At 45.1% G+C, this 72,089-nt stretch overlaps 2 protein-coding genes across 2 annotated transcripts; both read right to left on the reverse strand.

Moving 5' to 3' along the window:
* Positions 1 to 12,526: 12,526 nt before the first annotated feature.
* LOC148474408 (taste receptor type 1 member 2-like) lies at positions 12,527 to 43,575 on the reverse strand. The gene is made up of 6 exons (XM_088458639.1): positions 43,397 to 43,575; positions 38,866 to 39,163; positions 33,914 to 34,666; positions 30,079 to 30,285; positions 25,478 to 25,598; positions 12,527 to 13,540 (listed from the first exon to the last, which is right to left on the reverse strand). Exons 1-6 carry the CDS (start codon positions 43,444 to 43,446, stop codon positions 12,612 to 12,614), a joined length of 2,358 nt encoding a protein of 785 aa, XP_088314765.1. The 5' UTR covers positions 43,447 to 43,575; the 3' UTR covers positions 12,527 to 12,611.
* Positions 20,904 to 22,280, reverse strand: LOC148474409 (uncharacterized). Its single transcript, XM_088458682.1, has one exon. The coding sequence runs from the start codon at positions 22,278 to 22,280 to the stop codon at positions 20,904 to 20,906; it is 1,377 nt and encodes a 458-aa protein (XP_088314808.1).
* Positions 43,576 to 72,089: the final 28,514 nt, after the last annotated feature.

Here is a 72,089-nt window from a genome sequence, read left to right on the forward strand (position 1 = left end):
CTAACACAGAACTTTCCAACAATTCCTCTATTATACACACTCCCTAAAGTTCACAAAAATCTTGCCTCCCCCTTGGGTAGACCTATCATTTCAGCACATAACTACCTATTTAATACGATATCCAAATATTTGGACCACTATCTACAGCCGCTAATACAGTTGGAAGACACATTCTTAAAAGACTCCACTTCTCTAATTCTTATGCTACAACAATTGAAACATCTACCTTCTTGTCTACTATTATGCACCATCGATGTTGATCTACAGTATATACAAGCATTCCACATCAAGAGGAGCTGTCCATAATGATGGAGTACTTGTCATCGAATGAGCACTATACAGGACCGAATATCCCTCTTTTTTGCAAACTCTTGAGCTTTACTTTAAGCCGGAATTATTTCTATTTTGATGTAAAATTTTATTTACAACTTCAGGGGTGCAGTATGGGTTCGAATGTATCTTCTTCTTTAGCAAATATGTTTATGTTCAAGATAGATAAAACATTATTTTTGGACAATTCAGAATTTTCTTCACATATGAAATTCTTTGTCCGATACATCAACATTTTTGTAATTTGGACAGGCTCTACTGTGGAATTTAATAAGGCCATGGATACCATCAATAAGTCACATCATACTACCAAGTTCACTTTTGAGTGCAATCAGAGCAAGATTCAATTCTTAGATGTAGAGATTAGTTGGAATGGAAAGATATTGGAAACCACCTTATATACCAAATCTACCGATAAAAATACACTACTTCATGCAACTACCCACCATCCTGTTGACTTGAAGAAAGGACTTCCTTTCTCTTAATCTTGAGAGTACGTCGTATAGTTAGTAACAATGTTGAAGCCAATAGACAAAATGGATTTAATGCTCAACAAATTTCATCAAAGCGGATATCTACTGGCCATTCCAAGAGAAGAAGCTCTTCGAACCTCCCGTAAGTCGGAGGGAGAGAAACAGAACAACAGGATTTTTGTTAACACCTTTTCTACAGCAAGCCATAAAACAAATTGTGCCATTAAAAAATATTGGCCACTTATCACCTCTGACCCTAACCTACAACGTTTAAGAAATGCCAGAGTCATGCAAGGATACCATAGAGGTCCCAATTTGAAAGATTGATTGGTAAAAAATTATTTTACAGGCTTTCAGTCTCCACCCACATTGGGTAATTTTCTAACTAAAAAAACAGGCTGCTACAGGTGCTTGGGCTGCACGACATGTCGGTATATGGAGAGTGGCAATTATATTACACATCCATATTCAGGCCGAAAAATTCCCATTAAACACATCCTTGGCTGCAGAAGTATGTTTGTCATCTATGCCATCAGGTGCCCCTGTGGACTTATGTACAACAGTAAAATCATCTGCCAATTCCGTGAGAGGATGGCTCAACATCGCTCATCCATCAGACTGGCTCTGAGTGGGAGAGAATCTGACCAACCAGTAGCCCGTCACTTCAGTGAAAAGAAGCATCCATTAGCGACGTTATGTTATAAAGTTGTGGATCAAGTACCATCTTCTCCAAGAGGAGGTGATAGGGAGAAGACCCTCTTACGGTTAGAGGCCAAGTGGATCCATCGGATGAACTGTATAGCCCCATTCGGCTTAAATGAAAACTGGTCTCTTTCCTGTTTTTTATAAACTTGCAATTTTCTGCATTTTTTTGCATTTCTTCTAAACCAATATTTGATCGGTACATTGATTAATTTTTCAGCTACATTACGTAATTTTGTGATGTTTTGATGTCCTTATACCTCGCAGAATTGTTGGGGTCAATTTTTTGCTATTGAAGATTGGTAAATTTGTGCAATGAATAGTATATGGTCTTTGTACGGTCTCTAGAGTGGGCCACATTAACCTTAATGTGGACCTTTGTCCAGGATTTAGTTTCCCACGATGTCCCAATATGTGATTACATGTATATAATTCTAGAACTTTTAGAACTTTACAATGTATTTGGTGCACATAGCCTTTGCACATGAGTTTTGTATATCTTCTATTTTTCTATTTTTGTATACTGGTTGTTTTTAATTTGGTGGTGGGTAGTATCACCATGGATACTATGATGCCATTTGAAGAGGAGGTATGTCCTAGAGAGGCTTACATTCCGATGATGTCATCCCCCATCGACGGCTACGTGGCACCTCCTTGGTTACCACTATGCTGTGCAGGGAAGACACGCATCCTCTACAGGATCGCGTGTGAATGACGTCTACTCCCTCAGGGAGCTGCAAAGGATGATTGATCACCTGGGTGATCAAATAGGATATTTAAACATATTTGTCCTTTGTGTGTGCTTTATCCCTGAGGAAAATCTCCAATAAAGGAGATTAAAACGTTGGAGTAACCGCTAGTCTCTGTACATTTATTTGGAGTCATGTGAGTGCCACCATTCTGCAACATTGTCTATATATATGTTATGGGTTTGCAGTGCATTGCTTTCTTCTAATACACAACTCAGAGATACAATGGGAGTGATTCAGAGGTGGACGCGTTTAGAGTAGCAGCTAATGCTTCTTTATGCTAATGCCACAGCTGATGGGCATCCTATTGAGATGGCCACCGGCCATGGCATGAATCACAAAGAAGCACTATCGGTGGCTCATTCAGCTGCACCATCTAACATTAAACCTGCCTATGGCTGCGCAGAATGTCTGTCTCTCCATGGTTGCCGGTGTCAGTCGAACTGTGTTTTGATGCCGTCCCTGACAGTGAAACAACTGCTGCCGCTGCCTTAAGCCACTTCCCTAGTCACTACCCTGAAACGACCATCGAAATCCATGGGTCTCCATGCAATTTTGATCTTTTTAAGGTGGTTGAAGGTAGACGTGTTACTATGCCCTCCATGTTGTAGCCACACCCAATAACACAGACCACACCCCCTGTGCAGATAACACCCCCACATCACTGGTCACAATCCCTCATCAGTAGTCACCACCCCCACTGTGCTGGTCACACCTCCTGTGGCAGCACACAATAGGCTCTTCATAGATTTCAGCCCCATGCCCATGTGGACCTTAATCTGGTACTGTTTATTACTCTTTCTTTAGAATAGATTCAGCCTTGGCCTTCCATTCTATTATGCCTAACCTAACCAATATAAAATCTATATTAACTAAAGGAATTTTGGACCATTCCCCTCTAGTGATAGAATTGAATGTGTGTTGTTAAAAGGGTCTATGCCTACGGAAGCTGCATCCTCCTGGCTCCTGCAAATGGGTGCAAGCTCGGGATTAGAAAGCCTGTGGGATTGTTATTTTTCCGACAACATGGGAACTGCCTTGGAATCTGCAGTATGGGATACGTTTAAGGCTTTTTTTTGTGGGCCATTAAAAAAAGGAAAATGTTCTAGAGATAACATGAACAACTTGAGTTGGAATATCTGGGAGATAGACTTAAATCTTCACGTTTGAAATGGTTAACTACTCAGAAGGATTGGACAGACCACTTGACAGATAGAATGAAATGCAGAATGTTATTTCAGTATCATTGGTATTATTTATAGACTGACAGGACGGGTAGTTTTTTGGTGCATTTGGCAAATGCTGGTAGTCCTTTTGCATATGTGCTGGAAATTATGAGATCTGAAAGTTATGTGGCCACTTCTACACCTGATATTTCAGAGGTTTTTAGCCCTTTTTACAAAACACTGTTTAAGACGAAGTTGGCTGGAGATATGGGTGCCTTGAAATCATATGTTGCATCCACTAGACTCATGAGATTTTCACCTGAGGCTCAAGCTTCTCTAGATGCCCCATTAACCCTAGAGGAAGTAAATGCTGCAATTAGTTCCTTTCCCGGAAGTAAGGCACCCGGATCTGATGGGATTCCAATTAAGGTTTATAAGAAACATGCCTGTATATTTGTCCCTAGGCTCTTAGAGCTATTTAATGGGTTATATGAAGAAAATTCCTTTTCTCCATCTATGTCCAAAGCCAGAGAAAGACCCTGACTCTTATCAACCTATATTTCTAATTTCTATGAGCACCAAAATTCTACCTAAGATTCTTTCCATTAGATTGAATAAGGTTATTACCTTGATTATTCACCCAGACCAGTCGAGGTTTATGCTGGGTATGGCAGCGTCGGTAAATATTAGAAGGCTGCAAACCCATATGCAGATCTCCCATGGAGAGAAATCTTCCTCTGTTATTGTGTCTTTTTGATGCTGCAAAAACATTTGACTCTGTAGAGTGGCCCTTTCTGTGGAAGGTCATGCTTAGTTTTGGGTTTGTTCCTGTATATTTGAAATGGGTAAAACTATTATATGCTAAACCTACAGTTAGGGTCTTTATAAATGCATTTATTTATCCATCTTTTCCCTTGTCTCGGGGTACAAGAGAAGGGTGTCCCCAACCCTATTTGCATTAGCTATAGAGCTGTTGGCTTGTATTATACGATCTTACCCTGATATTATAGGAGTACGTACGGGTAATCGAATGGACAAAATAGCCCTATATGCAAATGATCTTTTATTATTTTTATCTGATTATGGTACATATATGCCTGTAGTTCTTAAGGTAATGGAACAATTTGGGAAATGTTCTGGGCTTAAGATTAACTGGAACAAATCATCTATCCTCCCCAAATTCAATTAGCTGTCTTAACCAGATTAAGGTCTATGGGGGTTTCACACTTCCTAATTTCGAATATTATTACTATGCACTAAAAATGGCACATTTAAGATTATGACTTCAAGATGAGTCCCCAGATGCTTTACATGTCTTGCTGGTCTACCAGATTTTTCCTAATTTTTTGCCTCTGCAGGCTTTGCTCACAGATAGGCTTATTCAAAATGGTCCTTCCTTGTTATTGCAAGCTATTAAAATATGGAAATTGGTTTCTAGTATTTTGAATTCTTCGGGATTGGATCCAGACATTTCTTTGTGCAGTTACCAGGTTCTGCATGAATTGGCTTCTATACAGCCCGGGGTGATATGGAGATCTAGAGGAGTAACTACATTGGGTCAGTTATATGACAAGTCTGTTCTTAAATCTTTTGTACACCTTAGAGAAGCCTATCATTTATCTAATACATATTTCTATAGGCATATACAATTACGGCATGCTCTTGAAACTCAATTTTCAGATGTCCCTCCTCCAATTCATACATCCCCTTTAAAGTCGTTCCTTTTATCTCTAGGTAATCGTAAGACTCTATCTTACTCATATTCCTTTATCTTATCATCTTGCCACAGTGATGGCTTACCATATCTTATATCAAAGTGGGAACATGATTTAGGCCCTATGAGTGATACAGATTGGCATAAAGCTCTTGAAGCCCCTCGAATCTCCACGACTGCTATTAAATTTCAACAGATCCAAATGTATATATTACACCGTACCTATTTAACGCTAGCTCGTTTGATGAAGTTTGGGGGTAGATGAAGTGTAAAACAAGTAAAGGCACATTCTGGCACCTTTGGGTAGATTTATGAAGCTCTGGAAAGTGATAAAGTGGAGAGTGATCAACGACCAACCACTCAGCTACTAACTGTCATGTTACAGGCTGTGTTTGAAAAATGACAGTTGGGAGCTGATTGGTTGGTCATTTATCACTCTCAACTTTATCACTTCCCAGAGCTTCATACATCTGCCCCCTTCTGTGGGAATGTCCAGTGGTTAGCACTTTTTGGGGTAACATTTTTAGGTTTGTCAAATACAGGTATCTCTCCCACATTAATTACGCCAATAACAAGCTGTTTAGGATCACCGAATAGTGACGTAGCAGATAGATATGTGAAGCAGTTTATTATCAACATATGTATGCTAGCCAAGGTGTGTATGGTGAGGTTGTTGATGGCTTCTACCGGACCAGATTACAATGTTTGGCTGTCCTTGGCTCGAATTACTGTAAAACATGAAAAATATGTGCTTATTTGCCGCAAAGCAAGCATGAAATTTGATCGCATGTGGGGCAAGTGGCTTGAATCTACTTATGTCTGTAAGTAACCTCCAAATGAATTTGATTTGGATCTGTTAAATCGGACTATTATTAATTGGATATTGCAGTATGGTACTTCACTGGATTTTATGAGTTTTCTATATATACTGAAGCAGTTGAGATTCCTAAGTTCCTTTATTTTAGGTGAAGCTATAGGTGTCACCTTAGTAACAGTAGAGTAAGGCAATTTACTAAAATGTTTTTTTTTGTTTTAGTTTTGCATATTCTGCAATTTATAGAATATATATATTAAATTATTTTTTATTTTCTATTTTGACACATGTATATTATATATGTATGGTATACAATGTTTTGTAATAGCTGTTGTGAAAACAGTTATAATGTTAATATAGAATATACTTAATATTGTAGTTAACCATGATTCCATGTTCTAATTAAAATAGGTGGTATACAGTATGAATATGTTATTTTTCTTATGTTTTGTTTGTATGTGTATAAAATCAATAAAACATTACTCAATCAAAGCTGATGATCATCCCGGAAGGCCTTGCACATCAAAAACAAATAAAAATGTGGAAAAAATTGTTCAAATTGACTGTCAACTCAGCATCCGAATGATAGCAGAAATGGTAAACATTTAAAAAAAAACTGTTAGGAAAGTTTTGCATCTAGATCTTAACATGACAAAAATTTGTGCTAAAATGGTTCCAAGGCTTTTCACTGCTGAGCAGCAAGAAAATCAAAGTAAATTTATACAGACATTTTGGAAAAAAATCAAGCGGATTTACATTTCTTAGATAAAGTTAATACCTGTGATGAAACCTGGATCTTCCAATACGATCCTGAGACAAAACGCCAGTCCATGCACTGGAAAACACCATCATCACCAAGAATGAAGAAACCAAAGTCAAAGCCTTGTTACTTGTTTTCTTTGATATTAAGAGTGTTATTTTGGAAGACTAAGTACCAGAAGGCGCAGCAGCTAATATACAAGACTACAAAAATGTTTTAGCAGCTTTGCGGGAAAGAACCAGAAGAAAGAGCCAGAGTTGTGGAAAAATGGTTTAATCCTCCATCAGAGTTCTTCTCCTGAGACATTATTAGGGGAGATTTTCTTATGTGGTGAGGTAGAAGGGTCAGGAAATAGGATCGTTCTTTTGGGCTTTAATAGATTACGATCACCTTTTATAGCAGTATGTCCATTGTAGAGGGTCATTTAATAATAGGCAGCAGAATTTTTAGAAGGCTAATATGTCATTTGTATACCAGAAGTATTCAGGTGAATTGGTATATCCCTCTTTGTAGTCATAAAACTATGAACTGTGAGTGATTTTTGGGGGAACAATTTTGTAGGCATCCTTGAATTGTGTATATAATGGTATTGTTTAAGGGGCATGTTAAGTACAATTTATTAGTTCATAAGGTTAAATTAAAAAGTGTACTAGCAGATAGATGTTACAGCTGGTTGTATATTATTTTTTTTCTTTTCCTTATCTGCAAACATCTAATGTGTCTGCTAATTTCATGTTTTTGATGCTAATATTTATAAATTAACATTTTTTAACAAAAAATAATGTTTTTCTGTGGGTTATTGATTTTCAACGTAGTGTATTGTCAGGATTATTTGCTGTTATTTGTACAAACCTGTGTGACTCTATTGGTGTGTCTGGCTGTACATGTGCTTTTAGTTGTTTATGACATGTCACACATGCACAGTGTTGGTAGTTTGGAGAGAAGACACGGCGCATCATCACTTAGTTGATGCACTGCTGGTCTGGCAGAGATTGGTGGAGAGGGCAATTTAATCTTCTTCATTCCATTATCAGAGTTATTAATAGATCATGGCATTATTGCTTTGTGCTTTGACTAAAATAAAGGCAAAAAATTTGGAAATTAGCATAATTGCAGTTACAGTACATCCCCTCCTTTTAAACCCCAGGCTGCACATGAGAGCTACTACGAAAGCAAGGTTTTAAATAAGTATATTTTTTGATTGTTTTTTTTTAAATTAAGTTTGTTAAATCTGTTTCTCAAAGGAAATTGTACAGTTCCTAAGTATGTCTTAATGTAAATGTAAGATTGTAAAAAATGTTCCCAATTTTTATGCATTTCTGGACAATGTTTATATTTAATTTATGTAAATTTTGCATAAATGCATGGCTGACTAATGGTTCATTTACTTATTACTTTTCATGAGATCACTCATTTTAATGACTATTTAACTTGGTAATAATGACAGAAATGTGGCCCTGAACTCTGTGGGGTTTTTTTTATTGAAAATGTTTCTTGTTGATTAAATTTTGTAAGTAAAAATGTAAATACTTTGGTCAGCCAAATTAGATGTTTAAAAATTAGTTTTCAATAAAATATATATTTAATAAAAATATGAGCAATCCAATGTGGTCAGAGTGATTGAAATGAATCATTACTTTCTATAAATAGAAATGATTTGACTAAACATTTTAATATTTTTTATTATATATTGTAGGTTATTATAACATTTTAAAATTCCAAAAACTCTGCAAACGAAGTGAAAGCATGATTTTTTACCTGGACTATTTGAGGATAAATTTGGCTCTTGGATGGCCTCCTACATATGAAACATCAAAAGATAAATATTTAAAAAGTAAAAATATCAAAAGTAAAATTTGTTTCAGAAAAGCTCCTGTTTTCCGACCACGAAATATAATAGCAAGTTTAAGAGAAATTCTTAAAATGTATCGGTTGTCATCTACAGCCATACTATCATTGTTTAAATTAATAAAGAACAGCATAGAACCTTCAATAAGAAGACCCATGGCAGTACTAGGCATCACTAAATTATTAGCAACTTTGTAGTTATTAGCCTCTGGTTAATTTCAAACAACAGTAGCAGCTGAAGGTGGTTTTACTCAGTCTACATTTTCAAGATATTTTCCAAAAGTGCTAAAAGCAATCATTGAACACACTCAAAGATACATATTTTGGCCAAAATCACTAAATGATTAGCAAGAAGTTAAACACTGATTTTATAGTGTTGCAGGGTCCTAATGTACTTGGTGCAATTGACTGCACATACTATTATGAGCCTTTAGCAGGTAAACTCAATGATCCCGGGAGGAGCAGCTTCAGTAGTCCTTGATTAAATGAAAATAATGTTAGGTACAGTATGTCTATGCAAGTCCCACATATCTACAAAGAGTCCGGCCTTTTCTATTAATGCCTACAGATATGAGCCTGTCCTTTCTACCCCAATCAACAAGGCAGCAGAAGGAATAGGGAAAGCTGACAGACAACACCCTGATGTTGCATCTAGCAATCAGAGCTTGAGAGGGAAGTGCGGGAGAAGAACATCCTGTACCCACTGCCAATTTAGCCACTGGTCAAGTTCACTCAAATCTTCTCCTCCAATCCGAACATAGAGAGTCCTAAGTCAAATAAATGAAAAAATACCAGCGCTGATGTATATAATATATATCAATGGACAGTTGATATCCTTGTAAATAACAGTTTAATCCACAATAATACTAAAAAAACATCATCTATATGTAGAAAAACATGTGCATGATTGATGTAGCCACAAAATATTAAAAATAAAATAATAACTAATAAAAAATGAAAAAATATTAGAACCAATAAATTAGTCCTTAATGGGTACTCCCTCCAGACATTGACAATTCAAGTGCTGGATAGAATAAGATGAAATATTTGTATCCCTTAGGCGATGTAATTACCGGTTAAATTCACAAATTGTCACAGTCCTTGGCAGCCTGCAGCAGCCTTAATAATTTTGCAGGGCTGTGATAGTCCACCGGAAAATGTTGATAGTGCCAAAGTAAACAGGGATGAAGATTCCACAGCATACGTAGTACCAGCAAAGAATAGGGGTGTCCCAGGGTCTGTAAACTCAATGCGTTTCGCTGGTTCAATATACCTCCAGCTTCCTCAGGAGAGTCCTAAGTTAGCATGACTACCTATAAAAGCTACAGTATAGTTATGTAGCGTGGGGTTTCGTTTCTAAACAAAATAATTCTCTTATCACTGACCGGTCACGGTCACCCTCAACCAATCGTAATCAAAGCACAGACACCCAATACTATTTGATTTGGGAATGAGGGTATGGGGAAATGCCTTATCATTAGGCATTTGCTGGGGATGCTCTGCTTTCTCAGACCACGTTAACGTCCAGTTGCCAGGTCTAAAATATCAATCTATCTGGTGACCTGTGTCTGTTGAGCCCTTTTAGTATATGTCATTTTCCTCCATTGATGTCAGTGTTGTGATTACATCAGAAAAAAGGATGCCAGTTCCCATAAATTATTTTAGATGTTAAAATAATAATGGAAACAAATGGACATGTTCAGAGTGTACCTGACAACCTTTCACTGTTGCTATTATTTTAGCCTGGACTCAGGGGCTGGATAGGTACTGCTGGCAGCTCCTCTCATCTCCTCTTCATGCCGGGGAGGAGAACATGACATTACAACATCATGTTCCCTTGGTAACACAGGAGGAGGGAATCAGCCATGTGGCCAGACACCTATCACTGCAAGCAGAGACGGATTAAGCCTTCAAGGGCCTGGGGCACTTAAGACAGGAGACGCCCCTTTTTCTAATATATTTATTTAGATAGATAGAACGCTGTCAGCTGATGCAATTCCTTCTTCTGCTGAACTTGGTCTGCAGATCCACTCCGTACACTCTTTTGGCACACCGGAGAGCCAGCAACTGCACGTTCCTCCATCCAAGACACTCACTCCACCTCCCACATGTCCTCTCTCCTTCATCCTTCTATTCTCTTCCAGATCTCCTGCTTTTTGCCACTTATTGTCCCCCCCAGCTATTCCTCTGTTCTCCTGTAACTCCACACCCACTGCTGCTGCTCCTCTCCCTCCTCTCTCCCCTCAGCATCATCTGTCCTTTCCTGTGCTTTTAAAGATTTTAACAGAGCTGCTCAGATCAATCACAGCAGCCGCAGCTCAAGGAGAGCCAGCCAATCATCAGATCCTGCAGATGAGCACTGACCAGTAAGATCAATCTCATTGGCTGCTGTGTCTGCTTGCTTCTTATTATTGGTCTCTGACAGTCCAACTGTGGCTGTTGTGACTGGGCTTGACAGCTGCAGGGTCATCTGTGGCTTAAGCCACCCCTGTATGCTGCAGCACTGAGGGCGAGGAGACCAGGCTGCCTCATTACCCGCCTCATTACTCTTCTAGCCTGCTGCCTGCCCTACTACCCACTTCCTCTCCACATTACTCTTCCAGACTGCCCCTAATCCTCATCGGCCCAACCCCCACCTCAATAGACCTCCCCCACTCCTCAGGGCTGCTGCATAGAGTGCAGAGTGGCTCCCAAGTCCCCTCTGTGATGCTGATGAGGGGACTAGGAAGTAGCTCTGCCGGGAGGTCAGGTGACTAATCAGCATTGCGGCGGGGATGGAGCAGTAGGCTCTGTATGGCTTGGGGAAAGGGGAGGTAGGCTCCGTGTGGCTTGGGGAGATAGGCCGGGGCGCCCACAAGGCTTAATCCAGCCCTAATGGCCAGCCCCTTCCTGTCCTGGTCTGAATCTAAGTCCCTTGCTCTGCAGCACAGCCCGAGTACACTGTGACTGATAGACGATCAGTGAGGCTCATGTATATGGAAGGTAATATTGTATGGCATACCATCCCATACCACCTTAGTTGCACCAGTAGGAGGCCGAGCCGTGGATCATCAACAGTTTCCACTTTATAATATTTTTAGGTGCGTGTAATTTGGGTCAAAAAAACTATTGCATCTATTCTTTAAAGCTACAGATGAGCTGAATATCAAGGGGTCTTTACAATATTATGGTATAGGGTTCTTGTGAAACTAGTTTGGGGAGACTGAAGTGTCAATTGTACCTCTATGAAAGGAAGTTCATGTATGTATCATGGCTAGAACAAATATCGACATTTCTCACGTTTATTGTACTATGGGCCTGATTCAGAGTAGTACGCTGTGACGATGCTTTCACAGTTTAGCAATTATCGTCTGTCTGCGCATGTATCTGAGTCACACTGCACCTGCGTCAAGGTACATTTTGGTAGTCGCTCGCAGTGAGTATTTATTCGCGGTATGATTGACAGTCAGTGAGTGTTTGGGAGAGGTAACAGGAGTGTCGGCTAAAAACGCAGGTGTGGCACGACCGTTTCGGGGGCGCATCACATCCTGCGCCTGTGATCCTGTACACAGTAAACATGGCTACGGAGTCTCATTTCCCACTGGGTGACCTTAGAGTCACCCAGGACTGCTAACTTTGTATAATCTATGACCATTGCTGCCTCTTTGCACACAGACACATGGATTTGCAAGTCCAATACATATCCCGGCGGCTGCGACATGTGCATATTTTCGCACAGTAGCTACGTACAGGATCGCAGCCGTGGTGGCAATACCGTACTACTCAGAATCAGGTCATGCAGTAAACACCATTAGCCCATTACCATAACTGTGGATAGAAAAAGATTTCAATAGATACATTAGGGTGAATCTGTTAATGACAGAGTAAGACAATCTTCCCATCTTCAGAAATTCTTACTTCCATGGCTAATTTATCACAAAGATCACAGCTACACAAACTTATTATCCTCTGAAAAATCCCACATTTTTATTTCAATATTCTTAAATTTTTTAGCATAGACAGCAGATAATTGTGCAGAGATGGGATATCACCACCGCAGTGTGACTGTCTTGGAATTACTTGGAGCTCCCACTTCCTCTCTTGGTGTAGGACTGGATTGCTGTTTGGAAGTGCTTTGTGGTATTAAACTGAGGACGGCAGAAAATGATGTAGCATTTTGGGAAGAAATAACCCCCTGTGACTCCCATAAGACTGAGCAGAGCCAGACTTGCATTGATTGGAGTGACATATTCCCCTATGTCAATGAGTTGAGCTGTAAAGAAGGAGATGCAGACCACATAATAATTCAGCATGGAAAATGTAATGCACTTAGCTTCGCTGTAGTTCTTCGGCAGCTCTTTGCCCATGTATGCAAATGTAAAACAGAGAAGACTGAGAAGAGCATTGTAACTGTACTGTAGGATGTTATACACTGATCCAAACTGGCTGCACTCCAAGAGCACTTCGTCTGAGTTCAGCTCCTTGGTGGTAGCTATGGGAGGGTCAATGACAATCCAGACACAAGATATAAGGACTTGAACACCAGAGAGGATGGCTAGACAGATGTACTGCCCATTCTGCTTCACCCAGTAGTCGAAGGTGGCTGGTAGCTTAGAAGACATCTTAAAAATACAGACTATCTGAATAGACCGTATTGAAATATATGAGAAGCAGATAGAGAGTGCAATACTGTACATAGGAAGTCTTATTATGCATTTTATTATACTTGGTTCTCCCAGGTAGGCCAATATGCTGGTATAGCCCAAAGTCAGTGCTGTCAGCATAAGGAAACACATTCTTCCACCTGCAGCTTTTACCACAGGGCTTGATAAGTGTACAGTAAAAGTCACCATGACCCCAATGTTTAGCAACATCCCCAAGACCGTGACCACAAATAAGGGTATGGTCATACTATCTCTCCAAGTCAAAAAGCGTTTGGCTTTATTAAAGCAGGAAGTGCTTCCCTCTGTGGACCATTGCTCTGTGCTGCAGTTCTCGCAGGTGTCTAGAAGAAAAGAAATTACATTACAGCTGTTCATCTGATTTCATATGCAGTTACTGTTCCAACACATGTTATCATGTATAGCAGCTTATTTATGGTGCATTGGTTCCAAAAGTTCTGTAACCCCTAGCAACCAATCAGATTATAAAGGTAATTGTTCTAAAGAGTTATAAATTAAAGTTTGTTAATTACTATGAATTATATCCCACCTGTGGACATAGGTCCTGATTCAGAGGTGTTGAGGTCGCATGCAGTTGACTAATGTAAGTCTCTGCATGCATCATCGGTACTGATTGTTACCGCTCAGAGAGAGTATGGAAATGGGGGTAGCAGGCGGTTGGCGATACGGGTGCATCACTGAAATCTGCTAACACAGAAAGCCAAAGCCATACTCCTGCCATGGGGCTGTTTTTCAAGTTTCATTGAGATGACCAATGGTGCACCGATAGTGCCTCTAAAGACGCTCCGAGATGGAAAGCACCATCTCAAGGAGCTGCTAGTCGACGTCTCAATTTTGCCGAAATTGTCCGCAACATTAGCAATAGACACAGACGCGGCTGAGGCAAAAGATGCACCTATTTCCAAGGCAGGATCAGGCCTGTAGCATAATGTTTTTTTTTATTTTTTAAATAAACACAATAAGTTTATTAGCTTAAATGCATTGTCCATCCTGTCTTGTCATCTGTCTGTAGATACCATTGCAAGTCTAATACCAGCCTACTCTCGTAGACTGTTTGGGAGACTCCTGAATGTTCACTTACTGTACATGTGCTTGCCAACCCCTGGATCCTGCCTATCTTATTTGTGAAGTAGGTATATGAGCACACACACACTTTTTCAGCTCCACCGTCTTTTGTATTCTTATGAAGCCTTGACAAAGGTTCCGGAGTGGAAACGAAACGTTGGCAACTATGGATTATGTGCATGCTAATAAAGCTTAAAGTATTTTGACTTCAAACTCAAACATCTTCCTGAGATTTCAAAACACATAGGTCAGGAATCTAGGGCAAATTTACCTGTCTTTCACTAAGATGCCAGTGACCTTGTCACATATCCCCCTTCCCTGTTTCGACCCAGGGGGCGGAACACTTGCAGCCCCCAAACAAAAGATGCAGGACAACGCATCTGCACTAGCCAGTAGGGACCAAGGCCTATGTTCCACAGTGAATTTAAATTCCTGCAAGGCTAAAAACCATCTTGTTACCCTGGCATTTTGGAACGCCTCCGTTTGTGAAACCACTCCCCCTCCCTGCCTACAAAACGGGTCGAGCTGTCGATCAACATCGACCGTCACCCCTTTTGTAGTGAGCCCCGGAGCGAATTTCTCTCTTGCTCCGGGGCTTGCGCACACGCAGTGCGGCCTAAACATCGACCCGCTTGCGAACGCTCAGCACTTGCGAGCGGGTCTGAATGAGGTCCACAGTCTCTTCAGTTTTAAGTGCTCTGAAACGCCCAGGATCCTTTTCCCACGGAACAGTCTTACCAGGTTTCACCGAAATACGCTGTTGTGGATCTAGGGGCCACTGAGGTATAGCCAATAATTCCTCTGCCGCCAGATACCTTTCCACCATCTCCACTCAGTGTTCTCCCCATGCTTTATTTTTCGGGCGGTCCGCCCAGTAAAAATCCCCCACCGCCCGGCACTGTAACATCCTGAGAGTGGAGCCGCACTGAGCACTGCTGCCTGTCACTGCGATGCGGCAGAAACTCACAGTGGCAGGCGGTGTCAGACAGCAGGGCAGAGAAGATTTCTCCCCTTGTATAAGAAGAGGACTGGGAGTAACACACGGGACAGAGTGTGAGCCGCCGGACGCCATGTGACAGAGCCGGGTCAAGCAGGCAGCAGCAGCACTACTCCCAGTGGCCACTAGGAAACGGCTTTGTTTTTTGCAGTGTGATATTTATCATCACGCTACGAGACAGTGTCAAGCCTGCCGCCATCCTTTAAGATGAGCTCCATGTGAGGCATCACAATGCCAACTGTCCTGACGACCAGCTGGCTGGCCACATCAGGGACTTCAGCACTGACACCCGGCAGCATCATGATAACCTCCTCCAGCTAGCCAGTATCCTCATCCTTCCCCTTACTGACACTGACTATCACTGACTCCCCCTTACTATCACTGATTAATATCTCCCCCCTTCTCATACTGACACTGACCATTATCTCCCCCTGCTCTTACTGACACTGGCCAATAGGATGCTGCAGTCGCCAGTGGGAACAGTGACTGACAGTTGCCGGCGAACAGTAAAAAGAGTGGTCCTCTTGCATCCACTCTGTGTCTGTGGCCAGTGTAACTGAGCACCCTCCTGTGTAGTCTGTTAAATACTGTTAAAAAAAAAAGGCCCTCTAAAAATTGGGCAGCATCTGGGCACTGTTTATTTTGAAGGCCCCCACCCGGCTACCTATTGATCCCACCCGGCTGGCAACATTTTCTGGGGAGAACACTGTCCACTGTCTGGTCGGCAGTCTTAGGGTCCCCGTGGCACACCCACTTGCGTAAAGCCATGGGCAAGGACCTCAAATGATGGTCCATAACAACTCTTTCAACCATCTTGGGTCCAGTTAAAGTCTCTGGTTGTTACCATGTTTTGATCAGGTGGATTAGGTTGTGCATTTGTGAGTGGGGAGGTTTGTCCATGTAGTACACCCAGTGATGCACACGTTGCACTCGGACCAACAATTAACTCCCAGGCGAGGCACAATTTCTGCTTTTAGCTTTTCATAGTCCAAAGCATCTGCCATGCTTAAGTCAAAGTATGCTTTTTTAGGCTTGCTGTAGAGAAAGGGGGCCAGCAATCCAGCCCACTGATCCTTAGGCCAATTCTCCCACTCGGCAATCTTCTCAAAGGTAGTCAAGTGTGCCTCCACATCATCAGTCTGTCAATTTTTGAAGGAAATGGCATGCCCTTATGGAGCTGTAGGTGTTTTGAACATTTGGGGAAGCATTTCCAGGTCATGCTACAAGATGCTGCACCACCTCTTTTAGGACCTCACGGTCCTCGTACTGCTGCCACCATGCCTCCTTAATCCTGTAGTTGATGTTGCCATATATCCTCAATCTCAGTTGCTGTACCCTAGATGCTTCTTGCTGTACTGCTGTCACCTGTAGCAAGACCTTGACAATATCCTCCATGTTGAGTTTTTCCATCAACTTTGTAGCCACTTTCACCCAGGACATGTATCAGTACTGGTTTCCAGCAAAAAAGAAGGTCTGACTCTTTAACTGAACCAGAATCCACAACTCTGCAGGCAAATCACCACCTGGACTTGCTTCTGTGTGTGAGGCACCACAGCTCCCAGCCTGTCACACTGAACAGGCCTCTGCAGAGTATCGCACCTGCAGCTTTTCTCTGTGCCACATTTAATTTCAGTCCAGACAGACACAGACCTGCTTTCTGCAGAACTCTCAAAGCTGCTGCTGTCTTCACCTATGCGCAGCCCACTGTTGCCCGCATTCTCCACCACATGTAACAGGGTCGGGGAATTGGTACCATCTCCTGGGATAGATGGCAATGCGCAGCAGCTGAGAGACCACACATAGGGCTCTATGTATTAACATTATTTTTACAAAAATATTGTGAAAAGGGGTGTTTTCACACCCTTTTCACATTATTTTAGTTTCATCTACAGTTACTAAAGGCCAATTGAAGTAGAATTCGGAAAAATTCTACTCCAACCCCTAAGTATCACTTATTTTTAGTAAGCAGATCGCATTTCCCATAATTGTAATGGGAAATGTGATCCGACCAAAGTTACTAAAAATAAATGGTGAAAAAATACCAGGGAAAGTCCTGTGATAATAACGCCACCTGGAGGTGGCATTATCCAGGGTCTCCCCCAGTTTCCAGACTCCTGCTCTTCTCTGTCGGGTTGAGCAGAGCCCGGAGCCGGCCACAGCGATCAGGGCTCCAGTGATGTACTCTCTCCGGTCAGTTGGTCTCCCATGCTGCACTGTGGCCCGGTCGTCACCTAACAGGGTCCCAGTGCAGTATGGGATGTCAGCCGACCGGAGGACATGGAGGACATCACCGGAGCCCGGATCATGCAGGTAAGTGTAATTAAGGGAGAGGGAGGGTCGTGGGGAGGGGGTTCACGATCGCGGCAGGCGGGCTTAGCGACAGGGGCGGGGCCTAGCACCAGGGGGTAGCAGCGGCGGCCAGTCGGCGCATGCGCGGGGCACTTCTCACAGTATTTTTTGGTGAAAATACTGTGACAAGTGTGTGGAGGGGATTCGCAGGGACAGAGCTTTCTCGCAAGCTCTGTCCATGCAAGGGATTTGTAGTAAATCCCTGTGATAGTGCCTGAATTCGCAATGCGAATTCACTCGGTAATATCACACTACAATCTGCATTACCAATGCGGATTGTAGTAAATAGAGCCCAAAGTCCTTATGGTCTGGTGCAACTGGCCTCAGCCAGTATTATTATGCAGTAAAACAAAAATAAACAGAAACAAACACCTTGTCGTCTGGCACTATCTAAATACAAAAGTTATCCTAGCTCACTAATAAAACAAGGTACAGGAAGTTTTACCAGATGTAGTTTACATGGTCTCAGTGACCTGTTTCTCTCAGAGAGACACGAAAAGACTCTCCTTCCCCCAGGCAGTGTCTCCCCATACTGATCAGCCTGACAGCCTTAAAACACAGCCTGAAAGCCCTAATTAGCCTCCTGTGAAGCTAACAGCCCAAATAGCTCCTAGCACAAACATATTCCTGAGGTTTCATAACACATAGGTCAGGAGTCTAGGGCAAATTTACCTGCCTTTCACTATTACTGCCGAGAGGGAAATGATTTGAGTTCATGTGTTACCAGTGGCTTTATTGTTTCCTTTCTGTTCTGGTACTAAGGGCATGATTTAGAGCCGATCGCTAGATGCGATTGCTCGCACGATGTGTATGCGAATTGCATTGGCTGTGCTACCGCACAGCAATGCATTAGCACGCCCAGTATTTCTTAGTGAGCGATCACATAGTGTATGCATACACCCACCAGCCTGTTTTAAGATGCCCACTTGTGCACGTCATATCCAGGAAGTATATGCAACCGTCGGTACATAGGATAACATCGGATTCTATCGCAGCGCTTGTGGTTGACCATACCCTACCACAAGCACTGTGAGCACTTCATTGTAAAAACAAGCCAGGCGACGTGTACTATGATGCTATCTTATAATTATGCACACCTCTAAAACGCTGTTGAGATCCTCAGGCTAAAAAGTGGAATGTTATGCAATGGCCAAGTCAATCCCCTGACCTGAATCCGATTGAGCATGCATTTCACCTGATGAAGACAAAACTGAAGGGAAAATGCCCCAAGAACAAGCAGGAACTGAAGACATTTGCAGTAGAGGCCTGGCAGAGCATCACCAGGGATGAAACCCAGCGTCTGGTGATGTCTATGCGTTCCAGACTTCAGGCTGTAATTGCCTGCAAAGGATTTGCAACAAAGTATTAAAAAGTGAAAGTTAGATTTAGGATTGTTTGGTTTGTCCCATTACTTTTGGCCCCTTAAAAAGTGGGATGCACATATTGAAACTGTTGTAATTCCTACACCGTTCACCCGATTTGGATGTAATTACCCTCAAATTAAATCTCAAAGTCTGCAGTTAAAGCACATCTTGTTTGTTTCATTTCAAAACCATTGTGGTGGTGAATAGAGGCCAAAATCTGAAGATTCTGTCAATGTCCCAATATTTATGGACCTGACTGTATGTGATATTAGCGAAACACGTAATTATTACCTGCACATTGCACCTCCCCTCCAGTGTACATGTCATGCAGTTTTTAAAAATCGAACAATAATAGTACAGCCAGAATTAATAAGTATGCTAATAACAGTACCTCAGATATACCCTCTGGGTCTGATACAGAGATGTACACAGTGCCGTTGTTTACGCAGTTGAGCAATTATCGGTGGTCTGCACATGCATCAAGTGCCATTACTGTTGTTGTTTGCATTGAGGATATGTAACACCCCCAATTTGGTGGGATGTCAGTGAGTGGATCGTACCTGCTTTTCTTCTGGAACCTGCTTGGGTATAGATCAGTGCAGTTCCTCTTTCAGGCTCCTCCTATCACAACAGAGAGACAGTAGACCCCAAGAACCCAGCAGAGTAAACACACTTTGGGTAAAGTGACATTAATTTTATTATGCTAAGACACTTAGTCACGCTTGTACTGTTCGGAGTAAAAGTAAAGTATGCAAGGATACGACAATACCAAAAATATATACAGTTACTTGAATTAACTTATGATCACTTTCCAAAGCTCACTATAACTTGCTCAATATACATTTATAATACCTGTTTCACTTTTGCTATTACTAACTGGCAATGAATAATTGTAGTTTAACTTATCAGTAACACTAAGCGCATTACAATACAATGTCTCTGAGTATAATTACACCCAACTGCTCTGGTGTAAGGTCTTACTGAAAATTGCCAATAAGGAGCACAATGTCACTCTCTGTGTGTCCTTGAGGTATTGTCACTTAATCTTCCCTGTACAGCCTCTCGTTGGTGCACATAAATACAAACAAGGTGCAGGTAATCGCTGTATACTGAGATGCAGGGGTGCTGTCCCTGTAACTGTGGTCACTTAGAATAAATACTATGGTACAGTGGTGTTAGCAGTATGATTAGGTCTCCCTCACTGCAATGGGTACAATATAGCTTGCTGCTGTACCTGGATAGCTGTCACTGATGCAGAAGGTACACTGACACACTGGTATAATCCTATCCTGCACTTGTGTGCACTGGGATTGTCCTTGTTGCAGAAACAATCAGCTCTTGAGCTCTCTTCTCTATGTCGTCACTCAGTGTCAGTCCTTGCATTGGTTACTCACTGTGTCCCTCTGCAGCAATAGCCGGTTCTCTGGTGCTGACAGTTACAATTGTCAGACTCTGTAGGAGGCTCTTTCCTCTGTCTGCTCTCAGCATGGGCCAGTCTGTCTCTGGGGATCCTCACAGGCAGCGCAGCTCCTATCACTACTGCAGCTTTCCTCAGACACCATGTGTGCCCAGAAGCTCAGCCTCTGCTCACAGTGTGCTGCTCCTCTCCCAGTCTTGTGCAGGACTCACTGGGCTTCTCTAGCTCCACCCCCAAACAGCCTCTCTCTAGTTTCCCTCCTTAAGGCTGGCAGAGTCATCTCCAGGGGATCAGCAGGGTCCCAACTCCTGGCCATTAACCCCTTCCATGCTGGAGAAAACACTGCAGGTTTGGGGGTATCACATGCCTCCCGGCTTAAATATTGCGTGTCCTCATGCAATAAACACATTTGCAAAGTCCAGCAAAGAATAGTCTCTTGAACATCACTGCATAATCAACAACATAACATTCACATCAAAGTTGAAAACAGCAGTTTAGACTCTACAATGAGCAGGTAACACACCTTTGTAACTCTTCCTGGACCTACATATAGCCTGCTGCAACATGAAAGTGAACTCCTCACCGCTTATAGTGGTGTACTCACTATCTGGGCCATGTTTCTCTGGGTAAAGATATGTCACAACCTCTTTAGCTACACTAGGGGTTTCTACAGGGACATTAGATTCAGACTGTGACATTAGAAAATCTAGACTATTGAGTTTAAGGGGTCTCGATCCCTCTGCCGTGGCCATGTGGATAACTTCTTTAGTGTCTCTTTCCTGGTCAGTGGTATTTGAATCTGCTTGACTGGTGTCAGCCAGACTGGAATCTGTATTTTTCACTTTCAGTCTGCTCTCATGTTCCGGCTCTGAAGGGGGTTGCGGCCTAACTACATCCTGTAGGCTCAGTTGCACCATTTCACTAGGTTCCTTCACATGCCGTTTGTCTGTTCGTCTCAAGCATTCACTCTGCTCTGGGGTTCTCCCCAACGATTCACTCTGCACTGGGGCTTTGGGTTCTTGCTGTCTATGTTCAGCTGGTATCATCTGGTGATATGGTAGGTGCCGACACCTCCTGTGAGACTGTGGAAGATGATCGTTCCATCTATCAGTTGCACTTTCAACTGCTCTTGTCCTTTCTCCACCATCGCTGTTTTGATCATGTTGCTGAGTAGTAAGTAGAGTAACTCCATGACATGGATAACGCCAATGTTGCTTGCGATCTGTTGCAAATTTGCTATCTCGTACCGGAACACCACCTGGAGCAGTCACGTTAACGGCTTTTATGCCTTTCTTTCCATTCGCCAATTCAAACTCGACCATTTCACCACTTTCCAGGCTCCGGAAGCACTTTTTCTGGTTGGCCTTCTGAATGCCAGTATAATGCACGTATACTCTCCTTTTAGTGTCGATTCGCTTTATAAATCCGTAGCCACGTGGTACATTGAACCATACGACTAGACCAGAAAATCTTCTTGGGCTGGCTCGCTGATCGTCACCAGTATACAGTACATTAGACACTGTAACTTGGTCCTGTCTTACTGCAATTGGACCTACATCTCTTCTTGAGGGCTGTCGACAGTTCCACTCAATGTGACCGCTTCGTTTGCATCGTCGGCATATAGGTCTCCCTCGAGCGTCGAACTGATTAATTACTCGTCTTCCGGTCTCTCGGTAAACATCCCATTGGGGTTGGTTTCGCACTCTGCAGTCTGGACACCACTCCTCACGTCTGGTTACAGCCTGTTCCTGTCTCAGGTCTCTTATTTCCTTTCTCATCTCGGTGAGCAACTGGTTGAGTCCTGCAACCCTGTCAGTCATTTCCCTGATCCTGTTGTCGTCTGAAGCTGGGTTGCCTTCTTGCAGTTCCATGGTCGATCCTGTTCGTAGACGCCAAAATGTAACACCCCCAATTTGGTGGGATGTCAGTGAGTGGATCGTACCTGCTTTTCTTCTGGAACCTGCTTGGGTATAGATCAGTGCAGTTCCTCTTTCAGGCTCCTCCTATCACAACAGAGAGACAGTAGACCCCAAGAACCCAGCAGAGTAAACACACTTTGGGGAAAGTGACATTAATTTTATAATGCTAAGACACTTAGCCACGCTTGTACTGTTCGGAGTAAAGGTAAAGTATGCAAGGATACGACAATACCAAAAATATATACAGTTACTTGAATTAACTTATGATCACTTTCCAAAGCTCACTATAACTTGCTCAATATACATTTATAATACCTGTTTCACTTTTGCTATTACTAACTGGCAATGAATAATTGTAGTTTAACTTATCAGTAACACTAAGCGCATTACAATACAATGTCTCTGAGTATAATTACACCCAACTGCTCTGGTGTAAGGTCTTACTGAAAATTGCCAATAAGGAGCACAATGTCCCTCTCTGTGTGTCCTTGAGGTATTGTCACTTAATCTTCCCTGTACAGGCTCTCGTCGGTGCACATAAATACAAACAAGGTGCAGGTAATCGCTGTATACTGAGATGCAGGGGTGCTGTCCCTGTAACTGTGGTCACTTAGAATAAATACTGTGGTACAGTGGTGTTAGCAGTATGAGTAGGTCTCCCTCACTGCAATGGGTACAATATAGCTTGCTGCTGTACCTGGATAGCTCTCACTGATGCAGCAGATACACTGACACACTGGTATAATCCTGTCCTGCACTTGTGTGCACTGGGATTGTCCTTGTTGCAGAAACAATCAGCTCTTGAGCTCTCTTCTCTATGTCGTCACTCAGTGTCAGTCCTTGCATTGGTTACTCACTGTGTCCCTCTGCAGCAATAGCCGGTTCTCTGGTGCTGACAGTTACAATTGTCAGACTCTGTAGGAGGCTCTTTCCTCTGTCTGCTCTCAGCATGGGCCAGTCTGTCTCTGGGGATCCTCACAGGCAGCGCAGCTCCTATCACTACTGCAGCTTTCCTCAGACACCACGTGTGCCCAGAAGCTCAGCCTCTGCTCACAGTGTGCTGCTCCTCTCCCAGTCTTGTGCAGGACTCACTGGGCTTCTCTAGCTCCACCCCGAACAGCCTCTCTCTAGTTTCCCTCCTTAAGGCTGGCAGAGTCATCTCCAGGGGATCAGCAGGGTCCCAACTCCTGGCCATTAACCCCTTCCATGCTGGAGAAAACACTGCAGGTTTGGGGGTATCACAGATATATTTGCTAAGTGATTGACAGGTAGGGACCATTTGTGGGTGGTAACGGGAGGCGGGATGACAAAAAAATGCAGACGTGTTGCGATCAAGCTTCCGGGGTTTATATCTCTGCCTACGACTGAGATCCCGCATGAAGAAACAATGGCTTCAGTGTCTCTACTATGTTTAGGCCTACTCAGAAGTCTGTCTAATCTGCATCTGATGCTGCGTCTTTGTATGCAGTCTCTTGGATTTGGGAAGCTGTCTTAGTACAAATGCCAGAGGCTGCGACATTTATAAACCTGAGTATAGAAAAAAAATGTATACAGCTTTGACATGAAGGGCCTGATTCATGGGTGCATGCAATCTGCACGTAATGCCCATTTTCATTATTTGCAACTGCGCATGTACAAAAAGTTCAGAAAACCCCTTTGACACATGTTACACAGAGGGGTATATTTACTAAGGTGCGGGTTTTTAGAAGTGGTTTTGTTGCCCATAGCAACCAATCAGATTCTAGCTATTACCTTCTAAAAGGTGCTAGATAAATGTTAAGTAGAATCTGATTGGTTGCTATGGGCAACAAAACCACTTCTAAAAACCCGCACCTTAGTAAATATACCCCAGAGAGTATACACAAAGGACCTGATTCAGACCCGTTCGCAAGCAAGTGGCCGCTCGTTGCAGACGATGTTCGCTAATGTGCGCATGAGTATAGGTCGCAGTGCGCGTGCACAAACTAGTACGAGCGATCGGAGCATTCGCCCTGCCAGGACAGCCCAGTGGATTGAGTGACAGGAGAGGCCGTTTGAGGGTGGTAACAGGGGCACGGCAGTAGTAACGGGGTAGTGGAGTTACGGACACAGGCGTGCCAGAGTGTTTCAACGCCGTTTCAGAGGCGTGTATAATTAACAGGCAGCATCATAGTACACATCACCTGGTAGATCTTTACACAGAACTTCTCGCAGTGCTTGCGGTAGGGTACAGTCAACCGCAAGCGCTACTGTCTGATCGATGGTTCCCGATGTTCCGATGGTTGTATATACTACCTGGAGATGACATACGCTAGTGGGTGGCTAAAGACAGGCTGGTGGGGTCTATAAACACAAAGTGATCACTCACCAAGACATAATGGGCGTGCTTATGTCTTGCTGTGCAAGTGGATGCTTTGATGTCACTTAGCTGAATTTCCATACGCTGGGAGCGAGCGGCCGCAACTAGCGAACGCGTCTGGATCAGGTCCGAAGACTGCTGTGATCAGGACAGATGGCAAAGTGATGGGCGGTCCTAGGTGGTGACCAGGTGGTGGCCTGAAGTGAATGCATAAAAAAGTCATATGAGTGTTTGGGCGGGTCAGTGACAGCGGCTGCATTTTCAGACGCAGCCACAGAGGCCATGTTCAGATGGAGAAACTGCACCTGCCATAAGGCTGGTACAAGTGTTGATGGTGCATGTGATGGTGGCATGTCAAGAATCACCGGCAGTGTTACAGCGTGCAGAGATGCTGAAAGTCGATGTCTCAGTGCTTGTACACTCAGACGCAGACTACTACGCCAGGGGAGGGCTGATACTAGCATTTGCATATTATCGCAGCCATGACTTCGGCAACAGGAGCAAGAGTAAGCTCAGCAGCAGCATCCACCTCTGTACCAGGCACTTAGTAGGCTGGTTAACTTCCATAAGTTCCTAAGAGTCTGGGGTGTCCCAGTTATCTGGGCAATCTGGACATACCCGGAAAGTAAGCAACTATGATTTATATGTTGTCTGTTCAGATATCTGTATCTTTTTGTAAATACAATCAGTAAGTGATCATATGTAATTTTACAATTTAGGAGTCAGGTCTCACAATTTAGCTGATATTTGGGGTGTGGCCTAAAATGTCCCAATTTTCAAATTCAAAAGTTGGGAGATGTGATGTACAAACCGTTCTCATTGAGGTATGTTCCTGCAGCACAGCTGACACAGATGAAACAGCATTTGTACTGTCCCTGTTGCTGCTTTTCCTGACCTGGTAAACACTTAGCAGAGCACACAGATGAAGGCACCTAATAAACAAAAGAGTGACAGGTAAAACAACAAGGCCGTGTATCAGACCCAGAAAATTAATCATTTCTGTATGGGTTTCGTAATCACTAGAGCTGTCATGGTTGATACTAAGCAGGCCATGCTCGGGCAGACTTGGATGTTTGGTTTTTTATTAAACTGAGCAACAAATCTTCTGTGTTGATAAAATTATATCCAATTGGATCAGATATAGTGGGAGATGTATCCAGTGGCGAATCTAGACTGTTCTTTCAGGGGGGCGGTTTACCGTTTAGCACCGACTCCTCCCACCTCCAATTAATACCTTGCCAGCCAATAATGTGAGCTGCAAAGAGGAAAGATGGACCTGTGACTATGAGTTTCTGCACTCATATGACACACAGATAGCCACATATATACATACACACACACACACACACACACACACACAGATAGCCACATATATACACACAGCCACATATGCACACACACAGATAGGCCCATATATACATACAGCCATATATGCACACACACACACACACGCACACAGATAGCCACATATATACATACAGCCACATATGCACACACACAGATAGGCCCATATATACATACAGCCATATATGCACACACACACACACGCACACACACACACAGACAGATAGCCACATATATACATACAGCCACATATGCACACACAGATAGCCACATATATGCATACAGCCACATATGCACACACAGATAGCCACATATATACATACAGCCACATATGCACACACACACACACACACACACACACACACACACACACACACACACACACACAGATAGCCACATATATACACACAGCCACATATGCACACACACACACACACACACACACACACACACACACACACACACACACAGATAGCCACATATATACACACAGCCACATATGCACACACACAGATAGCCACATATATACATACAGCCACATATGCACACACACACACACACACACACACACAGATAGCCACATATATACATACAGCCACATATGCACACACAGATAGCCACATATATACATACAGCCACATATGCACACACAGATAGCCACATATATACATACAGCCACATATGCACACACACACACAGATAGCCACATATATACATACAGCCACATATGCACACACAGATAGCCACATATATACATACAGCCACATATGCACACACAGATAGCCACATATATACACACAGCCACATATGCACACACAGATAGCCACATATATACATACAGCCACATATGCACAGACCATACATGCCTACCCTCCCGGTTTTCGCGGGAGGCTCCCGATTTTTCGGGTAACCCCCCGCACCCCCAGAAGGGTAGGCATTTCTCCCGCATTCTGCCCACTTCCTAGTGAAGTGGGCAGAATTTGGAGAATACCCGCGGCAATCGCGGGTCTCCGTGAAGGGGGCGGGGCTTATGCTGTGATTCTGCATGAATCATCAGCATTTGGCCCCGCCCCCTATGTAAATTCTGCCCAATCGCGGCAATTTTACTGCGAGGGGGCGGGGCTTAATGAAACGAATTGTCAAGCCCCGCCCCCGTCGGCCCCCTGCTGCATCTCTTACCCGGGCTTCTCCCGGGATGAGAATGTTAAAAGTAGGCAACCCTGGCACAGACACACATATAGCCACATATATACATACAGCCACATATGCACACACACATATAGCCACATATATACATACAGCCACATATGCACACACACACACACACACACACACACACACACACACACACACACACACACACACAGATAGCCACATATATACATACAGCCACATATGCACACACACACACACACACACACACACACACACACACACAGATAGCCACATATATACATTACATACAGCCACATATGCACACACACACAGCCACATATATACACACGGCCACATATGCACACACACACACAAATAGCCACATATATACACACAGCCACATATGCACACACACAGATAGCCACATATATACATACAGCCACATATGCACACACACAGATAGCCACATATATACATACAGCCACATATGCACACACACAGATAGCCACATATATACATACAGCCACATATGCACACACACACAGATAGCCACATATATACATACAGCCACATATACACACACACACAGCATGCTTGCCGACATTTAGCTGTCGGGCTTACAGGGATGTGGGCGTGACGCGGCCAAAGGGGGCAGGGCCCGGCACATGACGCGGCATTGGGGGCGGAGCATGGGGGTGTGACAGCACAATCGCGTCATCGTGGCTCCGCCCCCTCTTCACAATGCCGTGATTAATGGCATTGTGCAGCCGGGGGCGGAGCCACGATGACGCGATTGATTTCAAAACGCTAGGGGTAGGGGCACATCGCCGTGGGCCGGGAGGATTGCCAGCCTTCCCGGGAGGTCGGGAGCGGCACCCAATTTTCGGGAGGCTCCCGACCAAATCGGGAGGGTAGGCAAGTATGGCACACAGATAGCCACATATATACATACAGCCACATATGCACACACACAGAGATAGCCACATATATACACACAGCCACATATGCACACACACAGATAGCCACATATGCACATACACGCAGAGATAGCCACATATATACACACAGCCACATATGCACACACACAGATAGCCACATATATACAAACAGCCACATATGCACACACACACACACACACACACACACACACACACACACACACACACACAAATAGCCACATATATACATACAGACACATATGCACACACAGATAGCCACATATATAATATATATATACAGCAACGTATGCACACACAGATAGCCACATACATACAGCCATATATGCACACACATACATAGCCACATATATACACACAGCCACATATATTTACATACACTGAAATATTAGGAACTTATGTGCTCTCCTGTAATGTACCTTACTGGTTGTGGATAGATTCCCTTCCATGCTACCACGGTACTTCTTCCTGACGGGGGCTGGTCCTCAGGAAAATGGCCGCCGCTCCTCATCACCTGCACATGATAAAGCCAGGGGACACCTGCTACTACTCTATCGCCCTCTAGTGCCTGGCCCTGGATGACATGACATGGCCAGCTGCTGGATGCTAGGGAGTGGGACGCGGAGTGCTGTTCTATGGCAGCGGGTCTATGCTAGATCCGCCAGTGGATGTATCCGCCAGCGGATCCGCCAGTGGATGTATCAAGCCTTGGGGGCCTATTCATCAACACTAAAATAACGTTTTTAAGGACATTTTCCTTAAATAACGTTATTTTGGTATTCATGAACAGACTTAGCACAGGAGATATCACAGATATCTCCTTGCTAAGTTCCCCTGCGTTAATTTCCACACTCCCCATACATTAGTATGGGGATGTGGAAATTGTGGTATTCATCAAATTCCGAAAATTATGAATTTTCGGGGTCGGGGGGGTACACAAACTTAACGCATCTGTAGGCAGTGCTGTGCATGCGCTGGTTTTACAGATGTAACAGCGTATGCGCAGCACTGTTTCCAGCTGCGATAAGGTAGTGTAGGCAGGGAAAAGTATCTATTTCCCGAAAAGCTGTCATCGCAAAAATGACAGCTTTTCGGAATAGATACTTATGGAGAGGTGGAATGATGAATTCCACCTAGAATTAGGTAGAACTCCATGCAAGTTCTAAACCTAATTATCTCTACAGAATTTTTAGGTTTAATGAATAGGCCCCATAGAGAGTGATAAATTGGAGAGAAGTTGCACAAAGCAACCAATCAGCCTCTAACTCTCATTTATTTAGCACAGTCTTTGAAATGATAGTCAGAAGCTGATTTGTTGTTTTGGGCAACTTCTCCATTTCATCTCTCTCCTAAGCTTGGGCCGTAAGGTTTCGGGTCTGATGATCTAGTCTCAGACCATCCACTTCACTGGGGAAGTGGGTAGGATCTGGGAGGCTGGTCTACTCTTCATGGAGTGTGGTAGACCACCCCAAAATCTCACAGACATTCTGGGAGAGCAGGTAAGTATGGCCTTAAAGGAAAGTGCAAAATACCAAGAATTCCACTTCTCTTCTATAGTGCCCCATAGACAAATAGGCTCATGTGCATAGATGGAAAAGCTCTGCCCAATCACACAGCTGTACTTGCTTGTTAGGCTGAGGGCTTAAAATTTAGTTTCACAGCAAAGTTTTGCTCAGTGCTTAATCTGTTTATTGTTTTTATTGCTTAAAATAATTTGACCTATATTTCCATGGATTCTACCTCCACTGTCCAACACCAAGTGTATGAGCACAACTCTTATTGAGAAAAAAATATAGGAAATAATTCTGATTAGATGTGCCCATCTCGATTTGCCAGTAGGTCATGAATACAATCACCTATGTGTTTTATACTGCATAGTGTGAGTGCGTTATTTAACAATCTACATCACCTTATTTGTGTTACAATTTAACATTAAATATAAATCACAATAACTAACCACATTATTTGTTGTTTTCCAATTAATTTTGCCTGGCTTGATGTCAAGGTTTCCTAACCCATTATATGACCCAACATTCTCATACGATGCACCGCCCAACCAGTTCCAGAAAACAATATCATATCCAGCTGGGGAATCACCATTCTGATCAAAGCTTATTTGATTGTTCAGTAATGAAAAGTTCACTTTCCTGAGAGCTTCTGTGATCTAAAATGAGGAGAAAAAAATGTTAGTGTGGTCAATAAAATGTACTGTAAGTAGATAAAGCCAGAAAGTGTACAAAATAAAGTCAGGGGTTTTCCTTGGAGGATTTTCGGAAAGATAAGTCCCAAGAGACAAAGTACAGCTATAAAAATAGTCTGTGTTATAGTGATCTCTTCCACTCAGCATTTTCTCAAGCAGAGATAAAAAAGATAAAATTGGAAGCCATTTACAAAGTGCACCCACATACCCATAATTCAACACAAGACACCTTGGCTTTGATCTACTGCACATCAATGGTCCATTTGTGCCTTATCTTCAAGGTACTTCACATGTTGGGGCAGCACAGATGGTGTAATGGTTAGCATTTCTGCATAACAGCATTGAGGTTGTGGGTTAGATTCCCACCACAGCCCTAAACTGTGGGGAGTTTGTATATTCTCCCTGTGCTTGCATGGGTTTCCTCCCACACTCCAAAAATATACTGGTAGGTTAAAAAGCACCCAACAAAAATTAACACTAGTGTGTATGTGTGTGCGTGTGTGTGTACATGTGGTAAGGAATATAGATTGTAAGCTCCACTGGGGCAGGGACAGATGTGAATGGCCAACTATTCTCTGTAAAGCGCTGCGGAATATGTGTGCGCTATATAAATAACTGGTAATAATAATAATAATGCTGTGGTCACCTCTACAATTGCATTTTTACAGGCACACAATGTGGAAGCAAGGTGAAATATTACAGGTAGCAATTTGGTGTGTGCAGAGGTTTTTATGACATAGTTCAAGAAATTCATTTTCCTCCAAAGTACTGGATGGGGCCATTAATAATATAAGATGGGACCAGATATGTGTCAACACAGATTCACTACAAAAATTTGAGTTCTTTTGCAGAGTGGAAATGGCCATAATAATGCTGACTCTCCACGTGATTATCTCATTATAAAGATCTCAAGCCTCAAACTTAAATCTTATTTCTGCACCATTGTGGAGTACGAGACCCATCATTGCCCAACTCCTCTCATATACCAGTTCAAATGGCTGCCCTGATGCGAAGCTGTCATGTTTTGCTTTCTACATGATCACAGCTATATCTTTTTGGTGTAATTGATAGGCAGAAATGTTTCAGAGGTTTCCACCCTATACAAACACTGAGTTTATGCTTGCATAAATTCTATTTGCAGAGAAACATGATTGCAATGTAAGCTTTCCTTTATCTTTTACACACTCACATACAAAGCTTCGTATTGTAGCATTGCATGATTGCATTGTACTGTATAAGTAGCACCTACTTAATTAACATTAATTTAGAAATATCTATGGTGAACAGTAACATAATATATCTCATCCACTACACATAATCATGGACTGGATAGTCAGAATTGGGCTGGAGAGACACTGCTGAGCTGGAGAGACAGAAGGGGGCATAGAGACAGAAGGGTCTGAAGATGCACTGCAGAACTGGAGCTGGAGAGACAGAAGGGAGATGGAGAGACAGAAGGGTCTGAAGATACACTGCAGAACTGGGGCTGGAGAAACAGAATGGGGCTGGAGAGACAGAAGAGCCCTGGAAAGTCTAAGGGAAGCTGAAGAGAAACAAGGGGCTGGAGAGTCAGAAGGGGACTGCAGAAACACAAGAGGACTGGAGCTGGACAGACAGGTGCTGAAAGGGCTCAGTAGGGCTGGAGATACTCAGGGGCTGGAGCTGCAGACACACTGGGGAATAAGGCTTAAGAAACAGATGGGGGCTTGAGGTTGAAGAGAACTGGAGGGAAGTTGCTGGAGATTATCCACAACTTGCAGGATTAAAAGGAAAATGGTCAGGGACAGTAATCTTCAATAAAGCACCAATTCTAAAGAAACGTTATTGTAATTAGCAAATACAGTTTAATAATCTAAAATAGTTTGATAAGTGAAATTCCCATTTTGCTGTACACTAAAACTTCTGTTATTATATATCATCTGGTTGAACTTCTGATATATGATGATAACATTGGTTATATTCCTACGCAAAAGCATCTTCAGGACCATGTGAACTCTTACACGATTAGTGAATACTGACTGAAGTCACAATCTGCACAGGGAGGAATAATTTCTTCAGAGGTTCGTCATTGCAAAGAAACTACATATAGGTAAGGAAGACTCTCAAGTGACTGGCCTGTACCTGCCGGTGACTCGGGGATGGGGGTATCACCACAAACATGGGTGTACCAGGCCTCCTGATTCCTGCTGCCGGCCCTGCCTACATCAGAGCAGCTGCTGATCCTTTTTTATATAGTAGTAGCACCAGCAGGGAGATGGGTAGAGGCCACATATTGTGTGGCTTGGATCGGGTCTCCTACTAAGGCTTGTAACTTTTGGGATTCCGGCAGTTGGTGTTCCGCCAGCTGATTACAGTCACGAGGCAATCAGAGCTCGTGGGTTGGCAGCCGATCAGCAGTGTCGGCTCCTTATTGGCTGCAGGTCTGCAAGCTCCGTTTGGCTTGCGACCGGCTCCAGATTCAAATTGCAATGGCGCTGTCTGTCCATCTCTGCCGCTGCCTGCCGGTGCACCAGTTGCAATTACCTGGCAGTCTGGCCCCAAATCCACACCTGCTGGCTGCTCATGGCACACAGGGAGAGGCAAGAGGCTGCCGGGGGGCATAATGTGTAAGGGGCACTACTATTGTGTGGAATAATGTATTATATGGGGCACTACTACTATGTAGCATAATCTGTAAATGGCATTACTATGTTGTATAATGTGTAAGGGACAGCGTCGTTCACAGACATATCACGTTGGCTGTGCAGCACAGCCGATGGATGATATATCAGCCGTCCACCCGTACACTTGCTGCAGAGGCTGCCGGTGACTGACATGACAACTGGGTGGGCACATGTAAATGCCTGCCCAGTTGTGACGTCAGGCATGACACATCGGGCTGACGATTGGAAAGTGTGTATGCATTTACCAATTGTCAGATAGGGCGGCCGTCGATCCGACATCCTAGTGTGTACCCAGCTTTAGGGGCCTATTCATTATCACTTAATTTTGACAAAAGCAGGTGAAAAAGCACATTTTCACCTGCAATTGTTAAAATTAAGTATTCGGGCCATTCATTAAGAAGGTGAAGCAGGAGATATCACAGATGTCTCCTACTTACCTTCTGTTTTCGGAATGGCCCGCTGTCCCCATACACTAGGGGACAGAATTTATCAAGCTCCGAAAATATTATATTTTCGGAGCTTGACTGAGGGGGCATTCGCCATCTTCAGATGGCGAATACCCCCGCTTGTTCTTCGCCGCCCACTCTATGGGAAGAGGGTCCGGCTTGCGAGAAGGGAATTAGGGTGTTCGGACCCCAATAATTAACATAATGAATAGACCCCTAATGCTGCAGTTGGGCAGCATTACCAGGCCTCCCTCACCTCTGGGTCATAGCCTTGATAGCAATTAATAAACTCACGCTACATCTATTATTGAGCTTTATATTGGGCTTCAGCTAATATGTAATTTGGGACTTTTTATGGTCAAACTTAGTAATGCTAGCTATTTATTCTTTATTCATTTTCATGGGGATTTTTATAGCAACCAATGACAGGTTCGTAATGCAACGATTCACAAACTAACTACAATTTCAGAAAGTAACACCTACTTGCCATGGATAGATGTCTGTTTTGTTGCAATGTGACATTTCATCACAACCAAGTACATTATGCAGAGCATGTGCAACAGCGTAAACCGCAGCGTAGGCGCTGATTCTGACTCTTTTTTCCGAAGAGCCAAGAAAGTTGCTCAGAGATGAATGAAGACAGTCATCGCAGTTCTGGTTGCAGTTATTTTCCAGCCCTGACTTCCCAGAGTTGCTTCTATTTTGATAATACACATTCATTAGATATTCATCAAAGCTTGGGATCTTCACATATTGCAGAGCAAGGCCAAATACTACCCCTAACTGCTCCATATTTGGCAAATCATAAATGTCCTTAGACAACGACCACGTTTCAGTGGCAAGCCAGATTTTTGATGGCATATTCAGATCTATTGCCTCTTCAAAAAAGTCAATAAGGGTAGTGTCAGTAGAAACTACCAGGATGACTTTAACTTTAGTAAGGGCGATATTTTTAATAATGTGATGTATGGTGTCTTTCCAGTCTGTGTACGTATCTAATACTTTATTTGGCAAGTAACTCTTATATGCAACACAGATATTCATATCTGATATGAAGTTTAGGAACTGCTGCACCCCTTGGATCCCATATTCATCAGAGCTTCCCAGGACAGCAATCCAAGTCCAATTGAAATAGCTGAGAATGTCTACAATTGCTTGCTGCTGCACAGTGCTGCTGGGGACAGTCTGGAAAAAGGACGGCAGACTCTTCCTTATATTTGTAGCAAAAATGTTGATCTAAAAGTTGAAAAAAGCACAAACAAAATGTTATATTTAAATACTTATACTGTGTCCAGTATAGCAGCAGCCAATGGTCAACCAACTCTTCCTATGCAGAGAAACTGCAACAGTGACATCTGGAGGCTAGAAGAATAGCTTACACTCCTTTAAAAATCAGTGATAAGTTGTAAAACTGTGAATGTTAGTCAAAAAAATTCTATGATTTTATTTTATATATATATATATATATATATCAATAAACTGTATATACAGTATATATAGACCAGTCTTGGTTGTGCGGTTGCACTCTGATGATCGCACAACTTGGTGTACGTTCAACCATCTAAGGAAGGCATGTGTATATCAGAACGCGACCGCACACTGAGCAGTGGTATATCTATCTTATAAAATATCCACTACTATGACAAAATAGTTCTACGTGGAGATGATATATGGTGAAACAGATACAGAATAGGAGGAAAAAATAGTTCAGAATAGGCTATTTAATTTGCATTATTTTTAATGAATAAACATTTAACTGGATAACCATGTAAGTGAATAAAACAGTTAAACATTCAGAATAGGCTGTTTAAACATGTGAACGTTAATGACTACTGTCACTTTAAGAGTGGTTCATTGTGGAAAGAACAGTGAATTGTACTGGCAGTAAATGCTTCTTCAGAGTCCAGACTGGCAGGTCTACGCACTGTTTGCTGTGCTGGACTCTGAAGTGGATGCTCAGGTAAATCCTGTTCAAGTTCTTGAATAGATCACCATTGTACAAGTAAATTTTTGGTGAGGACTGAGGGCCTGATTCAGACCCACTTGCTAGATGCGTTTGCACGCAGCCAAAGTATGCAAATCCCACGATCTCACAGCAAGGCATTAGCACGTCCACTATGTCTTGGCGTGCTAATGACTTGTATGTAGACATCCACCAGCCTGTCTTAAGATCCCCACTTATACACATTGGGCATCATTCAGAGGTGGTCGTAGGATGCAAGCGGTCGTTCTGATACAGGGCGGCCACTTGCATCCTGAACGGCCGCCTCCATGACGGTCGTTAGGCTGTGGGTTAACACCCACAGCTCTAACGACCGACAAGGGTGATGGTCGCGATGGTCAAGACCTTAAGCCCCAGGGAGCTTCCTGCTCTGATCGAGCAGGAAGCTCCCCACTGACATCACTGATGATGTAAGTGGGGCCGCCCCCAAATGGCAAGCGTTCCTACTGGAATGCCTCCGTTTGGCCAGGCACGCTCCCGGCCCGCCCAGAAAATGGGGCGAGCTGTCACTCAACATCGACAGCTCGCCCCGTCTACGACGAGACTCCTAATGACGGATCACCCGTTGTTAGCCGGGTCTCGCGCATGCGCACGACGGAGCCGGCTCCGTCGTGCGCATGCGCTGTGGGGCAACATCGAGTCGGTCGTGAGCGCTCAGCGCTCACGACCGACTCTGAATGAACTCCATTATCTCCAGGATGTGTATGCAACCATTGGTAACATTGAGTACCATCGGATGCATACGCAGCACTTGTGGCTGACTATACCCTACCGCAAGCCTTGCGAGTGCTTCAGTGTGAATTTAAACCATGTGTCGTGTACTATGATGCTGCGTCTTAATTATGCACGCCTCTGAAATGGCGTTAACACACTCAGGCACGCCTGGGTTCGCACCACCACTCCCCCATTTCCATTGACCATCTCCTGTCACCACCCACAAACGTCTCGTCCTGTCACTCATTCTAGCGAGTGGCTATATGCGCAGCGAGCAAACGCTTCTCAATCACATGGACTAGTTTGCGCACACGCACTGTGATGCATACGCATGCGCACATTGCAAACAGGCTGCATGCGAGCGGGTCTGAATCAGGCCCTGATTTCAAGTCCTTTTTTGAAATGTTTCAGAAATGTGTATTACTGTCAGAGTGAGGCAGTGAAATGTATTTAAGTCAGAGGGCTCTATTTATTAACATTATTTTACTAAAATAAAGTGAAAAAGGGTGTTTTCACACCCTTTTCACATTATTTTAGTATCACCTATAATTACTACAGGGCAATTGGAGTAGAATTTGTAAAATTCTACTCCAAGCCCTAATTATCACTTATTTTTAGTAATCAGATCGCATTTCCCATAATTATAATGGGAAATGTGATCCAACCAAAGTTACTAAAAATAAATTGTGAAAAAATACCGGCGAAAGCCCTGTGATAATAACGCCACCTTGAGGTGGCGTTATCCAAGGTCTCCCCGGTTACTGGACTCCCGCTCTGCTCTAACGGACAGAGCAGAGCCCGGAGCCGGCCCCAGTGATCAGCTGTGTGGTCTAAACAGACCACACGCTGATTCACTGTAAAAAAATAAATAAAAACAAATAGTAAAAAAAATAAAAACTTACCTGAGTCCATGGACCGGTGATCGGGGCTCCTGTGATGTCCTCGCTCCGGTCAGCTGGTCTCCCAGCCTGCACTGGTGCCCGGTCGCCATCTGACTGGGTCCCAGTGCAGTATGGGATGTCAGCTGACTGGAGCCATGGAGCGGGGGGGAGGGGGGTCGCGGGGGGGTCTGCGATCACGAGGGGGTCTTAGTACCGGGGTGCGGGGCTTATTGACGGTCGGTCGACGCATGCGTTGGCATTTGTCACTGTATTTTTTGCGAAAATATCGTGATAAGTGTGCGGAGGGGATTCGCAGGGACAGAGCTTTATCGCAAGCTCTGTCCCTGCAAGGGATTTGTAGTATATCCCTGTGATATTGCCTGAATTCGCAATGCGAATTCAGTCGGTAATATCACACTACTATCTGCATTACAAATGCGGATTGTAGTAAATAGAGCCCAGAGTGAGGCAGTGATGAGTATTCCTGTCAGAGTGAGGCAATGATATGTATTCTTGTCAGAGTGAGACAGTGATGTGCTGCTTTTGTGTGAGCAGTGTCTCTGAGAGAGATGTGGGGTAATACAGCTGTGGCTTTGTTTTGAGGTTTTAGCCACAGTTGGAAATAGATCAGGCATGAGGTGTGCGGACATTGGTAAATAATGCACAGTCATGTGATCTAGTGTGCCCAATCATTTTGGTGGGATTTGGAAGTGCCCAACGTTGCCCTGGCAAATCCATGACCAAACGTTAAATGTTTATTCATTTAAAATAATGCAAATTGAACAGCCTATTCTGAACTGTTTTTTCCTCCTATTCTGTATCTGTGTCACCAGTGGCGGCACCAGAGGCAGGGCTGCAGCACAGTTCAAAATTCAAACGGGAGACCCACCACCTACCCTTCCAAATGCTGCCAAACATCACTGGCCAGGACTCACTGGCAGTTGGTGTGGTTCCCCTACTTGAATTTTGGACTGTACTGCAATCCCACCTCTGGAGCCGCCGCTGTGTGTCACCCTACATTGTCTCCACGTAGAACTACTTTGTCATAATAGTGGCTATTTTATAAGATAGATATAGCACTGTTGAGTGTGTGGTCGTGTTATGATATACACATGCCTTGGGTGGTTGAACGCACAGCAAGGCGTGCGTATATCAGAGCACGACCGCACCACCAAGAGTGGTATATTATATATATATATATTTAGGGCCTGATTCTGAGATGGTTGGCAAATGCTGTCACATTGCAGCTGCTCTTGCAATAGTGGTTGCTGGAATATGGAAATCCTAATATCAGCCTTCCATTTGTGTGGGACGGTGCGATGGAGCGTATGAGCGATGAGATGCCCACTTTCAGGCTGTGTAGTCTGCGCATTTGAGATTAAGATTGTAAACACTCTAACATCATTGCGGTAGCCTAAGGTCTACTCTGACTACTCTTCTCTAATCCAACTAAACATGGCCTCTGAAGCTGTGGATTTGTCCTTGGGAACGCAGCAACATTCCCAGATATGTCTGTAACACTCCCTTAGCACGCCCATGAAACGGACCCTTTTTGTGATCACTTTAGGTCACCTCCCATTCTCCACACTGATTCGTCCAGGGATCACAAACCCCTTCCCAAGTGTTACCAATTCCATATGCAATTGCAAACGGCATCGCTCACATTGGTTTGCACATGAGCAATAAGGGATTTCTGGACTTTTGCGCAGTAACAAAGCATCGCTCAGCTGTAAAAGCATCGGCACTGTGCCCATCTCTGAATCAGGTCCTTAATCAAAATCTCTTTTTTTGTTTTTAGTGTTGGGTTTATTTTATTACCATCAGTGGAATAGATGTACCTGAGGAAGAAGCAGCAGATGGAAGAAGTCAGCGGTTGTCTCCACAGCATCACTGCTATCTGGTCCAATCACAGAGATCACGTTGGGGATGTAATTTGTATAACTATTTCCGGTGTCAATGACAGATTTCTGTGACATGAAAGTTAGAGCTGGCTGGATGGTGTTATATATGTAACAGGTGTCAAATACACTGTATCCCAAGGTGATGTTTGGCAGAAGTTTGCTGCTATTGTTGATCTCATCCACTGCAAATCTCATCACTTGAAAGCCACGATATCCTGCAAGACTGACTTTAAATCTATTGAAAGGATGAAAAGTGACATCTTGTATTAGAAACACTCCCAGATAAATTTTGGGAATGATTTTGAGCTGCATCTAATATGTCGGCTATAATTCTGGTCGCTGGTATCCATCTCTATGACCGCATTGCCCCCAGCCTTTCGCTTCTGAGAGTAACTCAGAATGTAAATTTATTCTGTGTGTAAATAGTACCTCATTGCCACCCATTAACAGCTATTCAACCACAAGTGAGAAGTGACCCAGATGCATACGATTCAGATTGACTTCGGAGTACTTTCGGATGCATATGCAGACCTCAACGCATGACCAGTTTGCTACAAACTCCTGGAGCTGTTCGCATTCGCAATTGCATGCAAATCAGGATTAGGCCGTTTGTCTCCATTCACAGGAATGACTGTGTATTTCTGGATGCAGTACAAACCCATAGAAGAGGATACCTGTTGTAGGCCCTACTGATCGGGGCAACATTTTAGTGTTGACCCTGCCTGGCAACCTACTGTATGCCTTGTGAATGAATGATAGTGAATTCTACATGTTCATCCCCCGTATTTAACATCCAATACTATCATTAGGGAGAAATAGCTTTTGCTAGAGACAAATAAAAAAAAAAAAATGGAAAAAAGCTGAAATAGGTATATGCCTAACCTGCCTATAACATCATGAATGCTTAAATTTTTTAGGAATTATTTAAATTCCAATATACTGTGATCTGAATTCCAGGTTTTTAACCTGTGTTATGTTTACCTAGAGGAGAGTTTCAAATAGATTCGCGGAGTATGTCTATCTGCTAAATAAAACTGAAATGAAAAATGCTGCAGCATGCACAAAGCAAAATAATACCTGGTGTTTTTTAAAACATTTAAATACTTCAAGAGGGACTTGGCATAGATATTATCCGGTTCTGGGATACTTCAAATAAATATCCACTATTCACAGCATTTTGCAGTAGGAGGAGGGCTACAATGACATAATCCACTGCACCACAATGGAGGGCCACCATGACAATCCACTGCACCACAATGGAGAGCCACCATGACATAATCCACTGCACCACAATGGAGGGCTACCATGACATAATCCACTGCATCACAATGGAGGGCCACAACGACATAATCCACTGCACCACAATGGAGGGCCACCATGACATAATTCACTGCACCACAATTGAGAACCACCATGATATAATCCACTGCACCACAATGGAGAGCCACCATGACATAATCCACTGCACCACAATGGAGGGCCACCATGACATAATCCACTGTGCCACAATGGAGGGCTACAGTGACATAATCCACTGCACCACAATGGAGGGCCACCATGACATAATCCACTGCACCACAATGGAGAGCCACCATGACATAATCCACTGCACCACAATGGAGGGCCACCATGACATAATCCACTGCACCACAATGGAGGGACACAATGACATAATCCACTGCGCCATAATGGAGGGCCACCATGACATAATCCACTGCACCACAATGGAGGGCCACATAACATAATCCACTGCACCACAATGGAGGGCCACCATGACATAATCCACTGTGCCACAATGGAGGGCCACAATAACATAATCCACTGCACCACAATGGAGGGCCACCATGGCATAATCCACTGCACCACAATGGGGGGCCACCATGGCATAATCCACTGCACCACAATGGAGGGCCACCATGACATAATCCACTGCACCACAATGGAGGGCGACATAACATAATCCACTGAGCCACAATGGAGGGCTACAATAACATAATCCACTGCACCACAATGGAGGGCTACAATGACAAAATCCACTGCACCACAATGGAGGGCCACATAACATAATCCACTGCACCACAATGGAGGGCCACCATGACATAATCCACTGAGCCACAATGGAGGGCTACAATGACAAAATCCACTGCACCACAATGGAGGGCCACATAACATAATCCACTGCACCACAATGGAGGGCCACCATGACATAATCCACTGAACCACAATGGAGGGCTACAATGACAAAATCCACTGCACCACAATGGAGGGCCACATAACATAATTCACTGTGCCACAATGGAGGGCTACAATAAAATAATCTACTGCACCACAATGGAGGGCTACAATAAAATAATCCACAGTGCCACAATGGAGGGCCACAATGACATAATCCACTGCACCAATATGGAGAGCCACCATGACATAATCCACTGCACCACAATGGAGGGCCACCATGACATAATCCACTGTGCCACAATGGAGGGCCACAATAACATAATCCACTGCACCACAATGGAGGGCCACCATGGCATAATCCACTGCACTACAATGGGGGGCCACCATGGCATAATCCACTGCACCACAATGGAGGGCCACCATGACATAATCCACTGCACCACAATGGAGGGCGACATAACATAATCCACTGAGCCACAATGGAGGGCTACAATAAAATAATCCACTGCACCACAATGGAGGGCCACCATGACATAATCCACTGCACCACAATGGAGGGACACAATGACATAATCCACTGCGCCATAATGGAGGGCCACCATGACATAATCCACTGCACCACAATGGAGGGCCACATAACATAATCCACTGCACCACAATGGAGGGCCACCATGACATAATCCACTGTGCCACAATGGAGGGCCACAATAACATAATCCACTGCACCACAATGGAGGGCCACCATGGCATAATCCACTGCACCACAATGGGGGCCACCATGGCATAATCCACTGCACCACAATGGAGGGCCACCATGACATAATCCACTGCACCACAATGGAGGGCGACATAACATAATCCACTGAGCCACAATGGAGGGCTACAATAAAATAATCTACTGCACCACAATGGAGGGCCACATAACATAATCCACTGAGCCACAATGGAGGGCTACAATAACATAATCCACTGCACCACAATGGAGGGCTACAATGACAAAATCCACTGCACCACAATGGAGGGCCACATAACATAATCCACTGCACCACAATGGAGGGCCACCATGACATAATCCACTGAGCCACAATGGAGGGCTACAATGACAAAATCCACTGCACCACAATGGAGGGCCACATAACATAATCCACTGCACCACAATGGAGGGCCACCATGACATAATCCACTGAACCACAATGGAGGGCTACAATGACAAAATCCACTGCACCACAATGGAGGGCCACATAACATAATTCACTGTGCCACAATGGAGGGCTACAATAAAATAATCTACTGCACCACAATGGAGGGCTACAATAAAATAATTCACAGTGCCACAATGGAGGGCCACAATGACATAATCCACTGCACCAATATGGAGAGCCACCATGACATAATCCACTGCACCACAATGGAGGGCCACCATGACATAATCCACTGTGCCACAATGGAGGGCCACAATAACATAATCCACTGCACCACAATGGAGGGCCACCATGGCATAATCCACTGCACTACAATGGGCGGCCACCATGGCATAATCCACTGCACCACAATGGAGGGCCACCATGACATAATCCACTGCACCACAATGGAGGGGGACATAACATAATCCACTGAGCCACAATGGAGGGCTACAATAAAATAATCTACTGCACCACAATGGAGGGCCACATAACATAATCCACTGAGCCACAATGGAGGGCTACAATAACATAATCCACTGCACCACAATGGAGGGCCACCATGACATAATCCACTGAGCCACAATGGAGGGCTACAATGACAAAATCCACTGCACCACAATGGAGGGCCACATAACATAATTCACTGTGCCACAATGGAGGGCTACAATAAAATAATCTACTGCACCACAATGGAGGGCTACAATAAAATAATCCACAGTGCCATAATGGAGGGCCACCATGACATAATCCACTGTGCCACAATGGAGGGCCACCATGACATAAACCACTGTGCCACAATTCAGGGCCACCATGACACTGAGCTACAATGGAGGGTTACAATAAAATAAACCACAGTGCCACAATGACATAATCTACTACATCACAGCGATCACACCAAATTGCGTCATCACTACCCAACCCTGCTCACTTCACTGCAGAAGTGGACAAGATGCGGTATCTCAGGAATCTTCCGGTCAGTCCAAGAGAGTCGCCAAGTACGGGGTACAATGTTAGAAAAGGTTGAGAAACCCTAATGTAATTAATACATTTTTCCTTTCTCCTCATTAATATTAATCCAGGCACACTGCCAAATAGATAAATTGCCTTACCTGGAACAGCTTTCTACAACAGGTGTATAGTAAGAATCCTTTTCTGCCATGGAGGCATGCAGGCTGAATAGTCCCCCAATGGTGTAATCTCCTTTAAAAAAAAATTCAGATTCCAATTCTTCATCTTCACAACTAGACACAACATGGGTGAAAGTTAGAACTAGTCCGAGACTAATGATATAATGGTTCATCCTCTTACTGTTTAACCTGCTCTGATCGTCTGTATTAACCTGGAACCTGTCTCATTTGCAAATACTGAGCATGAAAATGTTCCATAGTATTTCATGTGTGTAATTTGTCCCGAATAAACCTTTTCTTCTTTGCATGTTACATCTGTAATGTTTAATTTCAACTCAAGTGAATTTAAATCCAAGCAGGTTATTGGTTAGGGAAATCCTATTTTGTTTATGGAAAATACTATTTGCAAGCAGCCAAGCACCTGGAGAGAGTAAAGCTTATATACTGCAGATACTTCTTATTGTCTTGTTATTAGCATTACTGGATGGCTATTGAAAGGCACTGCAAGAATAATTAGGTCACACAGCGATATTTAAGGAGTCTGCTGTCCCCAGGACACTCCACAGATTTTTCCACAATTAAAACCATCAAATCTAAAGAGGTCTGTTTATTAAGTTGAGAAAAGTTATTTTTCCTGTGTATTTTACTCAATTTAACAATAGATTATCATTGAATTACAGCTGTCTATGGGACTGGAGGTAAATGTTCTACACATATAAATGTAATTTTGGTAGAATGGGCATATAGGGCCTGACTCAGCAGCGTACGCAATTGCAACTACGTTACGCAGATCGACTCATTGTTAATTACTGCGTATGCGTATGCACCACACTGCGCACGCTGCAATCGCACTGTATGCACATATTAATCCATTGCCGAGTGAGTGACAGGCTGTGAGCGTTTGGGGGTGGTGACGGGGGAGTGGTTGGTGAAACGCTGGAGTGTGTCCTTTTGAACACCGTTGCATGTGCGTGCATAAATTAGCCACTGTGATTGCGTATGCAGCTTGAGAGCCCTCTGCGTGCAACGAGACTTGCCGTTTCTGTGACGTGTCAGACCTGCTGTAATTGTGCCTGACGGAACAATGTGCTTTGATGGTACCAATGTACACACAGGACTGCGAGGTATTACGGATGTGAGAAAGCAGCAGTGGGTGTCTCTATGCTGGCTGAGCTGTGGCAAGCATTAGCATATTTTTGCAGCGATTACGCATCAGCGATCACAATTGCGATCCGTATTGCATCAGGCCCATAATCCAGTGGTTTAATGCTGAAATCCCGCAGTGTTGTAGAAGGCCTCCCTCCTTTTGTAATGGATAATGGGTGGCCTAGCCGTTCTATGCACTTTACTGTAACAATAGGAATCTGGTCCGCAGGCCTCATATGCATCACCATTGTTTAGTGAATATTAATAATATCAAGAATTTGAATCATTCATGAAAATGTCCAAATTTCAAAATATTGTTTGTGCCCAGCACATGAGAACCACTGAGTCAACTTAATTCTCTTCTCCTCCCATAAAATCATTAAAATTACAGCTGTAATAACACACACCTGCCGCAGGCACATGTAGCACTAAAGGGCTTATAGTGCATACACACGTAACGATCAGCCAGCAATATGATATCGTTGGCTGATCGTCATGCACCCTCCCTGGTGTGCTGGATAATTGATATCGATCATCCAGCACACCATATACTTACTGGCGACTATAGCAACCCGCAATCAACGATCGTGGCTCCCTATAGTAACTTGCTCGATATTGAGCAAGTTGACCGGCATGCACGGCTGATGGACAATATCGCTATCGTCCATACGTGGCCGCGCATCGTTGGTTGATGGTAAGTTGGTAGGGTAATTTTAAATGAGTGATTTGAATGATAACGGTAACAATCACGATTTCATTATCGTTGAAATTGTTCTTTAAAATCGCTACGTGTGTAAGCACCATTAGTAGGACCTATCGCCAACTGTCCATTTATTTTAATTGTTTCCATATTTGTAAGTAATTTTTGCAGTATTGATGAGGGCAACACGTGTGCTCTCTGGGCCTGATTCAGAGACGGACGCTCTGAAAGAGCGCTCGCTCTGAATCAGGGCGTTTTGTTTTTTATTGTGCGGTGTCCTGGCCACTCGCATAGCTGTGGGTGACCACCCACAGCTATTGCGAGTGGCCAGGATGATGGTCGCGATGGTCAAGACCATTGCGACCATCAGGGCTTGTGACGAGACCCTTGTGGTAGGGTCTCGTGGCTGCAAGCCCCAGAGAGCTTCTGGCTCTAATAGAGCCGGAAGCTCTCCCACTGACATCACTGGTGATGTCAGTGGTGCCGCCCACAAACGCCCTTCGTGAAGCCACCCCCGCCACGCCTACAAAATGTGGCGAGCTGTCGATCAACATCGACAGCCGATCCTTTTGTAGTGAGCCACGGAGCGAGATAATTTCTCTCTCGCTCCGGGGATTGCGCGGGCAGTGCGGCCGCTGCGCGTGCGCAGAGCACACCATCGACCCGCTCGCGAGCGCTCAAGCGCTTGCGAGCGGGTCTGAATCAGGCCCTCTGTTTGATATGTAATTTCCTTAATTCAAGTAGCATGTATGAAATTTAGTGATTATCAGCTTGTACGCAATCCACGTGCTGAGAGGGGATGTAGTTTAAATCCTGGCTGTCGGGATGCCAGCGCTCATAATGGGGAGGGTTAGGTTTAGGCACTAGGGGGCAAGGTTAGGTTTAGGCTGCAGGTAGGGAGGGTTAGGTTTAAGGTTATGATACTTACCGAGAGGTGTCGGAATCCTAACCCTGTTGACATGCCTGCATCACGATTCTGACTGCCGGGATCATGAGCACCGCCACCCCGTACCCAACCCGCAGAGAGTGTGCGTATGCCACAGCACTGTATATTAAAGACAGTTTTAGCATGTGCTTTAAGATGGCAGTGTACACAGGGAGTACTGTGCATGATCCTTCTGCCTTAAAGTCAATAGTAAAATTCTTGCAGTGTGATTGTATATTCTAATTTTCTATTACAGTAAGTACAGGGGGAGCTGATTTTGAGTTGGAGGCAAACCAAAAAATGCAAGTCACTATGTTGCACTGCAAGGGGTGCAAATACATCTATATGTTTTACAGGCAGGGTAAATACTGGCTGATTTTGCATGTTGCCCACTAATGCTGGACATGTTACACTGCAATTCAGATTTGAGTTTGGACACGCCACCTTTTTAAAATCTCCCCCTTCCTGCAGTGCTACATGGTTTTACCAAGGTACAAAGTTACGTGCTATTTTTATTTTCATTTTGCTTTGCTGCCATCTCAGAATCAGCCGCTGTATGTGCAGTCATCAGGTTGTAGGAAATATTGGATCAGTGTAATGTGACCAATTGTGGCCTGGGAGGAAAGAACAAAACTTAAGGCTGATGCCTTTGGACTACGTACTAAAAAGGTTATGCGGTCACAAGGTCGACCATGATCATGTTGAAATTTATAATGTCGACACCACAATGTTGACATTAGAATGTTGACATGGTTCAAACTGTCTACAGGCAACATGTCTGACAGTTAGGCGCCACCAACAGGGTTTGGGTTAGGCTGCTGGGCAAGGCTTTAGTTATGCTGCCAGGGCGGCGGGGTAAGGGGGTGGGTTTAGTCAATAGAACAGGGTTAGGGAAGTAGAGATTAGGGTTAGGGATAAGGGGGAAAATTCTCACCAGAACATTGGAGCTTTGGAGGTCCACGCTGGAAGTGACTGTCACATGGTCGTCAGGACCCAGAAGAATACGCTAGAGCAACTGCTGCCATCAGGAGAAGGTAAAGGACAATTTGTTGACAGTTCATCATGTCAACAAATCATCCGTGTAGATATGATGAATGTTGATATGGTCACTGTCGACAGTTCGACCATGCTGATGTGCTGCATGTTGACAGTTGACCATATCGACATTCTCATGTCGACCTTTTGACTGTTGACAGGATAACTGATAACAGCTCATACCACACCTATTAAGAAGTAAAGGCTGAATGTACTTGCAGCTAGTTCAGACATTTAGGATAAATGTAGTGGTATTAAGCGTTTATCCTTATGCATAAAATGAGTCCTGAGTAGAAAAGGTTCAAATCTCCTGTCCTTAATTCAGAACCCTCAGGAGCTGCTTAATAGTGATGAGTAAAATAATGCCAAATCCAGTTCCTTGACGGGACAGGCTGTTTTGTAGTGACCTAAGCACAGTGACATCATCTTCGAGTTCCAATTTCTCTTCCCGGAATATCGTTCAGCACTGAACACGTAAAATCACATTTTGCAGATTTTATAGTTTATGAATAGAACCAGTGCTCGAAGTGGGAAATTAGAGGTGGGGGTATGGAGAATGAATCTCTCTCCCCCACCCCTTGGGCCCCTACTTCCATATCACCCCATTGTACATCTCACCCCCCCACTTCTCCCTGCCTGCTCCCCACTCTCACACCCTGCCCTTCTCACTGATTCCCTCTCTTCCCTCACCCCCTACAATACTAACTGCCTGCCTCCCTCTGTCTGCCCCTCTCTCTATTCCCTCTCACATCCTCCCCTCTCTCTACTTACCTCTGACCTGCGCTGCTGGAATGGAGCTGCCAGGACTCAGGAGCACCGGGTCCTACGTTGCTGCTGCAGTTGTGCGAGCCAATGAGAAGCTTCCACTTTGCAGCTTCTCATTGGCTGGTGGCCGCGAGCCCTGTGATTGGCTGGCGGCCGCGAGCCCTGTGATTGGCTGGCGGCTGCGAGCCCTGTGATTGGCTGGCCAGTGTGTGCTGACTGTAGCCGGGACCGGATGCTTTGTCCCGGCTACATGCTAGCGTATCCGCTGCCGCCGATCGAGATGTGTCCCCTGCGGGACACATCTCTACACATTTCTGCCGCTGTTCCAGCGCTGGGATGGAGTATACTCCATCCCAGCGCTGGTGCATTCTCTTCTGCGGCTAAAATGAAGTGGGGCCGAGAAGTGGCGGAATGTCATACTGCCATATACCGCCCCACTTCGAGCACTGAATAGAACAGTGGTGACTAGAGATGTGCATCGACCCCTGAGTTTTGGTTTTGGATCTGGATCTCCCCTGGTTTTGGATCTGAATCTGGTTTTGGATTTTTTTTTCCTTGGTGTTTTGTTTTTTGGTTTTGGATCTGTATTTTTTCCAAAAAATTATATAAACAGCTAAAACCACACAATTTGGGCCTATTTTTGTTTCTCTAGTATTGTTAACCTTAATAACAATCATTTTCAGGCATTTCCATGCATTTGCAACCACCTCACAGCTCACAATATTGATTTCACTATTTTTCACCAATATAGGCCAAAGGCTGCAGCGAGCTGGCTGGCTAAAGTAAGCAACAGAGCAGCGGCACAAATGCATGGCAGTTTAAGAAAATATAGCACATCCATGAAACATTACCACACAGCAGTGGCAGACAGGATGGCAGTTTAATAAAATATAATAATGTCAGTCGGCAATGCACCAAATTGTGCCAAATGTAAAGAAAAGAGGTGCAAGATGGAATTATCCCTCCCACCCACTCTTATGTGGGATATTAAAAAGGACATGCACAGTTTAACAAACCAAGCACTTTAGCCACTAGGACTGACACTTTTGTGGCTGAACTCCTTGATTTGTTTGAGCCCCACAAAACATTTTTTGGAAGGACTACCTTCAAATATTAAGGAGGAGGTTGATGATGAGTGTGTTGGTGGTGGAGATTGCATGTGCTGGTCCAAACTGCTGATAGCTGATACTGGACTGCTTGTTATTAATTTACAAATTATTATCATTTTGTTAAACAAATTGCATCAACTCGCTGCAAATGACGTAATGGGGAGGAGGTGCCTAGATGGTTAACGTCCCTTCCTCTGCTAACTTTGGCTTTACAAATGGAACAGATGCCTTCACAACTGTTGTCAGAATTTAAATTAAAATAATTCCCAACCCAAGATGTGGCTTTTCCGCCATTCTTTTTATCATGTGCAAGAACTGCTGCCACTGGTGGCTGATTTACACAAACAACATCATCATCATCAACATCCACATTAGCGTCAGATAGGACACAAATTTCCTCCTCATCCTCCTTTTGCACTTCCTTCACACTATCATCCTCATTTTCTATTTTTTCACCATCTAGTACTAGTACACCCGTCATGCGTCAGTGATCCGCTGTGAAACAGGGTGCCAGCTGTTATACTTACTTCATCTATCAAAGGACTGTTTAATAGTCAATTGTTTTTTTAACTTACTACTAGTAGTAGACTTCTTGGTCTCTTTCTGGGATGAAGATCCACCCCCAGCAGCAGCAACAGACGTAGCACTCAAGGATCCTTCTGAGGAATCACGGATAGGAGAGGAGTCTGTCATTCTTTTAAAATTGGATGCAGGACTACTGTACTTCTGATCACGATTGAGGATGTTGATGATGATGCAGGTGTCGGTGATGGAGATTGCAGGCGCTTGGATCCAGATAGAAGAGGGCAGCTAGGTGACACTGGACTGATTGTTGGTTTTTTTTGTCCCCACAGTTTCTGAATTTGAAATACCCTTTTCAATTTGATGAATGTGCTGCAAGTGACGTAACAGGGAGGAGGTTCCTAGCTGGTTACGGTCCTTACTTTTACTCACTGTTACTTGGCAATGGTTACATATGGCTTGGAAAAGGTTGTCCGGATTTGGGTGGAAATTATTCCACACATGAGATGTGGATTTTTTGGTCCTTTGTCCAGGCAAGGTAACAATGGGATTTTATCCCACCATGGGCAACAACAACTGTTGCCTGATTTACAGTTTTTACACAAACATCCTCACCATCAACATTCTCATCATCATCAACATCCTCTTCATCCTTGTTGTTATCCTCCTCATCCTCCTTGTGCAATTCCTCGATTTCTACGTCATCAGCTACACAAATGCTGGAAGGATGATCCTCTTCAAGTACAGTATTACTAGAAAGGTCAGGCTCACACATGGCAACAGCAGACACACTTGTACTCTCCTCGGGGATTTGTGATTTTTCAGAGCACACAGTTGGTTCCGGTGTATTACTCATCTTAACAATTTTATTTTATTTTGTACCTCTCCTACAAGCAGAGGGGCTTAAATTATCATCACTAGAACCACCAGTCATAAATAATTATCCTTATCTTGCCACTTCGTGTAGTGAATGGCAAATTGCCAATTTTTTGTTTCTCTAAAGTTGACTTATTTTTTTGCTTTAACAGGGTAAAAGTTGATTTTTTTTTTAGCCTGGCTTTTTGGCTTGACTTAAGCCCTGGTACATCGGCCTTCATAGATGATGTTGGCGGCCTTGCATCGTCATCATGACTGCTGCCAGCAGCTACAAGACTGGATCTTGCTCTCCGGTCATGTGACTGTCCTTCACCTCCATACTCACTACGCAGCCCTTGACAGACAGCAGCACAGCACCCCTGCGCAGCTACACCGATGAGAGTGACAGCCAGATGTGGCTAACATTCACACAAAAAAAATTGGCTTCTTATTATTTTTTGGGGGCAGCAGTCCTTGACACACAGCAGCACAGCACCCCTGTGTACCTACGCTGATGACAGTGACAGGTGTGGCTAACACACACACAAAAAAAAAATCTTTTTTTTTATTTTGGGGGGGACAGCAGCCCCAGCACAGCACCCCTGTGTACCTACGCCGATGACAGTGACAGGTGTGGCTAACACGCACACAAAAAAATTGTTGTTTTTTTATTTTTTGGGGGGCAGCAGCCCTTGACAGACAGCAGCACAGCACCCCTGTGCACCTACGCCGATAACAGCGACAGGTGTGGCTAACGCACACAAAATTTTTATTTTTTTTCCATACTGGGGTGGGTGAAGATGAGCACCACTGAAGGACAGAGCACCCCCTGGACAACAGTAGCAGGCCAGCCCCTCTATTGACAACAGTAGCTAGCCAGCCCCTATGGTCAGCGTCAACAACAGATACCAGCTGCCTCCCTGTGCACGCTCCACAGCCAGAATAAAAAATGGCGACGATCGCAGGACCTTTTATAGAATCCAAAACCTGTGAGAATCCGACAGCGGGATGATGACGTTTTGCCTCATTTTCAGATCCGAGCCAGGCGGGAAAACCCGAGCCGGCTCGGATCTGACTCGGATCCCCGATGTTCGGGTGGGTTCGGATCTCTATTCTGTAGTAGCAGATATACAGTATTTAAAAAGAGTTTATCACCTCATTTACTCATAGCCTCTTAACCTTCTAAGAGCCTCCATTATGAAAATAACAAAGACCACATCAAGCAAAATCAATTTTAAAAATATTTATTATGAATTTTTAGCACAAGGAAAACAACACTTTATTTTTACTCTGCATTGTAAAATCAATTAGTGCCCAAGATTAGCTGGAGGCTCTTACAAGCTTGTCCTATAAGAGGACCAAGGTGGTGGAAGCCTCATGACTCACAAAGAATCATCCTTCAAGCACTCAGGAGAGGAAAAACCCCCTGTGGAGGAAACCTCTGGGGACCCATGGCTTGAAGGACTGCCCGTCCCTCTGGGCACTAGGAGGCTATGCAGAGTTATATTTCCAAACTTATTTAAAATATGAACATTTGACACTAAAATGCAGTAAACATTTCTCCACATTAATAAATAACATTGGCTGACGTCATTAATGTAGCTCCTGTCCACATCTCCTAAGATTACCCAATTTATGTTAATGACAGAAATGATAATGCTATGTCAGTGTCCTGGGCAGCTAAGAGTGGTAGCAACAGCAAAGAGCTACCATTATGACATCCCAGAATGACCTCACTCGTGTTCTACATTCCTTAAAGGAGAAGTGCCCAAAATAATCTCTACTGATGTGTGATATGTTTATATTCGCCATCAACTCTGCTTCCCATGATATACCTGCCATTTATTGCACATCTGTCCCTTTGCCATCTCCTTATTCGCCAAAGTTCTCTTTTACTGCTTCCACTCATTCAATCAATCAGTTCCTAGCAGCTCTTTCTCATTTCATTAACCTGCTGCTTCTGTCCAATTTTATTTTTCAAGACTGCTACTTGGGTAGAAAGCAAGCAAGGTATTGAATTAATATAAAAAACAAAATGAAAATGAAAATACTGTTAGGATGTTTATATATTGAAATGACATTAATAGCTAGGCCAAGGCTAGTTATTTCTGCACCTCTATAGATGTGAGCAAAGCCGAGCAATGTTTTCCTGCAGGATGACCAGCATTACATCAGCGTGCAATATTCTGATGGAAACGTGCTGCTAATTGTATCTCCGCAATAGTCTCTGTTCCCAGTATAGAATATAATTGCCAATGATGAAGATACAGTGGAGGACCCATAAACTCACTAACGTGTATTATCGTGTTACCATATTACAAACAGCTTAAATACAATGTGACTTAACTTCTAAGACTAAAGACACAGACAACAGTGCTGGCGTTTAAATATTTTGTCAAATTTATTTTTGACAAGTCATTAAATTTTAGACTATAAGTTAATACTAATAATGGCGATGGCACAAAAAGAACGCACAGGACAATAACAACCAAACAGCTCAAGCAAACACACACACAAGTCAAGCATTGGTGATCAACTCTTCTTTACCTTCAACCACCGGTCCAGGTGGTATAGCCATTTCCCGTCCAGGATAATTGGCTGTCGCCTTACTCCACTTTAATGAGAGCGCACCCACTAAGCCTAACTATTAACATAAACTAACTCCAAGTGTCGTTCTTTTCTGCCAAGCGAGGCCTAAACCGATGCGCCGCCACCATAACTCAACCCTGTAAAAAGAAACACCTAAACCAGCAGAAAATTAGCCAATCCTACAGGACTAAAATGCACGCCATCTCCACGAAAACAAATGTGCATTGCGGAATTGAATAAACACCTGCTCCACTACACCACAACCATTCTCCACTAAACCACCAACATTCTCCACTACACCACCACCATTCTCCACTAAACCACCAACATTCTCCACTATACCACCACCATTCTTCACTATACCACCACCATTCTCCACTACACCACCACCACTCTCCAACATGTACCTAACCACTCCAGTATTTACCTTCCTCCTAGCCACATCCAACCGCGCACCAGAACCAGCATTCCTCCACACACTCCTGCGGACAGTGAAAGACCACAACTTTTGCAGGAAGGCCGAGCTTCTGCTGCCAAATGGATCTAATGACAATAGAGCGAAAATCCAATGCAGTTTGCTGACCTAAATCATTCGCAGTGATGGTAGAGAAGGAAAGAGTTGTCTGCAATTGTTGCACAGACTTAAATATAACTTTTATTAGCCTTTAAAATATGTATATCAATAATACAGTCCATGAAATTTAAAAGAAAGAAATTTAAGTGTTATATAAGTAAGAAAAAGTGTAATTAAAATAGATTCTCGGTATCAATACAGGACTGTTTAATATTTTTCCTAAATTATGGTAGTATCCTGGATATCTATATATTATCATTTATTTAATCTATAGCAATAAATAATTATTTAAACCAAATGCCACTATGTCAGTATTATTTCAAACAATAATTGTAGCACTGCGTTGAATGGAGTACATAAATGTCCACAGAGCATAACATAAGTAGCTATGGTAATTTCCATACAGATGCAGCACCTTATAATACGGAAAGAAAAAACACCAACAAAGCAGTTGAACCACATACACTCCATACCGACAAGACATGGCAAAAAAAAGAAAGAGGGGGCAAGGGGGAGGGGAACAACATAGCTAACCAGACTTGAGGCAAAAAACCTTAAAAAACCCGGAGTAAACTAACGATCGCGCCATATCATATAATTCAGAAGCCAATTGGGCCCCCGGGGGAAAAGTAAAAAATTCCTCATAGACTCCCGCAGTAGGTCGGTGAGTGGTTAGGCCTCCTGTGAGCTATGTTGGAGCAAAAATAGCTAAGCCCAGACGAATATAACGTCGGAACGCAGCAGAACGCCACCGACCAAGGGATTGGATATCCCTGTCGGATAAGCCAGCAGAAGCTGCAGATGTAGCAGCTCCTATTCTAAATGAGTAATTACCAAACTCGCCCGGCTCAAGCTCTGAAATAGCTAAACAACGCTGCAAAAAACATGACAAAACTGGTATTTCGTGACCGGGAATACATTCTTGTGCATCAAGCAAGCCCCATCCCATCGCCATGTATCTGCTCAAAGGCGTACGCCAGCACCATCGGACATACTGCAGGAATGCGATATGGACTGCAATACGTACTGGAGCACTGTAAAAGACCTAGCAACGCTTCTGGGCATACAAATTACACACGCAATAGTGAGTGATGGGTCAGCCCTCTTAAAGGGGCAAATAATTTGCAGACCCTAAAACGCTACATGAAGTGTTATGACAAAAACTTAATTGAAACAGCAAGCATTCAAAGCTGAAAAATAAAAACAAACCAAAGGGACCGCAGCCACCAAGTAAAGCAACAAGGATATATCAATGGGACACCTGCAGTCAATCGCTTTAGGGGTTGACCTGGACCAACCCCTGCAGGCCCCTGAAATTATGAAGGACCTGAAGGGGCTGGGCCTGTCATATAACGCAGAGAAAATAGACACGCCTGCTAAAATATGCCGTACCACAGCAAGCAAGTGCCCTTGCAAATACAGGTCCCAATTAAATGTCAGCATGACTCTCTGCAAGCTCTTACATGCATGAGACACCGAAACCAGAAGAAACGCTTCCATTCCAGCCAAGCCGACTGATAGTGCAAAGTCCTGGGGGGCATTGGCCCTCAAAGCTAATTCCTAATTGCCGGCCTGATGATCTGCCAAACATAAGGACACGGGTCACCTGCCAGAGAGGTAATTCTCCAATTTTACAGGAAACAAGAGGCAGTGGCCCTTGGATTTTATGTTGTGTACGCATATATGCACATATTATAACATATCTGGCTTATTGTGTATTGCGCTTATGAATAAGTTTATGTTGTGCACTATGGTTGTTCATTAAGTTGCACCAGTCGTTCATTAATTTTTTATTGATTACATTAATGCACTATGTCTACATGATATTTATGTTTTACATGTAAATGAGAGTACCATCGACTGGAACCGACTGACATATACAGGACCCCAATATCAGCATAATTGGGAAGTATTCCATAATTCTTATTCTGGCACCGTGCACACTTGAAATGTCACAGTAATATTTTCACTACATATATTTCGAGTGTCTTGGGGTGGTACTTTTTTGACATTTTATCTGCAGCCATATCCAAGAGCTATAGGTGCCCAGGATCACTGCTAATCATATTTTGTGTTCCCACCTGCCAGAGCGGGCTGAGGGGCTAATTCCTTGAACGGCAACAGCGCATTCGCAATCCCAATCTGTATACTAGGCACATGCCTGGACACAAATTGGACATTAAGCAGCAGGCAACACAGAACAATTCATGCTAGCAAATGAACAAATGGAAGAAAGGACGAATTCCGAGGTCAAGTGCCTGCAACGCGCCCAGGTTGTCGCAATAAAATCATACTCACATTACCAAGCGGTCCCCCAAGAGTTCTAGAGCAACCACAATGGGGAACAGCTCAAGCAACAGCATGTTCTTAGTGAAACCCTATGCAACCCACGTCAACGGCCAAAGTGAAGTGCACCACGGACCATTGAGGTAAACTTAAAAAGCCAGTTGCGACAGCAGCGTCAGTAAAATTGGAGCTGAGTGTTACTGCAGGAGTACTCAGCCACTTCCCTATGGGGATATACCTATAGCCAGCACCACATACGACCAATGCGTACAGGGGATGTCCGCCACAGATATCCGCCACCGATAGCTGGACGTCTGGGGGCGGTATCAGATTCGGCACGGAGGCAAGCCTTTTCAAGGTGAGGCCTCCTTTTATTTATTTATTTATTTATTTTTCGTAGATATTCAGTGACATTCAAATGTTCCTGAGGGTGGGTTTACAGGGTAGCACACTGCAAATATAAAGTAAAACCGCCTGCCAATTATGGTAGCAGCAATAGGCCTCCTCACCTGTGCCCCCCTTCCCCAGAGCAGCAAGACGCTGGCCAGCCAACGGGTCCAGCTGCGTCTGAACATGAGAAGGCAATGGGGAAGCAGCAACTGCTGATGACTGATCAATTGATGACCCAGCCATGGAAGACTGGGATACTAGCAAAGGGGTCAAAAAACGCTGACCCAAGTGACTGAGTATGGAGGGCAGCAATAGCAGGAGCTGGGTCAGAGGGGGGCCACAGAAGACAATGCAACATGCGCAGGTGTGATAAACTTTCTATCGTCAGATGATAGATGTGACCCATAAACTTAAACTAAACTTAACTAAAATAAACACAGGAGACTAAGTAATGCCGTTTAAATTAATTGGTCAGCTTTATTTGGTTACAAGGTAGACATGTTGGCAAGAGAAAGAATGGCAACTAACCAGCATCCACTTGTCTTAGGCTGGAAGTATATCACAACTTGTGAGGGCCAACTATCCCAGACAAGGGTAGGGTGATCTTAAAAACTTGCAAGGGCCAACTATCCCTTTCAGAGCAAGTGATGCGGCCCCAACACCCATGCCAATGCACCATTCATCCTGCTCGGTCGAGAGGTGCCGCTGACCCCAATAGGGTGAAATCAGCCTATCAGTGCATTGAAGGGGTGCGCCCCTCTATTACTGCTGCAAGATGGACACTTCAATATTGCCGGTCTTTCCCGCCACAGCGGCTCTCAGGAGAGAAGCAGCCCGCCACCATGCTAACCAACCAAACCCTTAAAAACTGCAAAAATGTCTACTAGAAACAAAAAATTACCCTCCTCAGTAAGATGAACTCCATCCCTGCGGAAAAGGTGGGCATCCTGAATGTGAATTAAGGGATGGTGCACCACTAGCCCTCCCAATATCAGCACATGCCTAGCCACCCATTTGTTAACCTTCCTCCTGGACCTGTCCAAAGCCACACTATTATAGCAATAGCGCCAGGAAAGCCTGTCGATGATAGGGGACTACACCAAAAGGCAGTTAGGCAATAGCCGAACCACCGCTCTCAAGTCACGAACAATCGCATGGCGCAACTCTAAGGAAGTTTGCTGACCGAAATCATTGCCCCCGAGATGGATAATTAACACTAAAGGGGGATCAAATTCAGCTACTGACCTGTGCAAGTTGCAACAAAGCTTCCCACAGCATGCCCCTCTGCCCCAACCACCTAACACTCTCCCAACGTGGGAACACGAAGGCATCTTCAGCAAAGCGCGACTGCCTGGCCCAAAAAATAAAAGAGTGACCAATAAACCAAATGGGCCTAGCATCCTGGAAACCTGCAAATATACAGAAATATAATAGATGAGTATATATGCAACATGTACATCACAAAGGAGGAATGGGAGGGTGGGAGGGGGGGAGGAAGACTTGACCCGAGGTGAAAACCTACAAAAAACCTGCTGGATATTTTCTATGCTTCTTTAATTTTATTAATATTATTTTAAGCTAATCGATCAATGTCCAAAGCAGGACAAAAAACACGGCAAAATCTCTCGGGACCCCCACCGGAAAGGCAGCCAGTTGGCCAAGGCACTCAAGTCCAAACGAATAAAGTATAACAATTTATGATTCCACACGAACATAACTTCTGTAGGCATTGGACTTCCATCTTCCGAGAGCCTGGATCTCCTGTGAAGAAAGACCCGATGAGGCCGCAAAAGTGGCGGCACCTATTCTAAAAGAATGGGTGCCGTAAACCGAAGGGGAAAGGCCGAGGTGCCGAATGCAGCGATGGAAGACCGATCTAAATTAGAATTTAGTCAGAGGAGATCCATCCTCATGCATAAGCCAAGCCCCCGGCAGCATTGGCCTGCAAAGAGTATATTGGGAGGCCAAGTGAACCGGACAAATCCCGTCACCAGGACAGGACTTCAGGGACACCCAGCGATCTCTACCCATCTGATCGGTCTTGGAACGCCGAATACGGCACAACAGCGTATCGCGCAGCAGATTGTGACAACGAAGCAGAGGGGTTTGAGCGTGGCGCGAAGACGCTACCAGCTCGCTGATGCGAAATGCCCCATGAAAGGCCATAGCAAAAGCGAGGCGGAATAACAGAACCTCGAATTGCGAAGAACAAATGCCCGTCAAACTTTCACCTAGACGTGCTAACAAATCAGGACCAATAGGACGACGATGGTCATCCGTGGCAGGCCTGACGTGAGACCAACCCCTAAGTGCCCTTTGTATTAAAAAACCCTTAGTGATGTCTCTCTGCCCCGCTAGGCGCAAAAAAAATTAAATCCCAGCAAGCCTCTGGGCAACGTAAGCCCGCGACCTGCCGGAATTGAACAAGAAACAAACAAAAGCAACCATATTAGTATAACGAGAGCTACCTGACGAACTCCGTCCTTGCAAAAAATTCTCCCACTGTTGCCAAGATGTCTGGTAGGCCGTCAACATCTGTGGGGCCACGGACCGACGTGCGAGATCTTCCATTCTGGTCTGATGATCTGCCAACAATGAAATGGACAAGGCTCACCTTTTAATGCCACATACGGGGCCAATTCGCGGAACCTCCGCCAATCCTGTCTGGAGAGCATATCTGCAATGGAATTATCAGTACCCGGCACATGACGAGCTGTGAATAATATGTTAAATTGCAAAGCGCGCAGAACCAGCCAAGCAAGAAGCCGCAACACTGGTAGCGACGACGATCTTTGGTTATTTATCGCATGTACTACCCCCAGGTTATCGCACCAAAACACTATGGAACGGTCGTGCAACCGCTGACACCATAGCTCTAATGCCACCACTATGGGAAACAGCTCCAGTAGGAGCAAGTTCTTGGTCAATCCTGCCTGCACCCATTCCGCTGGCCACACTGATAAACACCAATCTCCCCCAAAAAAAGATCCGAAACCTGATGATCCAGCAGCATCCGTGAAGAGCTGCAGGCAAGCATTAGGCTGAGGATCCGCAGGCCAGACGCGCACTCCATTAAAATCGCCCAAAAATGTCTCCCAAACCGCCATGTCCAGCTTTAGTTCAGCCGACAGCCGCAGAAAATGGTGCGGTTGATGTAGCCCTACCAAGGCCCTCTGTAGCTTCCGACAAAAAATCTTCCCCATCGGGATAACTCGACACGTGAAGTTAAACAGCCCGAGCAAGGATTGACCTTGACGAAGTGTTACCTTTCCTCCTGCCAATGCTAGGAGGATAGTATCCTGCAAACGACGAATCTTGTCCGGTGGCAGCCGGCAAAGACCCTCCAAGGTACCAATTTCAATACCCAAGAAAACCATCTTAGTAGTTGGGCCCTCAGTTTTATTGTGCGCAATAGGTACTCCAAATTCTGAGAAGAGTGCTTGCAATGAAAAAAGGAGGCGATTGCAGCGACGCGAACCGGCTGGACCCACGCACAAGAAGTCGTCCAAGTAATGAGCTATGCTCGTCTCCCCACACCCCACCGCGACACACCAATGGAGAAAGGAACTGAAATGCTCGAAGAATGCGCAGGAAATCGAACAACCCATCGGAAGACATTTGTCCAGGTAATAGCCATCCGGCAACCGAAACCCCATGAAGCGAAATGATTCGGGATGCAGGGGCAACAATCTGAAGGCGGACTCAATGTCCACTTTCGCCATGAAAGAACCCGGACCCACTGCGTGAACTAACGCTAACGCAGATTCGAATGACTGGTACTGTACGCAGCAGACCTCAACATCTATGGCATTGTTAACTAACGTGCCTGACGGATGTGACAGGTGCTGAATTAAACGGTAACTCCCGGGGGCCTTCTTGGGGACGACATCCACCGGGGAAAGGACCAGATCGTGTATCGGAGGCTGCGGGAAAGGTCCAATCATGCGACCCAGCCCGACCTCCTTCATAACCTTGTCCTTAAGCACGTGAGGAAAATCGCAGGCCTAGCGTAAATTCCTAGGGGACCCAGAACCGACAGGCCGTATTATTGGAAGTGAAAACCCCTCTGCAAAACCCTTACTCAAAAAGGCGGCGTGGTCCCGCACAGGATACCAGTCTAACCATTTTGCCATGGCATCCAGATGGATGGGAGTAGTCCCAGCCCCTGACCGTTTGGCAGAGGGTGTCGTGGCGGAGGCCTGAGCTCCTCCTGGACTACGGGATCAGTCCTTACTGGGGTGTGTCGCGCCGCAGCGGAGGCACTGGTGTCGAAAGCGACACCTGTTACCCAGGGTACAATTCCCATTATTGTACGCGTAACACTTACGCTTGTTTTGCCCTCCACTGGCTGTCCTTGGTGCCGAGGGGGATGAGGGTTGAACTGGCCGCCCAGGGAACTGATCAGAAAGGACGCATGTAGGCTGTGTCACCTCCATCCACAACTCAACATCTTTACAACCCAATTCCATGACCATGACCCGATCTTGCTTTCGACGAAACTCTTCGTCGTATTGACGCCACGCCGTACTGCGTGAGGCCTTGAATAGGCCATGTATCAGGTGTAAGTATCGTATTACATTAAGGTACTCGGAAGGCCTGGTTTTAAGATAGCAAGTTGAGAACACGTAGAACCCAGATAGCCAATTCGTGTAGGACTTAAAGGCCTCCACACCAATACCCCCTTTTGCCTTGGCGGTCGCAGCAGCTTTTTTCGCCATAGCTGTAAGGGTGAACATATCTACGTAGCGCCCTTTTTTGATCTGCTGCTTAACTCTGGTACGCATACCTCAAGTGACAGCGTTATTAGCGCAGTGTACTACATCCTCCGGACCCGCTCCGCGATCTACACTGGTACTACTGCTGGAGGACCGTTCGCTAGAATGCCTTTGACGACGTGAGCGACGTCTACGAGACCTCCTTGCCCTTTTACGCCTAGCCTTATGCGAACTATCTCTTGAAGAGGAAGAAATGGAAGTAGACCCACAGAAAGATGTACTGTCACACTCACCAGAAACACCGGCAAAGGCATTGGTGCCTCCAATCCCTGCGCCAGCTGTGACTTTAGCCGCCGCACTTCTGGTCGGAGCTGCAACCACTGGTAACTCCTCCAGACTGTCGTCTGTAAAAGAAGAAACTGAAGCAGCATCGTGCGCATTTTCAGTGCCCACAGCCTGATTAGGCTGAGGAAGGGAGATGGCAGAGGGAGAGAAAGAAACAGAAGGAGTTGCTGGCATGGGAGAGAGGGAGAGACCGCAAATCCTGCCTAACTGCTGCACCAGAGGGCCAAGCTGCATCTGGACGTCGGACGCCGCTGACGCAGAAGGACCACCCATGTCAGCATTTCCGGGTTGCTGGGTCAAAAGCAGCGTCAGTGCAGCCACCACAGAGACCAGCAGTCTGGCAATGGCACCAGCGTCAAACGAGGGAACACTCCCTGTCGACGTAGGCCCTGCAGGCGTAGAGACTGCCTGTGCCACTGCCACACCTGCAGGCCTGGAAGAACTGGCCGCTACAGACATGGGGAACCCATGTCTGAGTCTCCATTGGTATTATACACAGAGGGGAGCAGAATAGGAGGAGGACCAACCTGCCTGTCACTGTGCAGGTGCTGGCTCCTCCCCCTTTGTCTCCGCCCCCCGCCTGTGTTTATAGTATCATGCGTGCAGGCCGGCGCCATGACAGGCACCTGGCCTGCACGCTCATGGCTCCTTTTTCGCCGCCCCTCCGCCCGCACCGTGGCCAACTCAATCTGAGCGGCCACCGGGGGAGAAGAGACAGGCGGTGTCACTGGCCGCTGCCACCCGCAGGAAAGACCAGAGCATACGCCCGCGACTCCCACAGCCCCATAGCACACCCGGCCTCTCCCGATCCCCGCCTGCCCTGGTCCCTGGTCGCGCTAATACTGGCGACCAGAGGGGAACCAGAGGCAGGCGGAGGCAGAGCAGCCGAGTTCTTGCGGCACCGCCGCGGCCGCGCGACCACGACCGCCCCGCTCCCTGTCGGTAAGGAGGGCACGCCTGACCCTTCTGAACGCCGGGAGGGCAGGCCATGAGAGAGGGGGGGATAAAGCGTGCCGTACCCGACACCGTCTGACAGACGGGCGGGTACCGAGCGCCCACGTTGGGGACAGCTCATGCTGCTCCCCACAGGTTTTATAGCAAGGGAAAGAGAGTTAGAATATAAGAAAAGAGAGTGTAGGTATAGGGAAAGTATGGAGAAGAGAGTAGGGAAAGATATACAGTAGGGAAAGAGAAAGTAGGGATGAATAAAGTACTTTTGTTCACAAAAGACAGATCTGCTAAGGAAGAACTGTACTTTCCTGGTCGCAGATCAATTCAAAGAGGCAGATTTACCACAGCAGATTCTCTACACCCTCTCACTAAACCCGCCCCTTAACCTAACGTCCTATCACATCTGCCTACTACTGTCAACAAACATTTTTAACTTTATTAACCCTGACTAGAAGTTTATGTGCCGTCGGCTCTATTCCTAACCTCCGTTATATCAACCAGGGGAGTAGCAAGGGTGGTTCCAGAGGAGCATGAAAGTGCACCATCCAGAGTTCCAGAATTCACGGGGCACTACATAGTATGACAGCCGCCTGTTAGTTTTTATCTCAGTTAGTTTACGCTATACCCTAAATAAGTTACGGATATTTTTATCTTTATTTATTTATTTTAAATTATTAGGAGACCTGGAAAAATAATAATGGTGGTAGACAGAACATGGTTAGTAATACTCACATTAATATATAGATGCAATGTATTTTTGCAAAGTAGGAGCATAGCTGAGAAGGGAGCTTCCCATAGGTATCCCCACTCCAGTGACAGCTGCTTGGGGCAGTGATTGCAGTAATAAGCTGTGAACCCTGAGGAATATCACTGTAGCACATGTATTCTGTAAATTTTTAAGTTAAATACTCAGAATGCAATATATAATACAATCTCCTCTATTGCCTGATAACAATGATTCAAAGGAGATAAAAGCTAGATCCTAGGTGTTATACATAAATAAAGCAGTGTCAAAGCCATTACCCCTTACTGTCAGATAGCGCATCACTAAAGCATTCTACTCCCCCAATGGGACCTCAATGCCCATAAAAACTGCCACTGTTTGCTGCAACTGTTTTCTACCAGTAAGAGGGCATAATCAGCACTTAAACCAGCTGTAATATACATCATACAAATGTATTGAATGAAATAATTCTGGTATATACAGGACAAGCAGACACAGTAAGCAATTATATGTAAAAGTAGAGCCATCCTGTCTGAGCTGAATCTTTTTATTTCATATGTGGACTCCATTACAGATCATTTCAGCAAGTTGGGGAATCTGGGGGAGGGCAGAAAAGAAGCCGTGCACTGCCCTGGGCATAGATGTACAGATTGGTCCCCATATGTACTGGATGGTGTATTATTCAGTATTAAGAATTGATCCTAAAGATGATCTGTATCAGTGCACCCAAAACAGTGCATGTTTTCCAGATCTCCTATTTGGTACACAACTATATTCATTGCTGGCTTTTCAATTTTTTACTACTGGCTGACACATTTTAAAATATCAACAGGGACTGTAGTGCTAGTTTCATTGTGACACTAAGGGGATCCTAAAAAACATGCAACTTTAGTATTATATGTTATTTCTATTGTGGTCATCATGGTGGGGGGTGGGGGAGGGGGTTTCAGACAAGGCAACCATAAATCTCTTCTGAGTTTGTCTATGGTGCTGGCCACTGAAGCCACAAAGATGACATTGACCAGGGGCATTAAGGACTGAGGGGGAGCACCCCTCACACATACTGGCACACCTTCCACAAAGCTGCTGCAGCAGCAGCCTGGGGGGGGGGACAGAACTATCAATAGGGGAACCACCCCTGCAGCCCCAAATAACATGGGGGCACTGTGGAGTCAAGAGCTAGGGTCTGGGAAGGTTGATTACTAGGCAGGACATAGCCACCCCTCCCCCAGCAGAACAATAAACCAGTGATACAGTAGGACAGTGATTGAGGACAGAAAGGAAAGGTATGTCACCCATTTGTTTTACCATTCTATTTGTTAACTTATCTTAACCTAAGCCTAGAAATTAACACACTGACACATGAAATGCAATTAAAGAGGTCACAGCCAGAATTTATTGATCGAATTGAAATTGGTAATAGGTGGCAGGACAAAAGCAGTGCTCCGAGGCCACAGCCTTGCTGGAAACAATAATAAATAAAAGGAGGCGGATTCCCGCCCCACGCAGACTGACCTAAGGTAGTACCATCCCCCCTTAATTGGCACAGCCTTCGGTCCTTCCCTTGGACAGGGACCAGGTCCCCCCTTATGGGCGGTGACCAACTTGCCGCTCTCAAAGGAAAGATGCTACCCAGGCACTCCTGCGCTAAATAATAGGCCGCCCAGGAGCACTGCTTCCCACCAGGCTGAAACTTCTACCTGTTGGAAGAAAACACTGAAATGCACAATCCAACAAAAACAAAAAAGCATACCAACCAGCTTAGTCGGGTTTTGAAGAAACTGGAAAGGAGGAAAATGGCTCCGCTTACCAAGGTATATATATGGGTAATTTGTAACCTCCCACAAATCCTATGGTAGGCTTATCTCATCAGATGACCACTACCTAACCACACCTTACCCAGCCTTAACTCTTAACTAACTAACAAATTTTAAATATCAAACAGGGTGCTTATCTATCCTCCATCTTAATTAAGTATTCGTATGCATTAAGTCACCCATTTGTTTTACCATTCTATTTGTTAACTTATCTTAACCTAAGCCTAGAAATTAACACACTGACACATGTAAAGCAATTAAAGAGGTCACAGCCAGAATTTATTGATCAAATTGAAATTGGTAATAGGTGGCAGGACAAAAGCAGTGCTCCGAGGCCACAGCCTTGCTAGAAACAATAATAAATAAAAGGAGGCGGATTCCCGCCCCACGCAGACTGACCTGAGGTAGTACCATCCCCCCTTAATTGGCACAGCCTTCGGTCCTTCCCTTGGACAGGGACCAGGTCCCCCCTTATGGGCGGTGACCAACTTGCCGCTCTCAAAGGAAAGATGCTACCCAGGCACTCCTGTGCTAAATAATAGGCCGCCCTGGAGCACTGCTTCCCGCCAAAGCCCGGTTCATAGAACCAGGCCCGCCACCAAACTGTGACCCTTCAGTACCGAAAGGAAACTACATAAGTCACTGATAAACAGCTCTAACCCTACTCCCGTTAGGTTTACCCCATCAGGCCTATAGAAGCTCTCTTCTTCGTAATGCAAACGCAGATGCCGTATGACGCGGCCACCCACACTGAGGACAAAATGGCCAACTGCCATATTGACCTTACGACGAACTCCGTCTAATGCCTTACCACCCTGGGGTCCTCACCAAACTCGCCGTGGAACAATGTCCGACCAAGCGATACGCACATTGGGCCAAAGGTTAACTAGCACTTGCAAGTCATTCCTAACAGCATGTATCAGCTCAATGCCTTTGCAAGTGCCCAAATCGTTCCTCCCCAAGTGAATGACCACCCAGTCCGGGGCCCCAAACTTATCCTCTGCCGTCCATAAGGCTTCCAGTAGTCGCTTCCAGCGCATACCGCGAAAACCCAACCAACGGACGTCATCTGCACCTAACAAAAGGGGGGCCTGTAATGCTAAGGGGTGCTGACCAGCCCAAAATATAAATGAGTGTCCTACAAACCACACCCGACCGTTAGCATTCCTGGGTAACCCTGCAAGAAAAGTTACCTAGTCAGAAACTGAATCACAATATAATAAATAAATGCATCTTAAGGAAGGGAAACAATAGTTGGGTGACCCACCTGAAGGTGAAAAACATAAAACCTCTTTGAGGGCAAAACTGAAAAGCCCCTCAAACTCCAAAGCAGCAGTAGGCATAAGGCCCCTGGGTTTCCCAACAAACTCGCAAGGAGCGCAGCTACTTAAGCAACTTGTCCACCCTTAAATAAGTTTTATAAGTTGATGACTTCCATCGACCCAACTTTTGTAAGGTGTCGACCGAAGCACCATCAACCGCTGCGCAGGTTGCTGCCCCTATCCTAAATGAATGTGTCCCGAACTGGTCTGAAACAGCTTTATGAACTGAAACTTAGATAAAGGTGTAAGGTTAACATGGACAAGCCACTGTGCGCCACCTGGAGGGCGAAGAGCATTAAAACGCCACGCCAAGGCAACTGGGCAAATTACAGCATCTGAGTGTTCTCTGATAGAAATCCAACAACCCCTGCCAAGTTGGTCTGTCTTGGACCTATGAATTTTACACAATATCAATTCCATCTTAACTACCACGTGTTTTAACAATAAACCCGACGTCACGGATCTCTTACTAGATACCACAAGCTCGCCGATTCTAAACACCCCAAAATATGCCAATGAAAAAGCTAAACTAAAAAGGGCCGATTCGTATTCGCCTAATGCAACCCCTGATACTGCCACAATCAGATCTTTAAGCAAAGCCGGGTCAATTGGTCTACGCGTGTCGCACATGCTAGGGTGTTCCTTCGCCCACCCCTTCAACGCTGTGGTTAGCAGAAACGATTTTGTGGGATCTGCTATGCCATGTAGTTTAGAAAAGTAAGAGAAACCAGACAGCGCCGCAGACATAGCTGCCTTAGAACGACCCCCTTCATGCCAGTTCCAAACAAACTGCCATACGGTCGTCAACCGTCTTATCCTCCTCATGTGTGGAATCGACCCTGCCAATCGTCCCAAGCTGCCGTGTAGGTCCTTAAAGTGCTAGGGGCCAGAGACTTCATTGCGAGGCCTTTGATGCCGGCACGACAATCTGCCATACATGGGAGGGGAAGTTTAAACCATGAATAGAAGCGTAAGGAGCGAGAGAACGAAACCTGTCCCACTGTAAACGAGATAAGGAGTCTGCTATCTCATTAGAAGCACCCGGAACATGCTGCGCCCTAAACTCAATGTTCCTCCGTAAGCAAAGAGGTTCCCTCAACAACCTCAAAGCCAATACCCTCTGATTATTTACTGCCTGAACAACACCCAAATTATTGCACCAAAAAAGGATCCGCCTATTACAAAGCCTGTGAGCCCATAACTCAACTGCCACTACGATGGGGAAAAGTTCTAGGAGCAGTATGTTCTTAGTAAGGCCCAAAACCCCAAAAAACTTCTGGCCAAGGCTCCGCACACCAATCCCCTTAAAAAAAGGCACCGAAACCGATGGAACCGGACGTGTCAGTAAATAGTTGAAGCTCTGAATTATCTACTGGAGCCTGGAGCCATATCCGAACACCATTAAACTCGCGCAGGAAAAGCAACCAAACTCGAAGGTCTTCCCTCAGATCTTGGGATATTCGAACGAGGTGATGGGGCCTCTTGACACCCGCCATGGCTCTTTCGAGCCGCCTACAAAAGACCCGACCCATAGGAATGACTCTACAAGTAAAGTTAAGGAGGCCTAGCAATGACTGCAACTGCTTCAGCGAGACTTTCTTTGACAAAACAAACGCTTCAAGCAACTCCCCCAAACGTCGCACTTTTTCAATCGGCAAACGGCATAACCCTAGCACAGTATCTATTTCTATGCCCAAATACGTCAAGCGTGTAACCCGACCCTCTGTCTTGTCCCTGGCAACAGGAACGCCTACCACTGTGAACAAGGCCTGCAAGGAAAAAAGCAATTCCTCACAAACCTGGGTATCCGCTGGCCCCACCAACAGAAAATCATCTAGGTAGTGGGTAACCCCCACTTGCCCTGTACCCGCCTGTAAGCACCATTGCAAAAAGGAGCTAAAACATTCAAAAAAGGAACATGAGATGGAACATCCCATCGGCAAGCATCTATCTACATAATAGAGCCCCGCAACTCTAAAACCCATGTACTTAAAAGATTCGGGGTGAAGGGGCAACAGTCGAAAAGCAGACTCAATATCCACCTTGGCTAATAAAGCCCTTCTCCCAAAACTCTGTACTATATCTAGAGCCTGCTGAAATGATTGATAAACGACCCGACAATCCGATGGATCTAGTGCGTCGTTGACCGACCCTCCCTCAGGGTAAGAAAGATGCTGTATCAACCTTAACTTACCCGGTTCCTTTTTTGGTACAACCCCTAAAGGTAATACGCACAAACCTTCCCAAGGTGGGGACGTAAAAGGGCCGCACATGCGCCCCAACCCGATTTCTGCTTCAATCTTAACTCGAACCACTTCCGGGTGTAGGCGTGCCGACTTAATATTTCTTTTAGACACAACTGAGACCTCCCGTGTCACTGGTAAACAAAAACCTTCACTAAACCCATGAAACAAAAAGGCTGCTTCCTCCCTGAGAGGATAGCGAGCCAACCAACTCTTCAACGCCCCTAGGTCCACCGGCGAAGGTGCTTTACCTAACACCGCCCCGCGACTCGTCGGGCTGATCACCTCGATTTGTCCTTCCACCGCCGGTACGCCCGCACTCTTTAGCTGTGTGCCCGCTCCCGCAGAGCATGCATATGTGTCTATACCGACAGCCCGACCCTCTATTGCACTGCGCGTTATTATATGCGTAGCATTTTCCTCTGCCTGGGCGGGCCGGAAAGGGCTGTTTACGCACTACCAAGGAATCTGAAGAATCGCGAGGCAGCTGGTTGACTTCCAGCCACACCTCTACGTCCTTGAAGCCAAACTGAAAATTTGCCTGCCCTTCCTGTTTTTTCTGGAATGTCTCATCATATTTCCGCCAAGCTGTACCTTTGCCTGACGAGTGCATGCCGTGCACCATATGCATATACTTGAGAACATTCATGTACTCAGCCGGGCGTGACTCAAGGTATGAAGCTGCGAAAACGAACATCCCTGTTTCCCAATTCTGGAGCGAACGGAAGCTTTCTTCCGCGCCCACGCCAGCTAATTTTGCCCGATTTAAAGCCTTTTTAGCATCGGCCGTAATGGAAAACATGTCCACGAATTTCCCCTTCCTGATCCTTTCCCTAACTTTAGACCGCAAACCCCTAAGAATGGCCGTGTTCGCGCAATGCACCATATCCCCCGTAGCATCTGGGACCTTAGCTGCCGACACTGTGCTGGTCTTTTTGGGACTCCCCCATTTCCCTTTAATCTTGTGTGCTAAGTATCGCATAAGCTTATGCGGCCTCTCTGATGAACTTGCAGAATCGCTAGAGTCAGTGGAAGATGAGTGTGTGCTGTGCAATGTGGAAACAGCATGCTCACCAGAAACTGCCGTCGAAGGACCAGCCACATCTTCCCGAGTGTTCGCCAACAGTCCCTCGCTGCGCGGTGTGCCCACCACGACTTGACTCGCCGATGCCACCTCACCGTCCATCCGCTGGATCTCAGCAACCCTATTGGAATGCTCCAAAACTGCAAACTGGGGACTTGACGCAATCACAGGTGACTCAGGCTGCACATCAAATCCCTCCGCGGAAAGGGGGGCATTCAGGGGCGCATGGACAGCTGCAGGTGGCTGGGGGGCAGGGGGGCGGAGTGGAAAGGGGGAGGGGGATATGCATGGGCTGGGAATATGCCGCAGAAGTGGCCAAAGGAAGGGCAAAAGGTGGCGGCAGGACATGGTATTACGGCCCGAACCCTTGTGAAAGGGGGGCGGGCCCAGGGGTTATCGCAGGGAGGGCATACTGAAACATAGTGGGGGGTAGGGCCTGGTGGAGCCCGATGGGGGCAGAAAAGTAAGGGGCTGCATTTGAAAAATGGGGTGGGCAATAGAGGCCGGGGGCAGTGAAATATGGTGACCAGCTGTGCTGCTGCACTGCTAAAGGGTTGAATGAAAGGGGGGTTGAAGCATGTTATAAACCCTGCCCCTAGATGCGGGGGTGGGGCGACAGGCAATAATAAGCTGGGGGGGCACTTAGGGCCGCAGACCTGATGGACCCTGCATCTGATGCCCCGCTGCAAGGGGAACCCTGGTGGCTAAATAATAGTGGTGAGGGCTGAGGAGGAGGGGGCCCCCTTGCTCCTGGGGTAGAGGGGGCTGAAGGGGGGATGCCAGAATGAACAGGGCCCCCTGTGCGGGATCCGGGGCTAAAATGGCCGCCGCGACCCCGTGGGCGGGGCCAACCGCCAATGCAGGGCGCAGTCTGGCCAAGGCAAGTGTGGGGAGAGGCGCTGGGCTGCGGCTGCCCGTGCTGCTCGCGGCGCCGCCGGAGAGCCAAGCGGCAATCAGCTGTGGAGAGGCAACGGGGGAGGTAAGGGAGCGGGAGCCGGCGGAGGGTGTGCGTGCGGGAACGCGAGTGGGTGCAGGCTTGCGGCCTGCAGCATGGTGTGACCCGCATCTAGTTGGAGGGGGGGCCATGGATGTAAGGGGCCTGGAAGCCTCCATCAAGCGGCGGGGGGGCGCTGAGCGGTGGGGTCTGGGCATTATGAAAAGCAGGAATGAGGGAAGAGGGGGCAGTAAACTCAGAGGACAGAGAGGGGGTGGGAGCTGAAACACAGCAAGTGGATGGGATGTTAAACAAAAAAGGGGGGGTTGGAAAGAAGGAGCTGAAAGGAAAGAGGTGAGGTAAAGATAAGAATAAAAGAGATAGATAGGATGTGAAATAATAGAGAAGCAATTAGACAAAAGATATACAGCTATGTAAGATACTTTATGGGTCACTTAGCCAGCCTGGTTTGAAGAAACTGGAAAAGAGGAAAATGGCTCCGCTTACCAAGGTATATATATGGGTAATTTGTAACCTCCCACAAATCCTATGATAGGCTTTTCTCAACAAATGACCACTACCTAACCACACCTTACCCAGCCTTAACCCTTAACTAACTAACAAATTTTAAATATCAAACAGGGTGCTTATCTATCCTCAAACTTAATTAAGTATTCGTATGTATAAAGCAATGACAGGAAGTAAGTAAATGAACAGAATAACTAAAAGTAATAAAGAACAGGAGGAGAGAAGGAGAAGGAGCAAGAGAAGGAGAAGGAAAAGGAAAAGGAAAGCACTAAGAGAGTTTTATTAACGAAAATGACAACTGACAAAATGCACTTCCCTGTCCTGGAAAAAAGCTGGAATAAAGAGGCAGCTTTACATACATCACTTTATATACTCTTAGACCACTCCCCATGAAACATTCATTGGCTGCATAAGACCAGCTAAACTTGAAGGGGCAATATCCAACACATTAAGATGGCAACAATCAAAACACTGGTGGTTTAATGGCCCTCTGTGTATACAAGCACCATGACTCCTTAAACCATAGCCCTATGTGTATACAAGCACCATGACTCCTTGGGCCTTAGCCCTCTATGTATACAACCAACATGCCTCCTTGGGCCTTAGCCCTCTCTGTATACAAGAACCATGACTCCTTGGGCCGTAACCCTCTCTGTATCTGTATACAAGCACTGTGACTCCATAGGCTGTACCCCGCTGTGTATACAAGTACTGTGACATCTTGGGCCATAGCCCACAGTGTATACAAGTATCATGACTTCTTGGGCCGTAGTCCTCTGTATATACATGCACCATGACTCCTTGGGCTGTAGCCCTCTGTGTAACAGTATACAAGTGCTGTGACTCCTTGGGCCTTAGCCCTCTGTGTATACAAGCACCATGACTCCTTGAGCTGTACCCCACCATCTATACAAATACTGTGACTCCTTGGACCATAGCCCACTGTGTATACATGCACCATGACTCCTTGGGCCTTAGCCCTCTGTGTGTCCATAACACACAAGTACTGTGAGTCAGTAGTGAGTGGCAATGTTTCATAGATGTGCTTTAAACGGCAGTGTCTGTGCCACCACTCTATCGCTTAGTAACCAGCCAACTCACTGCAGCCTTTGGCCA

This window comes from Taudactylus pleione, unplaced genomic scaffold, assembly GCF_031769625.1.
Source record: "Taudactylus pleione unplaced genomic scaffold, aTauple2 ptg000845l, whole genome shotgun sequence".
NCBI lineage: Eukaryota > Metazoa > Chordata > Amphibia > Anura > Myobatrachidae > Taudactylus > Taudactylus pleione.

Bases quoted from the DNA above. Each gene is read 5' to 3' on its own strand.
- LOC148474409 (XM_088458682.1), bottom strand. From the start codon at position 22,280: ATGGAACTGCAAGAAGGCAACCCAGCTTCAGACGACAACAGGATCAGG.
- LOC148474408 (XM_088458639.1), bottom strand. From the start codon at position 43,446: ATGGCAGAAAAGGATTCTTACTATACACCTGTTGTAGAAAGCTGTTCC. The intron at 34,667-38,865 runs GTACATCTATTC...TTCAACTTTTAG, and splicing joins ATCTGCTGCTTCTTCCTCAG to ATCAACATTTTTGCTACAAA. The intron at 25,599-30,078 runs GTTAGTTATTGT...TTTGTTTATTAG, and splicing joins GGAAAACAACAAATAATGTG to GTGCCTTCATCTGTGTGCTC.